The following is a 70,875-nucleotide window of genomic DNA, read 5'->3' as shown; positions in this document are numbered from 1 at the left end:
ATTGGAAATATTTTATGTCCTACTGATGCCTACCATGAACTTTCACACCACCTTTAGGGTCAGTCACCCACAATTTTGGTCTTTCCAACCATAGAGCATTACAAGGAGAACATTTTCTCGTTTATTTATTTTTATTTTTTTAAAGATGGGTTTTTATGCAAGGGTCAGATTGTGGTCATTGAAAGCATGTACGATTTCCCAAATTCTGTCCGACCCACAAACTAGAACATGAAAATTCCCATACTGGCTAAGACATCTGAACCTAGGAGTGAAATTATTCTATCTTGGTAGGTTGTGAAAGAGAATGACCCCCCACTTATCATATCACCTAAAAGATTTGGTGGGGACTTCAGAATGTCTTCATTCTTTAAGTAACCTGTGACAGTTCTATTATTGATTCTTTTCTCTAAGCGAGTTCTAAAATTATTCCTCTTTCCAGTCTATATCACTTCTTGGAGGCAGTTAATTTAGTCAATCGATGAACGATAAGCATATATTACTGTGTATTTCATAGCAAGTCCTGTGGGAGGTGCTAGGGAGCCAAGTACAATGAAGAGACAGTCCCTCCTCACAAGTAGCTTACATTCTAATGTAAGGACAGTGTGTGTGTGTGTATTGAATAAATACCAAGTAGTTCAATGAGAGCTAGTATGGGGGTGGGGCTAGGAAATAAACACCTGGGGGCCTCAAGAAAGGTCTCATGCAGATGATGGTCCTGAGGTTCCATCTTGGAAGGAAGGAAGGACATTCTAGGCATGAAGAATGGCCGGTGCCATGGCATAGGTCAGGAGATCGAGTGTAGGGTGGAAGGAACAGAGAAAAGGCCAGTTTGCCTGGATCTCAGAGTTCGGGAAGGGAAGATTCAAGGAGACTGGAAAGAGTGGTTGGCACCAGATTGTGATGGCCTCTCGGTGCTAAATTGAGGAGTTTATTCTATTTTATCCCAGAGACTGGCGGAAGCAGTTGAATAGGAGGAGATGAGGGTGCTTAGTGTTTATATAGCATTTTAAGTTTTGCAAAGCGTTTTTACAGATATCTCATTTATCCTCACCACAACCATGGGAGGTAGATGCTATTATTATTACTACCCACTTTTTACAGAGGAGGAAACTGAGGCAAATTATGGGTAAGTGTCTGAGGTTGAATTTGAACTCAGGTCTTCCTGACTCTAGATCCGGCACTCAATCCATTGTGCCACCTAGTGGCCTAAATCATGATCAGAGCTACCTACTAAATGAAGCGACAACTTTTGTCTTAGATTTACTTCTCAAATTTTAAGAGATTAAGATTAATTTAATCAAAATTAACTAAAATGGGGGGCATCTAGGTGGCGCAGTGGATAAGCACCGGCCCTGGATTCAGGAGGACCTGAGTTCAAATTCGGTCTCAGACACTTGACACTAACTAGGTGTGTGACCCTGGGCAAGTCACTTAACTCTCATTGCCCAGCAAAAAAAAAAAAAAATTAACTAAAATATCCCTTATTCCCACATGATGGACCTTGATAAACAAATCAGTGTTTTACCCTATGTGCAGCATCCACCTTTCAAGATATGACTTGAGACTGAAAGGATGTGGGCTATGCCCACAAATGGGATTTGCATATGTTTGGATTCACACGTGGGCAGACAGACATTTTCCGCAGGTGGCAGAACTTCAGGAGCAAATCTCAGCTGCAGAATGGTTCAAAGCATTTGAATTTGGATGCCAAGAAGACATTTGCAGATGATGATGAGCACATCTCCCATGGGGTAGTGGCTGGTCGGTGGTAGGGTAGAATTCCATCTAATGTTTGACCCATTGTTGAGAGGTAGGAAGTGGCCGAGAGAAGTGGCCCAGACTTGGAGTCTCAAGACCAGAGGAGGGGCCTAACTTTGGCACTTACTAGCAACAGCATGAATTGTGGGAAAGACCCTCAATCCCTCTCTCCCCCTTCTGAGCTTCTTTGTCTGTTAAATGGGGGTCAAACACCCGTAGGACACCTCACAGGGCAGTAGGAGAAAGTGCTTGGCCAACAACTGAGCCCAGCCCTGCCTCTGCCCCCCTGGTATCTCTCAGATTCCTCCCTTTCTCTCTGGTCCTCCTGCTGCTGTGGTGCTGTGTTCTGACGCAGACCCTCATCCTCTTTCCCCTGCATTATGTTCATCGACTCTCTTGCCTCTTCTGTCTGTCCTCTTTTCTCCTCCCTCACCCCACCTTACCTGCCTCTCCAATTCGTGTTGCCAGACACGTAAATCTGGCCCTGCCTCTCTTCTGCTCAGAAATCTTCAGAAGCTGCCCATAGTCGTCCCATTTAATGCAAACCCTTCTGGCATGCCAGGCCCTCCACAGTCTGGGATAACCTCACATCAGTTCCCTTCTCACACCTGACCCTCCTGCCAAAAATCGATGCCCGGGACTCTGATTGATCTGTATCTTTGCCCGCACTCTCCCCCGTGCCTAAAACGCCTTCCCTTCCCTTCTTGGCCTGCTACGTTCCTCCCCCAGAAGAGGAAGGGGAGAATTTGGCGTGTCTGTGTGAGTGTGGAGTGTGCACCCGACATTGTGAATTCACTGAGGGCAACTAGGTCATGCCTCACTTTATTCCTTACCCGTCTTGGCTTTTAGCTCCCTGTTAACCATTTGTATTTTATTCTTGTCCATTGTTGAAACAGCAGAAGCAAATAGGAATGATCAGAAATGAAATTCAGCTTCTACATTGCATGTGTATGTTTATGCACCCATCCAAACCATCCTTACAATAGTTCGTGGGTCTAGATGCCTTGAGGCTGAGAATGCTTCTTACATACTTTCATCTGAGCCTTAAAATAGTGTGTCATCACCCCCATTTTACAGAGGAGGAAACTGAGACTCAGGGGAGTTAAGGAACTTATAATAATAAAATGCTCCACTGTCTTCCACTTCCTCTTTGTGATAAGTGAATATTCCCAGTCATTGTTCAAGTCAAAACTTGAAATACATCTGCAGTTTGTGTTTGAGATCAGTAGGCCCCATTTCACAATCCCCTCATCTCATTCTCTGATTGCTAAATGACTGAGGCTATATGAGTAGGACGAGTTAGGGCTTGCAGCTAGGGGTGAGCCTTCTGCCTCCAAGTCCAGGGCTCTGTCCATTAACCCACGCTTCTCAAAGCTAGTGCTGATCATTTCCTAGGAAACCAGTGGCTCCAATGCCTCCATCCATAAGCTCTTATGAGTCAGCAGACAAATTATAATTCATTAGAGCCCCTAGTATTACAGCTAATGAGTACTGAAAGTCTTCAGCAATAACAGGGAGGAGATAGCCTCTGTATTGTCCTAGCATCTTTCCTTTACGTTTGCGCCCACGCAACCAGAGACCTTTATAGCGAGTGAAATTTGGAAAGAGAAATAGAAAAGAACATTATGGAATAATGTCAAAATGTGATGGATCTGTCAGTTTCAAATAAACCAAAGTAGGTATTATTAGACATCATGATGATTTTAATGGGGAACTCAGGAAAATAAAAGTGATTAGCATCAATGGGCACTTTCTTGTGCTTCCTTTCCTGAACAACGACCTCTGCCTCCACCCATCTTTTGCATTAACATTTGTGCCCAAATTACCCACTTTCTCTCTGAAGTGAGAGCCGTGTGCGCATTAGACAGCTATGTTCTAGCTACAGGAATGGCAGGCCGTGTCAGATCAATTAAATTTTGTTCTTTCATAACAAAACTTTCCCACTGTGGTTGCTCAGGCATGAGGGACAAAATCAAATTCGTTTGGGGGAAAAAAAGTCATTTCTATGCCATTGCTGAAGACATTATGTTCCCATGGGCTGTATATTCTTGAAACATTTATTATCATGAACTGCAGGAGTGATATCCAAAATAAATGGGAAAAGTCTTGACTAGCAACCAAAGACTTTTCTGTCTGCTATGGCATCCTGGAAGGGGTTAAAATGACTGTAGAAACAGAGCATTTCTAAACTACGACTGGAAAGTAGCATCACTAACTTTCCACAGCTCTACATAAAAGTGTTGTTACCTTGCAAAAGTTTGTCGTTGTCATCACAGTTTTCTAATTGTGATTATGCCCTTGTGTGTCTAAAGTTCATGTGACTTTAGGGTTAAACAACAAAAATGACCATTTCTAAGGGAGTTTTAAAGTAATTAAAGCACTTTCTTTTCAATAGCCCCTTGAGGCAAGAAGTGCAAATATTATCCTCATTATGAAGAGGAGGCCACTGAAAGTGAAATAATTTGCCCAGGGTCACAGGACTAGGAAATTTCAAAGCTAGGATTTGAACACTTCAGTCATCTAGAGTAGGGCTTCTTAAACTTTTTCCACCTGAGAAATTTTTACACGACCTCAGATATATAGGTAATATAAAATCAGTATACATAACCTTTTACCATTGCCAAGTATTTTGCAAACCCTATATTCAGTTATGCAAGCCCACAATTTAAGAAGCTAGGACCTAGAGTAAACCTTCTCTTTCTCTCCCCACCCGCATCATCTAAGTCCCACCCAAACTCATCCGCCTCATTAGGGGCAGAACAATTCAAATGCAAGTCTTCTGCTCCCAAGCATAAAATAACCCCACTGTCCTCTACTGCCTCTTTGTCATAAGAAATGGAGATTTCAAAACTTGTAACACATCTACAATTTGAGTTTGAGATCAGTGGGCCCCATTTCCCCCCAACATAGATCTTTGGGGTTTATATAGATTGGGAAACTGAAGCACTGAGAAACGAGTTATGAAATTATTCGTCCAAGAATACAGCCTAGGATACACAGCTAATGAACGTGATCCCTATTCACTCAAACTTGCTTCGTACAGAATGGTAGGCACCAATTAGTTTTCCATATTATAGTTTCATTAATTCCCTTTCCCTTCCTCCCAGTAAGTCTAGCAACACGATGTTATCTATGTGTTCTACCTTATTTGCAAATCATTTATTGCTGTTCTTGGAGAAGTACTGATTGTCCACCATGACAAATGGCTTATCTTTTTGGCCAGGGACAGCCCGGGGGACCCGGCAGAGTCGAGTGGAATCGGATGTGGAGTCAGTGTCTTGCTGCATTTTGCAAAACAAGCTTAAAGCCGATCTTTCTTGTCAGAAGATCTTTACTTAGCAGTAGGCATTCAAGAGCAGAAGTCACAAGAACAAAGAAGTTGCAAGGACTTGGGATCGTTTTTTCGACACCACGGGTTCCAAATAGAATCTTCATTATTTTGAGCCTTCTCAGCTAGTCATCATGGTCTGTATAGCAAGATAAAATAAAATCCTAACTCATCGAGCCTCCCGGCCTTGCTGGTGTTTGGGGCTTTGTTTTCCATTCCTGCTTTCCCCGTACTCTTAGCAAGAGGGACAGCGTAAGGGAGAGAGAGGTTTGGGGAGAAGCCAAAGGATGCTTAAGCAAGTCAGGGATGGACTGCTGTGGTGAGAGGAGGCTGGCCTACAAGGGGAAAAGTGAACCCTGGAGCTTTTCAGAGGCCATTCTGTGCAGTAAATATGGAATAAGGGCTCGCTATGGGCCAGGTGCTGTGCTGGAGGCTAGGAACAAAGAGACAAAACCAAAATGGCTCCTGCCTTCAGGGAGCCTGGGTCTACTGGGGGCATGGAACAAGTGCACACAGGGGTGTGATACAAGGGCATACCAGCAAGAAGAGTCAAAGGTGGGACGTTTGGCTGTTAGAGACATTGAAAGGGGATTTTGGCACAGGCTGAAAGGTCATTCATTCATTTCTTCAAAGGGCATTTAATGAAGACCTACTTCATACCATGGGTTGAGGATTTAGAGAAAAAACCCAAAACAATCCCTGCTCCTAGGGAATTTGTATTTTAGGGGGAAGGGGGGGTAGATAACATGTATGTACACATATTGATAGAAACTAAAATCCATGCAAAGTAAATGCAGGTGTAATATCTGCAGGTGGCACTAGGAATGGAGGGAGGAATCAGAAAAGGCCCATTGTCAGAAGTGCCCCCTTGAACTCAGCTTTGAAGGAAATGAGGGATCATAATGGATAGGGAGGGCAGCTAGACAGTGCAATAGGTAGAGCTTTGGGCTTGGAGTCAGGAAGACCTAAATTCAAATCTACCCTCGGGCACTTACTAGCTGTGTGACCCTGGGAAAGTCACTTCACCCAGTTGGTCTCAGTTTCCTCATCTGTAAAATGAGTTAGAAAAGGAAATGGCAAACCTCTCTGGTATCTCTGCCAAGAAAACCCCAAATGGGGTCATGAACAGTCTAACTGAATCAAAAAGGGGTGGAGAAGAGAAGGCAGTACACTCCAAGCAAGAGGTTATCTGTACATGGGCTTGGAGAAGGAACATTATACTTGAGTTTGCCTGACTGGCAATCCCAAGTCCAGATGCTGATTTTTGTAGCTTTTAAGTCCTATTTAAAGGAGTAACAGGACAAACTGAAGTGGGGCAGACCTAGGGGGACCAGGGCAGGTGGCAGCTACACAAATGTTAGTGTCTCCTACATGCCAGGCACCGTGCTACCAGCTGGGTATACAAAGGAAGATGAAAGACAGTCTGCCCTCCAGGAACTTACAATTGAATGGGGAAGGATGAAGAAAACAGCCAGGTGATCACCCGCTATAGATGGCAGAGGGGAGGCACTAGCGTTAAGGGAAGGTGGGATTTCAGCAGGGTCTTGAAAGAATCTGTCGAGGGCAGGAGGTGGTCATGAGGAAGAATAGCATCACAGGCTTGGGGGACCGCCAGGGAAAGTGCCCAGGGATCAGAAGGGGGAGTGTATGAGGGAGAGCAAGGAAGATGCCCACAAGCAAACATCACGCAGAAGGGATACCCAGTAAGCTCTTCTTAACCAGTAATGTTCACACTAGTTTCTTGGTTTACCTTCCAAGAGGAGATGAGGCATTGAGGTAATAGGGAGCGATGTTGGGAGAGTAGGCTGGGGTGAGAGGAAGAGGGACAATTTCTGTTCTGCCAGGGCATAGGGGCACCATAGGGAGGTCACAGAAGGGAAAGTGGAAGGGGCCTTTGTGGCACGGAGCAGCCCTGAATCTCAGCCCTCCAGAGAAAATTGAGCGGCTGCTCACATTAGTTTGGTTTCAGGAGCACACGTTTAGCATCCAGGGAAAGAAAATTTCGGTACCTTCAAAAAGACACTGGAAGAGGGTGTTGATCACAGAATAGTGGAGCTGAGTGGGACCTTACAGACCATCTGGCCCAGACTAATCTTAAACAACAGTGCCTTCTACCACTTGTGGTTCAGTAAACACTCAGGTGTCTACTGTGAGCCAGGCACTGAGTGAATGAATGAATCATTGATTAAGCTCTTATTAAATGCAAAGCATTTGTGCCAAGTGCTAGAGATACACATGCAAAAGTCAGAATTCATGGACCTCACATTCTAATGGGGGAGACAAGGCACATGGAAGATTTCCATTTCTAGTCAGATGGAAAGGTCCCATGGTTCTGTCAGGCTGCAGCCCAACAGATGTTCAGGCCTCTTCTTTACTATGGGGGATAGAAAAAAATGAAATGAGCTCCATCCTCACGGAGCTTGTATTCTTCTAGGGAGCTGGGAGGAGGAGGGAAAGGAGGACAAGGAAGAGGAAAAGGGGGAGGAAGAGGAAAAGGAGAACAAGGAAAAGGAGGAGGAGGAGGAAAAGGAGGAGGAAGAGGAGGAGGAGGGAAAGGAGGACAAGGAAGAGGAAAAGGGGGAGGATGAGGAAAAGGAGAACAAGGAAAAGGAGGAGGAGGAGGAGGAAAAGGAGGAGGAAGAGGAGGAGGAGGGAAAGGAGGACAAGGAAGAGGAAAAGGAGGAGGATGAGGAAAAGGAGGAGGAGAAGGAGGAGGAAGAGGAGGAGGAGAAAAAGGAGGAGGGAGAGGAGGAGGAGGAAAAAGAGAAGGAAGAGGAGGAGGAAGAAAAGGAGGAGGAAGAGGAGGGAAAGGAGGAGGAAGAGGAAAAGGAGGAGGAGGAGGAAAAGAAGGAGGAGGAAGAGGAGGAGGAGGAGAAAAAGGAGGAGGAAGAGGAAGAGGAAAAGGAGGAGGAGGAAGAGAAGAAGGAGGAAAAGGAGGAGGGAGAGGAGGAGGAGGAAAAGGAGGAGGAGGAAAAGGAAGAGGAAGAGGAAGATGAAAAGGAGAAGGAGGAGGAGGAGGATATAACATTCCCAAATAAGTGAACACAAAATTTCAAGAGGGCAACAGCAGGAAGAACTAGGCAGATGATGCAGGGAGCCGCATCCAAAGGAAGCATCCAAGAGTCAGAGGTGAGGTGGGAATGCCCTGCACACATGGGAGAGAGGGCTCCTGGTTAAAGACAAAGCCATGAGAGATGGAATGTCATAGAAGGCCACTTTGACAGGAACAGTAGGTAAAGGGAAAGAATCTGAAATAAGCCTGCAAAGATAAATGGGGGCCAGATTATGGGAATCTTAAGATGTGAGCCTGAGGATTTTGTATTTCACCTTTGAGCCAACAGGAAGCCATTGAGGATTTTTGAATAATGGAGGTGATGTGGTCAGATTCATATTCATGTTCACATCAGTTTGGCAAATGTGTGGAGGATGGTTAGGAAAGTGGAGGGAATGGGAGAAGGGAGACTAATTAGGAGGTGATGCTAATTGTCTAGGTGATCGATGCGGGGATGAACTGGGTTAAAAGTTGTGTGAATAGAGAGAAGAGGGCAGATAAAAAGTGTTAAGGCAGGATCGAGAAGACTTGACACTTGACACTTGTTTGGATATGTGGGAGAGGGACAGGTAAGCATCAAAGGTGACTCCTGGGCTGATTTTCTTCTTGACTGTGAGAACGGTGGTATCCTCAACAGAAATGAGGAAGCTTGAAGGGAACAGAATGAATCCCACTTAGGTTGCTCATTCTGCCACAAAAGATGTCCTATTTCCCTTGCTAATAAACGCCCCCCCCAATTACTTTTACCTGTTCCCTGTGGGGGCAATGGGAGAAGGGGCATCATGAAGTTCTCTTTTTTCTCTTCTGTGTTGTTTAGATCAACGTGCCCTGACCTGATTCTGCAGGACATTAGTTGATGCTTCAGTGCCTTCGGGAGGCAGCCTCTGGGCACCTCTCTGCCATTTTGTGTTCTAAGGGAGGAAGTGACAGCATGTGGTGTTTCATGGGAATGAGCTCCCAGGGAAGAGAACTCCCTCCACCAGACAGAGCAGCAGCATCGCTGTGATTTAGAGCCACCTTCAGAGGCTGAGGGGCTTCCCTAGACCACACAGAAATCAGACTTGAACCTGTCTTCCTGGCATTGAGGCCAGTTCTGTTACCTGTCCTCTCTCTATGTACACAGTAGACATCAAAAGGATGCGAAGTAGTTTATTTTCCAGCATCCCTTGTTCTCCTGGGAGGGGATGAAGTCCAAGAGCTTCAGACAGCCCTTAGTTGAGTCTCTCAGGCTCCAGTAATTAATTCCCATTAGAATTCTCACAGTGGAGAAAGCACTGGGCATGAAGTCAGGAGGACCTGAGTTCAAACCCAGCCTCAGACACTTACTAGCTGTGTGACCCTGGACAAGTCACTTCACCCTTTGGGCCTCAGTTTCCTCATCTGAAAATGAGCTGGAGAAGGAAATGGCAAACCACTCCAGGATCTTTGCCAAGAAAACCCCAAACGGGGTCACAAAGAGTTGGACATGACTGAGACTATTGAACAACTACAAAACTGTTCTCATCCTGAGGCTGGGACAGAAGATGACAGGAAAATTAGATTTCTTTGGTAGATTTTCAGTATCTCCATTTACAAGTGGAAGCCAGAGTCCTTGAATGTCGAGCTAAGAGTTTTTAATTTTATCTTATACATAATGAGAACCATTGATGGCTTTTGAGGGAAGGATTGGCAGATGTGTGCTTCAGGAAGGTGATTTGAATGGGAGAGGGAAGGGTCTAGAAGCACAGAGACCTAATTGTGTGAGGCAACTAGTGGTACATACAGTAGATAGAGTAATGGGACTGGAATCAGGAAGACCTGAGTTAAAATATAGCCTCAGATACCTACTTGCTGTGTGAGCCTAGGCAAGTCAATTAACCTCTATTGGTCTCAGTTTCCTTATCTGTAAAATGGGGCTAATAACGGTACCCACTTCTCAGGGTTGATGTGAGGATCAAATGATATAACGTTTGGGGGATTTTTTGGTTTTAGGGGGGTTTTGCAGGGCAATGAAGGTTAGGTGACTTGCCCAAGGTCACACAGCTAGTAAGAGTCAAGTGTCTGAGGCCAGATTTGAACTCAAGTCCTCTTGAATTCAGGACTGGTGCTTTATCCACTACATTACCTAGCTGCCTCCCCCCCCCTTTTTTTAAGTGCTTAGCATAGTCCCTGGCACATAGTAGGTGTTGTGTAAATGTATATTCCCTTCCCTGTTGCTGAATGAATTTGGAGAAAATCTTGAAACTGTGCAACAAAATTATTTATAATCTTAACTGGGCATTCACCGCAGAGCTCTTCCAAACCATTTCATCCCTCCCCATACATACCATCTCCAACCCCTCAGCCTCTCAGCTGAGAGCCTCACCTAATATTTCACTGAAAAAATTAAGGTCATTGGCTTTAAGAGCCCTCTCTCATCCCTTCCTCCTTATCTCACATTATCCAGATGCCTTCTGCCACCATCTCTTCCTTTATCCCTGTCTTACATGAAGAGGTGACCTTTCTCCCTGCCAGAGCAACCCCCTTCTGTGTGCAAGTAATCCCATGTTCTCAGCAGATTGCCCTTTCCATCACCCCCATCTCTCATCTTCAATCTCTTCCTATCTACTGGATGCTTCGCTACTGCCTACAGATATGCCCATGCCTCCTTTATCCTCAAATCCCCTTCACTTGATCCATCCAACCCTGCTAACTAACGTCCCATCTCTCTTCCCTGCGTGCCTAAATTCTTTGAGAATGCCATCAAAAATAGATGTCTTCACTTCCTCTCCTCTCGTTCTCTTCTAAACTCTCTGCGGTCTGGCTTCTGACCTCTTCGTTCAGCTGAAACTGCTCTCTCCAAAGTTACCAACGTTCCCTTAATTGCCAAAGCTAATGGCCTTTTGTCGATCCTGATCCTTTCTGACTTCTCTGCAGTATTTGACCCTGTTGATCGTCCTCTTCTCTTTGATAGCTGCCTCCTTCTAGGTATACAGAAAACTAGTTCTCTTGGTTCCCCTCCAATCTGACTGCTCCTTCTCAGTCTCTTTTTCAGGATCTTCCTCCAGGTCATACCTGCTCACTGTGGTCATCCCCCAAGGCTCTGTCCTGGGTCGTCTCTTCTGAAGTCACTTGGTAATCTCATCAGCTCCCATGGATGCAATGATTACCTCTATGCTAATGATCCCCACATTTACTTATCCAGCTCTAAGATCTCTCCTAAGTTCAGCATCTCCAACTACCTATTAGATGTCTCCAACTGGTCAGGTAGATGTCTTAAAGTGAACATATTCAAAACTAACCTCATGATAATCCTTCCCCCTGAAACCCTCCTCCTTCCTAACTCCCCTATTACTGTTGAGGAGACCCCCCCCATCATCCCAGTCATTCAGGTTCACAATTTAGGTGCTGTCATGTCTACCTTTGTAACATAAACACCCTCCTCTATCTTTCGTCATTGCTGCCACCCTGGTAGAGGGAGGTTCAGCATCCCAGCCCTGGACTACTGCAACAGCCTTTTGGTTGATCCCCCTACCTGAAGTCTTTCCATACTCGAGAATATTCTCTACTCAGCTGGCAAATTGACAAATGAATCTTCCTAAAGCAAAGATCTCTCTCCTCTCCTCTCTTTCTCCCTCCTCTCTCCTTTTCTCTCTCTCCTCTCCTTTTCTCTCTCCTTCTCTCTCCTCTCCTTCTCTCCTCTCCTTCTCTCTCCTCTCCTCTCTCTCTCTCTCTCTCTCTCTCTCTCTCTCTCTCTCTCTCTCTCTCTCTCTCTCTCTCTCTCTCTCTCTCTCTCTCTCACACACACACACACACATACCCCTCCAGCAGCTCCCTTTCACTTCCAGGGTCAAATCTATTCTCTGTTCAGCTTTCAGACTGCTTCCCAGCAAGCTCCTTCCTCCCTCTTCAGTCTTCTCCCACCTCAATCCCCAGCACAGAGTCTGCCAGGTGGCCTCTTCACTGCTCCTGGAACATGATGGCTCATCCACGGATTCCAGGCATTTTCTCTGGCTGGGCCCCATGTCTGGAGCACCCTTCCTCCTCCCTCCACCTCCTGGCATCCCTGGCTTCCAAGTCCAAACTCCAATCCCACCTTCTATAAGAAATCAGGAAAACCTAGGTTGGAGTCATGCTTCTGAGCATGTCTGTCACTTCTCTAGGTCAAGTCAACAAGCAACTTTAAGTACCTACTGTTTGTCAGGTAATATGCTAAGCACAGGAGATACAAAGGCAAAATTAGCCATGGCCTTCAAGGCTCTCACTATCTGACGGGAGAGGACATGCAGACTACAAAGACAATGCAGACAAAGCAAAGTGGAGGGAATCTCAGAGAGAAGGCACCAGCCTTAGGGGGCTTGGGAGAGGCTTCTAGGTACTTTCCTAAAATGAAGTTGAAGAGAAGGTACAGACCTGCACTGGGAGAGGAAATGTCTTCCTCTGAGAATTTCCTAGATCAGTGAAATTCCAAGTCTAGTCCCTGTCACCAATGGTGTCCTCCAGGCATGATCCAAGCAGGGCAGAGGAGAACGCCACCATGGGCATCTCTCCCTCCTTTCCTTTCTCTAAACCGATAGAGGTGTGCGTTCCCTGGGGGAGCCGCCTCTGCCTCCAGGCTCCCCCACTGACATCCTACCATCTATTTTCAGGTGCCCTAAGTGAGTATCTTTAGATTCTGCAGAGTGGATCCCACCTGGTGCTTATCACTTGGTTGGCCTGATGGCTTGGTAGGAAGGGCTTGTGAAATCCTGCTGCCTTGGGATCAAAGGTGGGTTTTCTTTCTCCCCCATCCTTCCTAATGGACAGAGGGACATAGAGTCAGGAAGAGCTGGGTTGGAATCCAGGCTCACTTATTAGCGGTGTGACCCTGGACAAGTCACTTAGTGACTTGCATCATAAGAGTTATAATACCAGCCTAATGAGATGCTCCTGAGCCAAAGTTGCTGCTTCTTTGACATGTGCGCTTGGAGGGGGCTAGGAATGCTTCCCACCTAACAATATACCCAGCAGCCTCTCCCAGATTTCTGGAATGTTGCCATTGGTTCCTATGAGTTAGAGGAATACCCCACTTTAGCGATAAATACCCCTTGGAGAGGTCTTAAGCCACAGTCAGACATGTACACCTTAGCAGGAATTAGTTTATTTGAAGCAAAAAATAGCAGAAAGGAACAAGAGCACACAAGCAAATGAAGCACAGAAGAAACAAGTGAGGATGCCTAGGAGAATGGGCAGAGGTTAGGCTGTGAGACAGGTCTGATGTGGGGACCCTGATGAGGCCCTGACCCCATAAGGGTATAGGGACTAGAAGGATGGGACTCAATGCAATGGTGAAGACCCCACAGCCTCCTATGGAATGCCCACCTGGGGCTTGACTGGAAGGTGCACCCTACATGCACTGCAGTACTGGAAAGGCTGCTCTTTATCGATCTATGTCTTCATGGCAGGTGTTGCAGGGAGAGCCCTGGGCGTGGTGTCAGGAAGACTTGGGTTCAAATCCCACTTCAAGCACTGTCTAGTCATGTGACCTTGGACAAGTCAGTCTCCTCCCTCCTCTCAGCCCTAATTTCTTCAGCTATAGAGTGGAGATAAAAAATGTGGCATTTTGGGGGCATAATTAACAACAGAGCTGCTCTGAGAATGCCAGGAAAGCATCCCCGCGAACCTTAAAGAAAAGGTCTGCATGGACTCTTGCTTCAGAGCCAACATTTGTGTGGTGCCTTGAGGTTTGTGAAGCACTTTGGTGTTAATAGTTTTAATTAATTTATTTAATTAATAGTTAATAGTGTTTCGGCAGTGTCTTCTCTGGATTTTTCATGCAAGTTTGGGGTACGCAAGGAGAGGTGACAGGGTATGTCGGCGCTGGCCTTTCCCAGGTTTCCTGTGGGCACAGGTGGCAGCATGAGAGCCACCAGACTCAGGACTGCGTATCACATTCCCTTGGCCCAGCACTGAGATTCCGACGGTGCAGATGAGCCCAGTTTTTATTCTGTTCTCCTGGCCTGTCACGGGGAGCAGAAATTGCTGGCTTTTCATCTGATGAGCCACAGGAAGCATTTGCACACCCAGCACTTTTTGCACAATGGGGTATGTGTGTGGACAAGGGCACATGTAAGTTTCAGAACCCTTTCACTGACAAGGTCCATCTTTGCACATGGTCTCTGGGGAGTGAATGGGAAACCAAGGCCGCACTCAAAGCTGGAACTCATGAAAAACTCCAGCCTGCTGCCTACACTTGGTGAGTAAAACAATTCACGGACTTTCAGATGCTTCTTATTTGAAATCAAATTCTTAGCAGGTGGGAGCAAACATTTGTGGCTCATTGCTGTGTTCTTGTAAATGCGCTTGTGGTTTTCTTTTCATTTTAAAACTTTCATTAATTACAGCAAATGTAATCAATTTACCCTGGTGAATAATTAAAGTGAAAACATAATGTGTTTAATGAAGGGCTGTTTACTGTTCAACTATTTCTCTCTCTCTTTTTTTTTTTTTTGATAAATTAAAACTGGGAGGGCTTTTGATTGCTGCTGATGGAGATTTATTTCCCCTGAGTAATTGGTTTGGGGCATTATTAACATGCCTCGTTTGTTGACAAGTACTTCGACTTTATTCCTATGCAGTAGACCTTATAATAGATTGTACAATTAACTTATTCCAGTTGAAAGAATCAAGTGGGAGCGGTTTTTAGGGGAAATCCAATTGGAATTAAGGGGAGAGCTTGTTAATTTCTCACAGTTTACGACAATGTGAGGTCCTCTGAATAAATCTGTCATTCTCTAAAATCTCTTGTTCACAGTATGCAATAATGATGAGAGAAGGCAACGATATCAAAGACTGTGGAAATAAAGAGAAATTGAGTGAAATCCTAGGCACCAGACAAATTAGGAGAGAAAAGAGACGTTTAGGTAGGTCGCCAATAAAGCTTCACTCTCAAAAGCCTAGCTCGGTTGGGAAAAGAAGCAATCTCTCTCTGGGTTGGAAATATTGCTATGTTAACATCATCAGTCTGAAATTACACAGTGCCACTGGGCATGGGGGGATTTGATTAAGTAAAATGAATAGGGTTTTTTCATGCATTTGTTCTTTGTGTAATGATGTGCCGCAAAAACAGAATTTCTCTAATTTAAATGTCACTAAGCAATTTGGCCTGTTTTCTAAAGGCTCTCTTGGAGTGGTTTCTTGTTGCCTAATTGAATTGAATATTAAAAATACCTTGTTAGTGTCTAGTTAGAGCAACGACTGTAAAATGTCATCTCTTGTTCTGTTTTCACTAGTGACTCCTGCTTTCTTTCATTTGTAAGATTAAATTGCCAAGCACGAGGTTTAGAGTGAAGTGAAATGCCCAACCCAAAGAATCTCAAATGTCTAAAGGGGCTACATAGCATCCATTGCTCATGGGGGAAGGCTCTTCTCCATGATGAATTTCAAATGGTACCTAACGCAACAGAAGTACTTTTCAGTTGACAATCCCAGAGAATTTTACAAATGTGAATTCCTGCAGGGCTCCCACCCAGGGAGATAAATGGGTGAAACACTTCGGTGACTGACCACGGCCTTCGAGGCTAATGCTTTAATCAGGTCTCTCCCTGCAGTTCAGAGCCCAGGCTTTTCTTTTGAGATCTGTCGGGTTTCTAGAGAGTGGAGGGAGAAGCATGATCTTAGTGGCCACGAGGAAATGGAGGGAGAAAAAAAGCCCCTTTGCTTAATTATTAACGAAAATAGGCTTCAAGCCCTCAATTCAATCACTTCCATTTAAATTGAAGGCTCCAGCTGCCAAAGTGGATTCTGTTTCCTATTTCACTTGGGGGCAAACTGTTTATTTTCACTCCATAACTGAAAATGCCTTTAAATTAAAAACCAGGCTGTTACCAGGGTCTGGGCTATGTCCTTGACTTTCCCTGACAGCCCTCACCACAGGGCTGAGTGTAGGGAGGGCTAGGGAGAGATAGAGACAGAGACACCCAGAGATAGAGAGACAAAGGTAGAGAGAGAGAAAAAAAGAAAGAGACAGACAAAGAGACAGAGACAAAGGCAGAGAGAGAGAGAGAGAGAGAGAGAGAGAGAGAGAGAGAGAGAGAGAGAGAGATCCCAATCACCAGAAATTGACTTTAGTTCTCCTCTTGTCTGGGAATAGAGTCCACAGAGTTTCTAAAAATGTTTATTCTGGTGTAAGGGAAACTTTCTAAAAATTATCAATGGAATTCAATCTTTTCCTCTACTTGGAAGGTTCTGTGCTATTAGATTATAGTACCATGATCTATTTTTCTATGATTATTACAAGGTAATCTTTTTCAACTGTAGCATGATGTGGTGAAAAGAGCACTGTCCTTGCAGTGAGAAGATGTGGGCTCAGATTTGGGCTCTGACTCTTAGTAGCTCTTTGCTCCAGTGAGTCTCAGTTTCCTCATCTGTAAAATGAGAATTATGCCCACATTCCCCATGTCACAGGCTTGTTGTGACAAAAGCCTCTGGAAAGCATGCTAGAAATGTGAGCCTTAGTTCCCAGGTCTGACACCTGCCCCTTCGCCATACGACTCTACTCGATGTACAAGAGGTAGATTCGTCAACTAGAAACAGGCTCCTTGCCATTTGTCCTCCCGTGATAATAACAAAGTATTCAAAGTTTGCCAAGAACTTTACGCTCATTCTCTCCCATTAAGTAAATGTTATTATTGTTGTCCCCAATTTATAGATGAAGAAACTACCTCTTCCATGGGGACCTGGCCCACAGTAAGCATTCGATTAGTGCTTATTGATTGTTTGATTAAGAGATAAAGTGACTTGCCTTGAAAATAATGCAGCTACAAAGTGTCTGAGGCAGGATTTTAACTTGGGTCTTCAAGATACAAATCCTGAGCTGTATTCACTATTGGAAAACTGGGGCTTGCTCTGTGCTGAAACAAACCTTGTGGCCATGGAAGACAAAGGAGGCCTTGGCAGGTACCAAGGAGGTGGCCCTGGAACTTGGCTTCCAACAGCTACAGAGCCTGGCGGGGTGGGGTCCTCTCCGCAGGTTCTTTGTACCTCTGGGGGTGGGGAGGGGCCTGAGGAACCTGCTTCAGACTTCCAAGATGCCCTGGGCAGTCACACAGGAGCACCATCAGCTGGGCTGTCAAGCCATTCTCCTCTCCCATTGGGCAATAGCCACCTGGTCTTTCCTTTGCATGGAGGAAATAAGCCAAGTGTGTCTTTGACAAGATTTACATGGAAATGTCTTTCATGGTTTGGTTGTGTGTGTTTTAGGGGCAACTTTGAACTCCCTCCTGGGGCCAAGAGTTTTGGTTTATGTCAGCTGTGCACTTTCTATATGGGTAAGATGAAATCAAATAATTATTCTTGTGTTTTGAATGGTCAAGAAAGCTGTGAGGTTGCGAAGAATCAAAATTTCAACAAACAAATCTTGACAGTGGGTCATCTCTGAATGTTTTAGAGTAGACCAGATCTTCAAGGTCCAATCCTACTCCTTCAGTTTATAAAGGAGGACTCTGAGGCCCAGGGAAGGGAACTGATTTGCCCACACCTAGAACCATAGATCTAGAATGTGAAGAGAACTCAGAGGCCACCTGCTCCAACCCCTTCATTTTACAGATGGAGAGACTGAGGCCCAGGGAAGGGAAGTGATTTGAATTCAGGTCCTCTGACTCCAAATTCAGTCTTCTTTCCTCCTCACAACACTGGATAAATGAGAACTGGCTGTGTTGTAGGAAAATGTCCTGACTTCATAGTTCTGGAAAGCCCCAGCAAGATGGTCTGTCCCCAAAGTCCATGTATCTTATCCACAATTTAATTTTGTTGGTCACCGTAGGAAGAACAACCCAAAACCCCAGCCTCTTGTTTTGTTTGTTTTGCCTTTGCTGCTCTGCAGGGAGACCGAATGTGGCACTTTGCTCTGTCTGTGTTCCTGATAGAGTTATACGGACGCAACCTTCTTCTGACAGCAGTTTTTGGCTTAGTGGTGGCTGGCTCAGTGTTGGTATTTGGGGTTTTAATTGGAGATTGGATTGACAGAAAACCAAGAAACAAAGGTAATTCATTCTCCAATAGCTAACATGGTGCCTGTCCATAGCAGATGCTTAACCAAATCATAGCTAACACTTCTAGAGCACTTTAAAATGGGCAAAACGCTTGACAAAAACGATCTCCTTTGATCCTCACCACAACCCTAGGAGGTGCTATTATCTTCTACATTTTACAGATGATTTTAATGAAGTTAAGGCTATTGATCAATAATAATAATAGCTAGCACTTCTGTACAGCTTTAAGGGGCTGCAAAGTGCTTTTTATATGTTGTTTCATTGGATCTTCAGAATATTACCTTTACAGATGCAGAAATTGAGGCTGAAAGAGGTTATGTGAATGGCTCAGGGTTGAAGTTAGGTATTCCTGACTCCTAGTCCCACACTCTATTCACTGTGCTCCCAGCTACTTTAAATCCTCAGTGTGAAGATCCAGGGTACCATGACTTTGGGTTACAATCCAATTTAATCCAATAAACATTTATTAAGTGCCTACTATGTGCTAGGCACATGGTAGAGCTATGAAAAGAGGCAAAAGTCAGGACAAGGAACTCACCATATAACAGATCTCAAAGTCTGCTGCTAGTCATCCAAAAGGCAATGAAAGAGATAGATGGATGGTGTGATTAGACTTTACCAACAAGAACTGTAAGAGATATCAGAAAGATATCTGACCAAAGACTGGAAAAGAAGATGCAATGGTCTTCCAGCAAATGATGAATGACAGACAGATAGGCTTCCTGGATATTCCGTTGGTATCCACAGAAGGTTCCCCCTATGTGCTGGGTAATCCCCCCTCCCCCATCAAGGACTTATGAGAAGACAGGGACAAGAGTCATATGGGATGAAAAGGCTTGTATAGTCTGCTATCTGCACAAGCCTTTACCAAGCACTTCTTGGTGCCTGTTCCTTCAGGTACTGGGAACACAAAGATAAAAGTTAAGTAGTATCTACCCTCAAGGAGATTATGTTCTATGAGGGGTAACAGATAAGCACAAATATATGCAAAGTAAATGCAAGGTACATGCAAAGTAATTTGAGGGTGGTTTCGGGTGGTCAGAGATGGGACACCTTCAACCTTTCTTTTTTCCCTCCTGGTCAGCCCTGTGGCTTCAGGAGGGATACAGCTAGTCTTTGTCCATTCTGAAAAGTTAGCTGATTTGCATTTCTAATTGGTCAAAAAGTTATGTGTACACACTCTTCTACCCTGTTTCCTTGCTTCCCCATCACCGTCACTGAGAAAGCAGAAGGCTAAGATCACTTTGTCATTTCCTTTCATTTCCTAGATTTCCTCATCACCTCAAGGCCATCTTACTGGCTGTGAGACCCTCCATACTTAGGCAAAGTTCATGCCAATCTTCCCATTTATATAATTTAAATCAAAGCTTCTTAAACTGTGAGTCATAACCTCATATAGGATCACATAACTGAATGTGGGGGTCACGAAAAATTTGGCAACAGTAAAAGGTTATGTATGTCTATTTTATTTTTCTATATACCCAGAATCATGTAAAAATTTCTTGGGAAAAAAGGAGTCATGAGAAGAAAAAGTTTAAGAAGCCCTGTTATAAATTGTCTCTTTTGTCTTTCATAATATCCTCTAGCCTTCAGCTGGTTATGAATTTTGGTCCTAACTATGGTATTGAAACATATGCCCCTCCATTATCCTCTAACATCTTTTGTATTTAGGTTATTGATTCATTTGGAGTGGATTGTTGTATATGGTATAGGATGCTGGTCTAAATGGTGAAACTGTATTTCTGTTATATCTGCTTGATGAAGATGCAACCTTGCTGTTGTTTTACAAAATAACAAGGGCAGCTAGATGGCACAGTGGATAGAGCACCGGCCCTGGAGTCAGGAGGACCTGAGTTCAAATCCGGCCTCAGCCACTTAACACTTACTAGCTGTGTGACCCTGGGCAAGTCACTTAACCCCAATTGCCTCACTAAAAAACAAAACAAAACAAAACAAAAAACCACAAAATAACATATGGGATAAAACATCCCTTGGGGCAGGCATAGGGATCGTTCTGTGTTCTGTGGGAAGGAATTGATTCTTTTCTGTAAACATGCAGAAGACTGTGCTCAGCAGGTTTTCTCCTTATCACCAGTTGCCCATGCATCCCTGCTCCTTCAGAACTCCTCTGTCACTGCCTGCTGCATTGTCCTAATGTTGGTGTTCTCCTACAAAAGTGAGATCGAAGGCATCTGGCAGGGCTGGCTCATGGTATGTGGAGACTCCACTTTCTCTTTTGCAATGAGATGAACCATCAGAGGCCTGGCTGAATCTTGCCATCAGGGTCAGCCGCACTTGCTTGCTCTGCAGCATTCTGGAAACTAGGTTCTAAGCCTAGCTGGTCTTTCCTTAGCGTTGCTTTTCACCTTGAAGTTGTGAATCAGACCCTGAATCACAGCCATGAAAAGACAACTGAACTGTGGGTCTCTGGTCTACAGGGCCAAAATTAGCATCAGATCTGGGGCTGATGGAGTGGGCAGGAAGGAAGCTCATCAAGTCAACAGAATAGAACTTTCTGCCTCCTCTAAGTTGAACTTGTCACTAAGAAGGCTTGCTATTCATAAGGGCTTGGGGAGGAGTGTCAGCTAAAAACCATAGAAAGCATTTGCCTATGGACGACATCTATTCTTGGATTCCAAACTCTGCTTTCCAACCCCTCCCCATAGGTGGCCTGCTATGTGGCAGTGATTATCTTGGCAGATCTGGCCAACCTGGCCAGCACAGCCCTGACCATCACCATTCAGAGAGACTGGATTGTGGTTATCACTGGAGACAACAGAAGCCAGCTTGCTGGTAAGTCCAAGCCAATGCCTCACCCACAAACCAGACACCATGAAAATACTTTATCACTCCAGGCAATGGAAATTAAAGAATGTCCAGGCTCTTAATGAGTTCTTCCCCAAAAGGATGATTGGTGAGTAAATTCAGAGCCCTCAAGGAATATCTGTGGCTATGAGAGCCATAACTAGGCTAGGGTGACTGGACCTCTACAGAGGGTGTTGAAATATAGTGGAGGCAAAGAAGGGGCAGATCTGTGATTTCCTAGATGTAGAAAAGGAAAGACCTCCTACAGAAAGTAGGATTTGGGCTGTGGATGGAAGAAAGCCAGGAAAGCCAAGAGGTGGCAATGAGGAAGCAGGCATCACAGGCACGGGGCACAGCCAGAGCAAAAGCATGGAGATGGGAGATGAATTGTTGTGTCTGCGAACCTGGAAATAGGACAGTGTGGAATGCTGGAGTTTGTGAAGGATATAAAACTAAGAAGGTAGCAAAGTTCCAGGTTATAAAGAAGTTTAAGTAATGGAGGACTGTATCATTGATATTGGAAGTAATAGGGAGCTAACAGAGGGGTGAGACATCAAGCAGAGTGGTGACATGATTGAAGCACTTGACTTAGAAAATCCCCTCAGCAGCTGAGTGGAGGATGAATTGGAGAAGGGATTGGACTACCTTGACCTCTAATGTTCCATCCTGATCTCAATCTATGATTCTAAGGCTCCTGACTCTGAATGCAAGTTATTTCCCACTATACAAGGCTGAGCCTTTATTGCTGGCCCTGGTTTTTAAGCCACACTAAAGTAATGAATGAGCACATTTTGGTTATGAATGTTTGACTCACTTATATCTGTATGTTCACATCATGTTGAGCAACATAAGAGCACTTGACCAGGAGTCAGATGGACATTTGGAATTCCCTCCCATCTCTGCCACTAACTAGTTATAGGATCGGTTTTCCTTTTTGAGCCTCAGTTTCCTCCTCCATAAAAATGTAGAGTGGGATTGGATGATCTCCATGCCCTACATGCCTCTAATGAATCAATAGCTTGAGTACTAGAGTACTAGAAGGGATCTTCATTATCCTGTATGATTCTTGGGTGTTGGGGTGGGGATCTCTGCTCACTCCTGTGCAGTGAAATGTTTTGGTTTACTCTCCTTTCTAGGGATGAATGCAATGATTCGAAGGATGGACCAAATCATCAATATCTTTGCCCCTCTCTCTGTGGGACAGGTGATGACGTGGGCATCTAATGTCATTGGTTGTGGCTTCATCCTGGGATGGAACTTGGTGTCTCTGCTGGTTGAGTTCCTCTTCCTGTCTAAGGTTTATCAGCTTGTGCCTCAGTTGGCTGCTAAACCCCGGCGGTGCACAGGAGACAGCTTTTTAAAAAGGCAACTGGAACTCATCAGTTCTCAAGGTAATTTTCATTTTACCATAGTTCCTGACTTGGTCTTCTTCCTTGAATTTTTGTCATTCCATTGGCTTCTACTTTCTGTCCCTTGAGAGATATTCATTCTCAACGTCCCATCTGAAAATGTATCATTTTATAAATAGATTTTATTGATATCTTTTGTTTTTACATCATCCACATTTTCCCTGTATCCCTCCTTCTCATCTTCCCAATAAGTCATTCTTTATAAAAAATAATTAAAAAAAAGAAGAGGAAGGCAAAAAATTCAGTAAAACTGGTCAACATACTGAAAATGATCTGACGTGATACATGATATTACGCATCTGTGGGCCCCTCCCCCACATATACAAAGGAGTTGGGGAAGGGACCCCTCATATCTTTTCTTTGGGGCCAAGCCTGTTCTTTGCAATTTTGCAAAGAACATTTGTTTTAGATTGTTTCATGTGGTTGTTATTATCAATATTGAAGCCATTGAATATGTTATTTCCCTGGATCTGTTCACTTCACTTTGTATCATGACTTTCCATGCTTCTTTGCTTTCATCGTGTCCATTGTTTCTCACAGTAATATTCCATATATTTAAGAGCCACGGGGCGGCTAGGTGGCGCAGTGGATAAAGCACCGGCCCTGGATTCAGGAGGACCTGAGTTCAAATCCGGCCTCAGACACTTGACACTTACTAGCTGTGTGACCCTGGGCAAGTCACTTAACCCCAATTGCCCCACAAATAAATAAACAAACTAATTAATTAATTAATTAATTAATTAATTTAAAAAAAAAAGAGCCACCACTTGTTTCACCATTCCCCAATGTATGGACATGTTGGTTTCCAGTTCTTTACTACCACAAAAAGGACCTGTGTTTTGGAGTTTATTCCTGGGGCATATACCTAGTAATGGGATCTCTGGGCTGAAGGATATGGATGTTTCAGTTTCTTTAGAAAATGTAACTGCTAAGAGCAATTTTTTCAACAGATGTCCCCACCTGCTTGCTTAGGGAGGCACTCAATGGGGGACCAGGGAGGAGACAAAACTGATCCTTCCCCACTTCATAGGGATCTATCAATCAATCAGTTGACAGGTATTAATTAAGTTCTTTCAAGAATTTAATAATCTCTACTCATGACTTTACATTCTAATGGGGGAGATAATAAGTATACACAAAAATATATACAGCATAAATATTAAGTGAATACATTCAAAGTATTTTAATATCAAATGATTTGGGGGGAGGGCAACAGGGGATCAGAAAAAGCTTTATGTTGAAAATGGTGCTTGGGCTGCATCTTAAAGGAAGAGAGAAACTCTCTGAGGCAGAGATAAAGGGGGACATGTTGCAGGCATGGGGGATGATCAGTACAAAGGCTGTACAAAAATTTTTTCCAGAGATGGAAACATATTTTTGTGTTGAATCATTTTCAGTCACTTCTGACTCTACATGACCTCATTTGGGGTTTTCTTGGCAAAAACACTACAGTGGTTTGCCATTTCCTCCCCTAACTCATTTTATAGATGAGGAAACTGATGTAAACAGGATTAAGTGACTTGCCCAGGGTCACACAGCTAGTAAGGGTCTAAGGCTGGCTTTGAACTCATCTTTCTGACACCAGGCCCAACCTCATATAGCACAATGCAATATACTGTGCTGAGATGCAAGTCCACCAGTCTCTATAAAAGGAATAGTTAGTGTTTATAGAAAATGGCAACATGATTGTTTTCACTTTATGTAACCACTAAGAAAAAAAAAAAGATGTGCCCCTTCCTTCCTTTCTTCTCCTTTCCTTCCTCCCTTCCTTCTCTCTTTCCTTCCTCTCCTTTCTGTTCGTTCTCTTCTTCCCTCTTTTCCTTTCTTCCTCTCTTCCTTTCCTCCCTGCCTTTGCTCCCTTATTCCTCCCTTAGTTCCTTCCCTCCTCTCTTCTCTCCCTCCCTCCTTCCCTTCTTCCTTCCCTTCTTCCTTTCCTTCCTTCCTTCCTTCCTTCCTTCCTTCCTTCCTTCCTTCCTTCCTTCCTTCTTTCCCTCTTTCTTTCTTAAAGTGCTACGGGCAATACTGATCCTAGTTGCCTCCTCTAGCCGTATGTTCTATGTTAAAAAATAATATGGGGGCAGCTAGGTGGTGCAGTGGATAGAGCACCGGCCCTGGATTCAGGAGGATCCGAGTTCAAATCCGGCCTCAGACACTTTACACACTTACTAGCTGTGTGACCCTAGGCAAGTCACTTAACCCCAATTGCCTCACCAAAAAAAAAATAATAATAATATGGGTTGCCTCCAATGGTAGGGAGTTCCTTGTCACTGGAAGAATTTTAGCTGGGACCACTTGTGAGGGATGTTATGGGATTTGGGAAGCATTAGTGTAGGTGACACCTGTCTCTCCTTTCAATACAATGGAAGCTCTTCAGGTCAGAGGCTGTTAGGCAGTTTTGTACTTTGTGTCCCCAGCTTCTAGCATAAGGCACATAGGAGATGCTTAATGAATATTTTCTGAATAAACGAATGAATGCATTTATAGGATTCTACTCCTCCCTTCTGAATACTATCCAACTCCTTGGCTTCTTCCAGGATTAGCCACCACCAGGACTCAATCAGTGAACTGCCTTTGAAAACTTTAAAAATGTGTTCTCTTTTGATTACTTACATGATTTTAGTCTACTGACTATTATCTCCAAGACTTGGCAAAAAATAATTTCTTACCTTAATGAAAAATCATAAAAGAAAGCAAACATTTTGACTTCAAGAAATTTATTATTCACAATACTAGACTACATCTATGTAGCACTTTAGGCAAAGAATTATACACCTATGTATATATAAATAGGTATTTATATGTATATATAAACACACACATTTTATTTGCTCCTCCCTGTGAGATAGCTTGTCTTTAGAACATGCCCAATTCTCTCCCTGCCCCCTTCCTGATACATACACTGACTTCCCTTTGGATCCGAGATTTAGATCTGGTGGGTCCATAGAATGGTCTATCTTGGCTCCAGAGACCACTTTTGGAGACCACTACTCAAGGCAATGGGGAGTCACTAAAACCTCTGAGCTAAGGAGTAACATGATCAGACCTGGGCCTTGGGGCAATTCTTTTTCCAGTTCTGTGGGTGAGGAATTAGAGACAAGAGAGATTTGAGGAAGATCCATTAATAGACTATCACAATAATTCAGGCAGAGGGTAATTCAGGTTATATGAGTAGAAGGGAGGGGACATAGAGTAGGGATGTTATAGAGGTACAATGGACATAACTTGGTAGATGATTGGACATCTGTAAGGGAGAACAATGAATGAGGAACAGTGCCTACATTTTGAGCAAGGATAGCTGGGACTATAGATGTGTCCTCAATAGAGATGGGAGATTTAGGCCAGGGACAGTGACTGGGGAGAAGATGCCATATTGTCAGCATCCCCAGTCAAGCAGACATCCTTCTTGTCCTGCTGGAAAACAAGCAGCAAGTTGTTCCGATAACCGTGATTTAAGACCTTTCTACTTTTTAGGGGAAATTCATTCTTGTCCAGCTATTGATGAGTTTGCCAACACGCCTAAGACTTTGGAAGGACCAGAGGACCGTCCGTCTCCTCTGGAAGCCCAGCAGGACACGACATCCAGGTTTCCTCTTGGCCTCCGAAAGATGCAAAGACTAGTCCGGATATGCTGTGATGGATGGAAGACATATTGCAGGCAAACTGTCTTCTTGGCGGGATTGGGTTTAGCCTTCTTGTACACGACTGTGCTGGGCTTTGACTGTATCACCACAGGCTATGCCTACACACAGGGGATTGGGGGCTCCCTTCTCAGCCTCCTTATGGCCATCTCAGCCTTCTCAGGTCTTGTGGGCACAATTCTCTTTACCAGGTTAAGAAGGTCCTATGGCTTAGTTCACACGGGCATCATCTCCAGCTGTCTCCACATAGGCTGTTTGCTGCTCTGTGTGTTTTCTGTCTTTGCCCCTGGGAGTCCTTTTGATTTGGGTATTTTCTCTCTTCCACTAAGCCGGAACTCTTCCCTAAGTCACGAGATGCTGAAAGAGAGCCCAACACAAGTTTCTCCTTTTGAAAGAAACATTAACCAGCCCATCCTTCCTGGCCGCTCAACCATCCACTGGACCAATAATACTGTTCTGATGGACGGCACGCAGGAGAGCACCCAGCCTGAGTCATATGTCTCCATCATCTTGCTCTTCTCAGGAGTGATCTTGGCCAGAATCGGTGAGCCCTGGTTAAAGCTGCTGAGTGGTTTCTTGTATTGTTTTTGTTTTGGTTGGTTGGTTTTTTTGGGGGGGGAAGGGCAATGAGGGTTAAGTGACTTGCCCAGGGTCGCACAGCTAGTAAGTGTCAAGTGTCTGATGTCGGATTTGAACTCAGGCCCTCCTGAATCCAGGGCCAGAGCTTTATCCACTGGGCCACCTAGCTGCCCCCTCTTGTATTGTTTTAAAGGCTGTGTGCAGGCATGATAGTTGCTCTTGAGGGTTAGGGAAGGGAGAGTTAATTTTTCTCCCTGCAAGGCTGACAGCCAATTTGCTGGAGCTAGAACTCATTGAGGCCCATGTGACACCCAAGTCTTTGTTTTCTGTCCCAGACCTGGCCATTACCTCCAGACAGGCATTCCCCTCTGTTCAGGTATCACTCTGACCCACCACAAATCCTCCCCAAAACTGGCTTCATAAGAATACCTAACATTCCCATAACTCTTTGGTGATGGCAAAGCGCTTTAAGTATATCGTGTTCTTGGAGACTCAACACAACATTGGGAAGGAGGTGTTATTTTTATCCTATTATCACAGGTGAGAAATTGGAGGCCAAGGAAGGTTAAGAGGCTGGCCCAGTATCATACAACTAGTCCAGGGCAGGGGCAGGATTCAAACTCAGGTCTTCCAGAATCCAATGCCTGTGGATTCAGATGACTCCCCTAAAGCCACTAATTGTCACTGTGCCATGGAAGTGGCCTCATATTGATCACATCATATCTCAAGAGCCAGAAGAAACCTGAGGGATCATCATCTGTTCCAACCTTCTCATTGTACAGAGGGGGAAACTGAAGCTTATGAAATGATTTGCCCATGATAATGCAGGATTTGAACTCCAGTTTTCTAACTATATGAGCAACAGTCTTCCCCTGTGGCACAAAGGTTATACAAGCCAAAAAGGTACTTCTTCCAGGTACTACCAAGCTGGACATCTTGTTAGCTAACAACATGTCTGTTATCTTAGGGTCTACCCAGCTAAGTTTCTAGCAGTTCAATAGGAGACTGAAGTTTAATAGGCCAGGATCTATCTCATTAGAGGGAAAGGGAGAGGAGGGAAGACCCTGTAAGATGAAATCACAGGTTCTGGAAGTGTTAGGGTATTAAAGTAGGTCAGTGTGAGAGTGCTTCAATATTGAAGTAGGTCTCTTTGACTATAATTTCATCTACTTTGATTTTTTTTCAAATCTTTCCCTCACAGGTCTCTGGTCATTTGACCTCACTGTGACTCAGCTCCTTCAGGAAAATATTGCGGATTCAGAACGTGGCACCGTGAATGGTGTGCAGTGCTCCATGAATTACCTAATGGACCTTATCCATTTCATCCTTGTCATCCTGGCTCCAGCCCCTCAACAATTTGGGCTGTTGGTATTCATTTCTATCCTTTTTGTGATGATGGGACACACCATGTATTTTGTTTATGCACGTAGATACAGGAGTCAAAATCCACATGCCCAGAAAACACCAGAGAAGGACAGGGAAGCCTTTTTAACTTGAGAAATATTTAACTCTCCTTACCTGATATAATCTCCCATTAGAGAATTTCCTCACACAAAATTGACCAGACTTCACAATCACAGTTTCTAGCCATTTCCCTACTAGTTGATGATGCCCCTAGTCATTCATTCATTCATTCATTTGTTCATTTGTTCATTTAATCATTAACTAATTCATTTGAGAAACTCACCCTCCCTGTTTGGGAATGATAAGGTGACTACTATACTGCCAAAAATCAAGGAGACAGGCTAGAAAATCAACTGTGGTTCTCACCATGTATAAAGAGATGTAAAATATGGTCCCTCCCTCTCCATCTTCACCCAAAACATGAATCTGGATGAATACCAAACAAATTAGAAGACAATTACATGGAAGGGGTAGAAATGCTATGAGGTCTGAGGAGAGAGAAATCACTTCATTCCATTTGGCCTTGAAGGATGGATAAAATGTATGTATCATTTACAGTTTGGACACTGCTACATCTTAGATCAATTTTTTTTTTCAGGGCAATGAGGGTTAAGTGACTTACCTAGGGTCACACAGCTAATAAGTGTCAAGTGTCTGAGGTCGAATTTGAACTCAGGTCTTCCTGAATCCAGGGCCGGTGCTTTATCCACTATGCCACCTAGCTTCCCCCTTAGATCAATTCTTTTAAAAACCTATCCTTTAAAAAACCTGTCATCTGAGCAATGCATATATCTTCTATTGTGGGTTGGTTTCTATAGCTCAGCCTCAGGAAAAAGAAACACATACATCTATAAATGCTACAGCTAAAATTCAAACTCTAACTAATGTCAGGATTAGCCAATAGGAGGTCTGAATGATAGTCTTTTCAATTAAATTCAATTCTTTTCAGCCAAGGTTTATTAATTGCCCAGTGTGTGTATGGCACTGTGATGGGCACTAGAGATACAAAGATAAAAGCTGGACACTTTCAGCTCTCAAAGATCTTATAATCTTCTGGGAAGAATAAGACACTTTAGTGTACAGATAGGTAAACGCCAAAGAATTTCAGTAGAGTGAATGTACTAACATTTGGGGCCAGAGGTTCAGAAAGACCTAGGCTATGGCACCTGAGCTGAGCATGGAGGGAAGCCAGAGATTCTAAGAGGCACATTTGAGGAGGGAAACCATTCTAGGCATGGGGACAGACAGCCTACACAAAGACACAATGGTAGAAGATGGAATATTGCGCTTGGGTGACAGCTCTTGAACTAGAAGACAGAGTGCATGAAGAGGAATAATAGGAAACATAAATCTGAAAACCTAGGTGGGTGGTAGTTTATAGAAGGCTTGAAATGCCAGGCTGAGGCTCTTGTGTCTCATTTTAGAGACAACGGGGAGCTGTTCAAGTTCCTTGAAGAATAAGCCAACATCATCAGAACTGTATATTCATTTAGAAGCTGGGTGAAGGACAGATAGGGGAGGGGAGACACTTGAAGCAGGAATGCAAGTTATAGGGTTGGGGTTGTACTTGTGAATGGAGAAGAGAAAGCAGATGCGAAAGATGTTGTAAAAGTTGAATGAACTGACATGATTTGGTGACTGATTGGATCTTGGACATGAGGGATAGAGAAGAACCATGGGTGACTGTGAAGCTGTGAAGCTGTGAACCTGGATGACAGGGACATGGTGTCACAGCATAAAAAGGGAAGTCTCAAGGACAGATATTTATGGGGAGAAATAAAAGTTTGAGAGGCTTTTAACACATTCAGTTGGTGAGGCCCAGGAAGTAAAAGAAAAAGTAGGAACCATTTCTATAGAGATGACAATTTAATCCGTGGGAGCAAATGAGATAGCTTAGAGAAGAGGACCCAGCAGAGAGTCTTGGCATATTCATATCCAGTGAGCGGAACGTGGATAATGACCCAGGAGAGGAGATGGGGAAGGGACGGTCAGATCAATAGGAGAGAACCGAGATAGAGCAATGTTACAGAAGCCACGAGGGGAGAGAGTCTATAGGAGGAAGGGGTGGTGAATAGCATCCAAAGTTGTTGGAAGGTCAAGGAGGGTGAGGATGGTGAAGTCTTCTTGAGAGCTTGCTTCTTAATTGGCATTAGTAGAGAAGCCCCATCCTCTCATCTGGACGTGCCAACAGCAGCTGGGCTTTAATAATGCCAATTACATGGCTCCCTATTGCAAATTTCTGTTCTTCATGTCTTAATGTGAAGATTAGTCAGAGATTCCTAGAGGTTGTTAGTATATCAAAATGGTATTTGTTAAGCTTGCCAAAATGATTGTATCTGTGCTTCTACCCCACTCCCCAGAGGGAGTAATTGTAGGTTAGGAATGATAATAGCTCATTTCTATAGTGTTCTAAGGTTTCTAAAGTACTTTGGTCACAACAGCCAGTCTTTCCCACCCCCACCAGTGGGTAGAATATGTATTATTGTCCCCATTTCATAGTTAAAGAAACTGAGTCTTGAAGCTGATAAAGGACTAGTCTAGGGCTGCACAGCTAGTTAAGTGTTAGAGCCAGGATTTGAACTCGGATTTCTCCTGACTCCAGGTCCAGTGTACTTTCCCAAAAAACCATGCTACCTCCACAATATCCTATCACATGGGGAAGACCTTTATGCTGTGTGACAGCCTCTGAGTGAAATGGTAGCCATTTGCGATTTAAACAGAGGCAATAATTATAGCTTTATCCTTTTCCAATGAGCATTGAATAGTTAGTGAATATTAGCTGTGACATATATGTAACGGGCCAGACCTCAGATCTGGTTCTCTCCATCCATCCTCACTTTGATGACCAAGTAGGAATTCTAATTTTAAAGAACAAAACCAAACCAAACCCCTTTACTAACAGTATTAATGTTACTTCCAAAAACATCAGCATGAATGGGTTGCCACCAGTTAAGACTAATGAATCAAAACTTTCTTCTTAGTTATAAATCACCAAACACCAAAAACTGTTGCAAATTGTCTAAAATTTCTTTCTCTTTAGAAAATTAAATCCAAAAGTAAGCAAAAACGTGTGTGGCTGTTTAAATGGGAAGTCACATTAATTACTGCTTTATTGAGGGGTTCAATTCTCTGTGTTTGTTTAGAAGGGAAAATAATCTAGCTAGTTATAAGGTTCATCTGGGCCTTGGTCACTGACACACAAAAATGTTAGTGCAGCTAACACCAGATTTGGGGACCACCATGTAACATAAATAAAATAGCACATCAGCTAACTAGCTTTGTAGAAGAATAAGGCATTCTGGTTATATAGATTTAGTGATCAATAAAGGCTTAAAAAAACATTTATGCCTAAAAATATAGAAGCACAACAAAATGGATATATATTAAAAGTACACAAAATGGATATTTTTTCCCTAAGGAAAGAAGCCACCAAATGAATGAGATTGTTATTTTAGAGCATAAAGTTATATTTTCCACTACTCACTTACCTACAGTTGAAAATGTGGAAAGGACAGGATCTTGTGAATATCTTTGCTTGCATTTCTCAGTTAGGCCTATTAACACTTTATATAATAAATCCTGGTGATAGTTGTCTTAAAAAAATAAAGGACATTTAAGAGACATCAGGAAAGTAAATTAATTAGAATTATGCCTCACACAACTCGTTGACAGGGAAATGGTGCTATGACAAGGTGTGAAATCCCAAGCTAGGGGCTCTTAATAGTTGTAATTAGCACACACACATTTATATATAAAAATCTTCAAAGAAACTCTTGTGCCTTTTAATTGTGTTTGAAAGCTTCAGAAGTTTGGCAGCTGGAGTGCTGAATTTAGGTCTTCAGGTCTTTAGAACCAGAGAAGATCTGGTTCTTCTTGCCAGCAACTTTTGCCCTTTTGGGGGAAAAAAACATGCTAGTTACTTGAGAGTTCTGCTTACTTGAGTGCCAATTAACCGGGGCTTTAAAGTATATTTATTCTCAAGGATTTATATAAAGGAGAAAACAATTTTTTCCTTCAGTAGAAAATAATATACCCTTTAAAATGTTAGAAGAGATGGGTTGTTTCCTGCTTTATTATATTATATTCGAATATTGGAACTACTCAGTTCATTTCAACAAAGTTTTCTTAAGTACCAACTATGTGGAAAGTAGACAAAGATGAGGCCATCCCTGTCCTCAAAGAGCTTGCATTCTTTCTGTGTCTGAAATTCTTTTAAATGTTGCATCAAGCATCCTGCTGCAGACCCCAAGACTGTCCATATTCCCCACTTTAGGACAGGTAAATGATAGCAAGATTTGAATACTGCCTAAAGCTGGGGGAGGTGGGAGGAGCAGCAGAAAACAACCGACATCCTTTCAATCATACTGACGACACCAGGGCTTCTTAATCTTTTCCCACCAGTGACCCCTTTTCACCGGAGGAATTTTCATGCAACTCTGGGTATATAGGAATATACAATCAATATACATAACCTTTTACTGTTGCCAAATTTTTCTCAGTTACATGACCCCATGTGGGGTAAGAAGCTTTGAGTTACACTATTCTGTTCACAGAGATTGTGCAAGCCTAGTATTCAAGCCAAATTAATCCTAATTGTTCTCTCTATATCAGTATAACATCTTGACACAAAGTTGTCACTATTGGAAGATACATTTGCAATTCCAGCACCTGAGGTGACTTCAAGACCTACCCTTGTAATTCAGGCATGCTGTTATCAGATGACAGGAGAAAGTGTACTACCTGTACTGATTCAGGCTCATCTCAAATGCAAGACATTCATACAATTTTCCAAACCACACATTTACAAAAATATAATGTCTACTAAGATAACTGATTTATTGACAAAATATGTTTTCAAAAGTAACTTTTATAACATTAAAAAATTTAAAAAAACCTCATTTGTTTCTCCAGCTTGAACTACTTCACTATTTTTTTTAAGTCACGAGATTACTATTATGCCTTAGTCCCTCAAGAGAAGGAAAGCTGTCTTTTCAACACCCCACCCCAACCCCGCGGTTTTAGCTCAGCATTGGCACTATGCGCCCTTCCAATGGTTTGATAGCTCTCTGGCTCCTCTTTTCCAAAGAAGAATTTTACTTACTACTCTGATTTGGCTCTATGGGAGTCAAATCTCCTTTTTGGCCAGAAAGATATCAGTTCTTTCCAATATTTCTCTGATTTTCCTTCTTTCTAGGCACCTTCTCATATTTTTATCCTCCCTCTATAACATTCAGAGAGACCAGGAGTGTGTATGCATCTATTCACTGGACTTCCAGAGTGAGTAGATTGCAAAAACCCTCGCCCTTTGTTCTTAAAACATTTACATCAATCCAACAAACATTTATCAAGTATGTACTCTGAGCTAGGGATAGAAAGACCAAAATTAACAGTGCCTGCCCCCAAGGAGCTTACATCTGCTTTGAGGAGGGAGCAACATGTATAAAGATGAAGAAAACAAAGAAATATAAAGTCATTTCAAGAGGATCAACTGGGAAGGTCCGAAAAGGCCTTAGGCAGGAGGTGACACGGGAGCTGTGCTTGGAAGGAACCTTGGGATTCTACGAGGTAAATAAGAGGAGGTATAGAAGGGGTCATTAGTAGGATTGAAAGAAAAAAATTATTTAACAAATTTTATTCAGGTATTTCTTTTTTTTTTTTTTTTAGTGAGGCAATTGGGGTTAAGTGACTTGCCCAGGGCCACACAGCTAGTGTTAAGTGTCTGAGGCCGGATTTGAACTCAGGTACTCCTGACTCCAGGGCCGGTGCTCTATCCACTGCACCACCTAGCTGCCCCTATTCAGGTATTTCTTATCGAAACCACCAGATACAGTAGTTCTACCCGACAACTAGCACATCTTATCATCATAATCCCCCGGCCCCTCTACTAAGAGGAGGGAACAGCAGCATTTATGTAGCCCATGCTAGGTGCTGGGCTCTGTGCGCCATGTTTCATTAGCTGAGGCCAATATTTGTTTTTCTTTTACTCAGGTCTTGGCTTTCTTTTAGATACCTTTGATTGAAACTGTTGAAATCATCGTGCATATTATTCTTCTGGCTGAGAGGCACCTAGGTGGTACGGTAGTAGAGTTGGGCCTGAATTCAGGGAGACCTGAATTAAACTTCAGCTTCAGGTACTTAATAGCTGGGCACGTCACTTAACCTCAGTTTCCTCATTTGTAAAATGGGGATAATTAATAGCCCCATCTCCCAGGGTTGTTGTGAGGATCAAATGAGATAATATTTGGAAGGTGCTTAACACAGTGCCTGGCACATAGTACTAGCCCTATCAATGCTGGCTGTCATCAAGATCACCACCATCGTCATGAATCATCGCTTTTCTCTGCATTGAGTCTGCACATCTCCCCATTTTTCTCTGAATGTCTCATATTTATCATTTTTACTACACAGTAATATCCTGTTATATTTATTTGGCCCAGATACTTCCGCGGTCCCCAATCAATGGGCACCTGCTTGGGTACCACAAAGAACTCTGCTATGAATATTGGGGCTGTTCACATACCCTGTTCCATCTGCCCTCTCTGTCTTTGCACCAGCTGGGCCTCAAGTCTGGAATGAATTCCCTTCTCCCCTATATCTTAGAATTCCGGGCTTCCTTCAAGACAAATGTGACTTTCTGCAGGAGGCATTTCCTAGTTTCTCCCCTCCCCTTGAAGGTTACAGTGTATCTACTGTGTATCTTGTATCTACCTATATATGTACGTGTTGTCTCTCATTAGAATGTAAGCTCCCTTAGGACTCACAGGAACAGCTTCTGCCTTTCTTTGTATCCCAGTATTTAGCACAGTGCTTGGTGAATAGTAAGACCTTAATCAATGCTTGTTGGTGCATTGATTCATTTATTAGTATAAGCTACAATACTATACTTCTGTTTCTGTCTTTGATCTTCTTTGGGTCTATGCCAAGTGGTAGGATCAATGGATCAAAGAGCCTGAATAACTCACTTTTCTTGTATAATATGGAAGATTTTCACTGGTTTTGTCTCTCACACATTTGTCATACTTCTTGTTCTATCCTAAAAAAATGCACTGACATAATTAACTTTCTTCAAAAAAAAAAATGGCTACAGTCTTGACCAACTTGGCTGTTAATATCAAGCAACCAAGACTAATTGAGTCTCATGGATAATACTGCAGGCAGCCAAGGCAGGAGGGAGTCCACATTCTATTTGCGACATGCATCTTTGCAATGTACAAGTCTTCAAAAACCATATGATGCCACTCTCCAAGATTCTGTCTTGTACTTATATGAATTAAAAGACTTGGAAACTGTGAACATAATCTTTTATTATGCTTTGAATATTACCATAAATATGATATTAATGTCACATTTTACTTTATAATTAACTACATCATTAATAAAAGAAGGGCTTTAAACATTATCCTTTTTTACTAGTAGGGCCTCTAGAGAGGCTACATGTTGTAGTGAATAGAAGGTGTATCTCTGAGTTAGGAAGACCTGGGTTCAGGTCCTTCTTTTGGCACACACTGGCTGGATGACCCTGGACAAGTCACTTAACTTCTCAGTGAAATGTCCCCTTGTAACTCTCTAAGCTTATAAATTGCAGTTCAGTTGGATTCAGGAGGACCTGAGTTCAAATCCAACCTCAGACACTTGATACTTACTAGCTGTGTGACCCTGGGCAAGTCACTTAACCTTCATTGCCTCACCCCCCCCCCAAATAAATTGCAGTTCAAGTACAGGTCTGCAAACCCTCCACTTTTGCATCAATTAACCCATAAATGAACAAAGTATGGGAGACATCTCTACCCTTAACCTTCTCCCCAAGTCCTCTCTTTTCTTTTTTTTTTTTTTTTAATAAGGCAATTGGGGTTAAGTGACTTGCCCAGGGTCACAAAGCTAGTAAGTGTCAAGTGTCTGAGGCTGGATTTGGACTCAGGTACTGCTGACTCCAGGGCCGGTGCTCCATCCACTGCGCCATCTAGCCGCCCCAAGTCCTCTCTTTTCTAAGCTGGAATTCCTAGTTCTTTCATGTGGCATCATCTTGAGGATCTTTGCCCTCTGACCTGGTGCTCTCCATTGTAACGATGCCCTTCCTAACATGTGTGCCCAGGCCTGAATACTGTATAGCAGATGGCAAAGCAGAACAGAATATGGGGCAGAGTTTATACTCTCCATTTCTAGCTGCTCCCCTTCTCTTAACATAGCCAAAGATCCCATTGGCTTTTCTGATTGCCCTATCGCAGGGACAAATATTTCCCACACTAACAGGGTTGGTTTATACGATGACTTGTGCCTCACTAAAAAGCTTAGACCTTTTTTGGAGGGTGGGGGGGCTTTGGTCTTGGTTTTTGCCCAGACTGGTAATTCCACTGACAACTGGTATATGATTTTAGAGAGTTGCTTGGGGTATGAAAAGGTTAAGTAACTTGCCCAGGATCTCCTAGTCACTATATGTGAGAGGGGGAATTTGAAGCCACGTTTTTCTGATCCAAAGGCAAACTCTACCTGCCTCAGAGAGCCACCTCTATTCCCAGACCTTTTCCATATGAGCTGCTCTCTGGCAAGCCATGCTTTCTTGTCTCATACTCGTGAAGTCGATTTTTGAAAAGCCAAATGTAAGATGAGATTTACATCTAGTCCTATTTGGTTTCATCTTATTAAAATCAATCCAATGTTCTCACCTGTCAGGGCCTTTTTGGATCCTGGCTGCCTGTCATGTAGCCTGTTGATTGGCCAGGATTTCATTTGGTGCCTGCACTATAACAAAAAAGTACAATCCGGAGCCTTAATTGAAGACAACAAGTTTTGAGCTGTCCTAATTGAATTAAGCAATGGAAAGAGCACTGTCTGGCTTGGAGTCGGAGGCACAGCATACAGCCTTGGCTTGACTGCTGATGAGCTGCCTGGCGAAAGCCTCAGTTTCCTCCTCTGTAGATGTTTACAGGCAGAATGAGAACTTCTGGATTACCAGACTCACATTGATTGGGATAATCAGACAGATCACTGGATGCCAAGCCCTTTGAAAGCCACAAGGCTGAATTTGAAAAATAGTCATTGTTAGGAGCAGGGAGAACCTAACAAGTTGGGGTTCGAGGGAATAACATTTGGCTAAAATTGCTCACTTCTCAGTTGGACAAATCCCTGTCCCAAATCTGCTCAGCAGGAAGCTTTCTGCATCGGAGTCTGGTCCTTTGGATGGGTTACATGAGATTATGGGTCACAGATCCATAGCTGGAAGGGGTCCAACTACTCCCTCTTACAGATGAGGAAACTGAGTTTCCTTTTCTCCAATGCCATTGCTTTCCACTATACCAAGGTGCTTCTCAAGTCTACAAGCGAACAGTGACTATGGGCAAACCTCTTACCTTCTCAGTGTCCTGGACAGCCCTCTAGATGATAAGGTACAAGTGCTGGTTTTCATTAGTGGAGAGTCTTTTCAAACTTGAAATTCCCCACACTGACAAAGTCACACACCTGGACCAACACCCCTTCCCTCTGCCCAATTCTCAGTTCACTTATAGACATTGTTACACTGTTGGGCCAGATTGAAGAGGATTCTGAGGAAATGACTTGGGCAGGGTATATATCATACCACTTCTCTGCCCTTCCCAATTTTGTTGGGGATAGCCCTGGTCTGAAGAAAGAATAGCAAAAAATTCTAAGTGAGTGTGGCACAATAGAGTCTGTGTGTGCAGATGTTGCCATTCTGCAGATGTCAGAACAGCTGCCCTCCCAGCTGGCTTACTGGACACAGGCACTGAGCTCTGCTTTGCCCAGCGTTCCATTGCCTCATGTCCCTTCCTTCAGCAGGGCTGGCCATGGATGGGAAGGGGGGAAAGGAAGGAGGAAAGAGAGTCTCTTATGTTCCAACTTCTCTCTTCTCACACAGGATGAAGGGCTCAGCTTAACTCTGGGTGGTCCCCAAATCTTGCTTCAGTTTTTGGTGTGGCTAAAGTCCCATCATTTTGTGTACCTAAAGACCCACAAAGGCACACTTTGGGGAGAGTTAGGTTGTAACTCTGTGCACCTAAAGACCCCACACATCTGGAGGTGTGTGTGTGTGTGTGTGTGTGTGTGTGTGTGTGTGTGTATGTGTGTGTGTGTGTGTGTGTGTGATTTTGTCCCTCCTTACAAGGCTGAAGGGACAAAAATAAGGTGAAGAGGGCATAGCAAAGGGCCTCTTTATGCCCTGGCCTGCTGATCACAGCGGTACACTGGCAGTGCACCTCTGGAATTATAAGCTCCAGACCATACGATCTGATTGGCTGCTCAGAGATCTGGGATGAAGGGGGGGGGCACCAGAATGCCAGGGGTTGGGGTCCCAATCCAACACATAGCAATCGTCTGCCCCTCCTGAGAGAGGTACTGGAGGGTTAGAACAATAATTAGAAATGGTGGCTCCCATCTGGGGGAAGCTCGTATTTCCCCGCAAAGGACTGAGTTTGGGAAGGGACGTGACAGGTACACAAGTGAACTTAATACAAGGCAGAGAACGATGAGGTGAGGGAGAGAAGCCGAGTAAACAAGCAAAGACTTCGCGAAGGGGCAAGTCGCTCCCTGCCTTTGGGCTCGGCTTCCTCAGAAGCGGAAAGAGTGCAACATCCTCAGCGACCCCGAGTTCCTTCCAGCTCGAAATCTCTGGGCCCTACAACCCCAATACTAGACAAAGCTTCCAAGGATCATGGAGTGTTTGGCCCGGAAGGGGCCTCTCAGAGATGGCATCTGGTAGGTTTGTGGGGAACAGCCACGTCAGGGATTTCAGCCTCCCTCCGCCCGCCTGTTTCCTTGCAGCAACAGGAAGAACTTTGGGCCCACTGTCAACTCCTGAAAAACAGTCCATGCAGTTTGTCAGTTCTAGTTGCCTGGTAAGAAATATCCTTACCTAGATTCTTTAGGGACTTGTCTTTACACATGACTTGGGTCCTGCCCTCTGGCCATGAGTCACAGTGAAAAAAAGTCCCAACCTTAGAATCAAACATCCTGGGTTCCAATCCTGCTTCTGATGTTGGCTGCCTTGTCACCTTGGGCAAGTCACTTCTCCATGGGCTTCATTTTCCTCACCAGTAAATCGAGGGGCTTAGATTTGATGGCCTCTAAGATCCCTTCCATCTCAAGCTTTATGAGCCCATGAAGCAGAGAGGATTTTCAGCTGGATCTAAAGGTGTCAAGGGAAGCTTTTTGGTGTGTGAGGCCTCTGAGCTGAGCCTTGAAGCAAACACGGACCCAGAAGTCAGAGGGAAGAACGTGAGTATTCCCAAGTCCCATTCCTACAAAACTCCGTACTCTCACCTTGTGGGGCTGTTCTTTGTGCCTGCTCCCCCTCATCCCCATTGCTCCCTTTGTGGTTCCTTCCAAGGTCCCAGAAACCAGGATCCATGTTGGAGCTGGAGAGCCCAGCACGAAGGGAAGGGGCCCCCAGCAGACATCGAGAGATGGGCTCTTCTTGGCATCCAGGAGCGTGGTATGCATTTTTTCCCATAGAAACACTGTTCTACTGGGGGGGTTAGGGTCCCTGGGCACAACCACTGTGCTTAAGTCACGAGTTACCCCAGGCATTCACTGGCCAGCCTGAAAAGCCTGTAAACCATTGTTTCTATGGGAAAATGTTTGTCAAGTTCCAAAGAACTGACCTAACATGATAACTTTGGGAACACAACCCATTTGTAAGTAAGCCAGAGTGAGAAAGAAGGGACCACTGTCTGAAAGGCACAAACAAAAGAATTTGGTGACTTGTTAAACCAGGTACCATTGGAGTAGACAGCTGCGCCTTTGGCTACAAGTGTGCATCTTAGCCTCTTTGGCTCAATGGAAAAGAAAAATCACATTAGCCTCTGAATCATGCATGTCATGTGTCTATTCCTGAGAAAGCATCAAGTACCACTCAAAAGACCATCGACTGTCCTGGAGCCTCCAGTTCTCTCTCAGCTATTTCTCAGCCCACCACAGTCCTATCATTAGGGCTTTTTTTTTCCTTGTTTTGTTTTGGTTTTTTTTGTGAGGCAATTGGGGTTAAGTGACTTCCCCAGGGTCACACAGCTAGTAAATGTTAAGTGTCTGAGGCCAAATTTGAACTCAGGTCCTCATGCTCTATCCACTGCACCACCTAGTTGCCCCTTATCATTAGTTTTAAGTTGCCACCTCTTAAATTTGCTTGTGGGGATCCCTAAAACCCAAGTGTCTTCTAAGGATTTCATTTACCTCAGCCTGTAGCTCACTAACAGATACTTATCTCTGAGGTATGTCTATGGTACAACTAGAGGTGAAAGGGTTACCATAACCCATGGAATGGAAATCAAATTGCTAACAGTTCCAAAGGCACAATCCTAGCCCTATACCAGCCACAGGCCCTCTGACTACTCTTCCTGTCTAAAGTTCTCCATCCATTCATTCATTCATTCAATCATTCAAGAAATCAAAAAGCCTCCTATGTGCCAGACTGTGTTAAGCACAGCTGTCGAGAAAGGAAAAACACTCTCTGCCCTAGAGAAGCTCAGTCTAATGGGGAAGACAACATGTCAGTAGCCATGTACAAATCAAAAATACATACAGGATAAATTAGGGGGTAAAGTCAGAGGAAAGGCGCTGGTATTCAGGGTTGGGAAAGGATTCTTGGAGATGGCTGGCTGGGAAGTCGGGAGAGCATCCAGGCCTGGGCGATTCTCAGATTGCAAAAGTGTCCTCTGAAACAGCAAGGAGGCCAGAGGTATGGGGTCACCAACTGGGGTGGAACGGGACGATGGTATAAGAAGATTGGGTAAGACTGAAGAGGTCGGAAGGGGCCAGATTGGGAAGAACTTTCAAAACCAAACAGGATTTTATATTGGATCCTGAAGGTAATAGGGCGCCATTTGGGGGTTTATTGATTGGGAGTGACATGGTCTAAGGGGGAGAGCTGGCCTCAAGGCCAAGAAGACCCGGGTTCAAATTCTGCTTCTGACAAATTCTGGTTACTTCTCTTAGCCTATCTTTCTAAGACTCTAATGTAACAGTGCTTACCTCCAGGGAGCCAACATTGTATTCTATTCTTCTTAGTCTGTGCCTAATGTGGTTTCTCAGTCATGGTCAGAGCTGCCCTTATTTCACTGAGCTGTGATGCCAGTGAAAATGCCCAGTGTTAGGGGATGTATTGTGTGAAAGATTCAGACATATGGGGAATGTGGGGTATCTCTGTCCACGTGGGACTATTTGTCATTAATGTCAGTCTTTGAAAATGTGAACGTGTGATTAGAAGCAAGTCCTTGCATTGTGTTTTCTTTTCCTCTCCCAAAAGGCCCTGAAAGCATCTCTTCCCTCCCCCTCCCCCCAGCCCCTTGTTTTATAAATGAGGAAGTCAAGACACAGGTTAAGTCAATCAGAGGGTTTATTCAACTCCTTCTATTGATAGTCCCAAGGAGTTTATATTGTGGAGAGGAAAGGAGAATGGATACAGGCATATTGTTAAAACACAGAGTACATACCAAGTAAAAGCAAAGTAATTTGATTGGGGGGGTGGGGGCTTCAGGGAAGCCTCCCAGGAGCTGTGAAGGAAGCCAGAGAGGCTTTGAGTGACATGTCCAAGGTCATAGCTGGTGTCCAGTCAAGGGCTGAACTCAGTTTTCTGACTGAATTCAGAGCTCTCACCAAGACACCAGGTTACAAATTCAGGATCAAGCATTTATTAAGTGCCCACAATATGCAAAGCACTTTGTTAACCACCAATATTTCAATACCACTTTTGCTCAGCACCTTCTGGTGTTTCCTATTGATACTTTTCCTGGCTACCTCTCTGAAAAATAAGTAGGATAAAATGCAAAAAGGTATAAGATGTTTGGTATTGGGGGGGGGGGAGTTAAAAAGTTAAATATTCCTTATGCAACTATGCACAAACGTTTAGGTATGCTGAGTACTACAGAAACATGACAATCAGGAAATAAAAAAGGCTATTTGTATTTTATAAGCTCAGAACATCAGCAATGATACAGATAATCTTTGCTCATCTTTCATTTTCATATTTAAATAGCTGTCACTTGCTGCTTAAGTAATCCTCAACATGTATAACTTGATAGGTTAGACAAACACAAAGTATAAATAAAGGGGTTTTTTATGCCAACCAAACAGTCTGTGCCCTCAAGGATCTTAGACTCTCCTGGGAGCTGACCCGGCTCCTCTTTGCCTTTCTGCCTGCACTGGGCACAGCAGAGATCCCCATTTGGTCCTAGAATCCTGCTCGTGCCCAGAGCATTTCAGAAAAATGGAGCAAGAGGCCCAAGAGAAATGGAAGAGACGAGAATCGCCAAGTAGGTTTTGACTAGAACTGGGAACCCATCTGGCCACAGACATGAAGGCACCTCCTTCTCCCAAGTGCCCTGGGGATGTGTTGGCAGCTGAGGCCTCTTTCACAATAGGAAGGATATTGGACTAGGAGGCAAAAGGCCTCTGGTCCCGCCAGGGGTGACCTCACCCTTCATTTCCTCATCTGTAAAGAGGTCTCTAAGGCCTCTTCTGGCTCAGTTCTCAAGGAGGCTGGGTTATAGAAACCAGAGCCTAGAAGAGGTTCCTTTACTGGTCTTGGCCTCACTGTGTTGGCCTTTTTGAGGATGCTTTGGTCTAGATTAGCCATGTTCTTTTCCAACTGGAATTGCAGAAGTACCTAAAATTCCCCTTAGAAAGGCTCAGAACAGCACGGCCTGTTGGGGGGCGGTGGGGGGAATAGAGTGATCCAATGACAGAGGTCCCAGCCCCAGCACTGCCATACTTACCTGGAGACCTTGGCCTTGAGGACCCAGGGCATCTCTGACCTTTGACTCACCTCAACTTCCTCTAATCCCAGGGCTCCAATAAGGGCCTCTTTGGGCACCACTTCTTGTTAGTATCTTGTCCCTTCTAGCGGCTTCTTAGCTTCTCTCTCATCAGGGAACCAGAGCTAGAAAGGAAAAATGTCATTTCTTATGTGTTGGGTCTATGGGGTACTGTGAGGAGCCGTAAGACGATTGCTCAGCGCTCTTCACTGAGCGCTTGGTTGAAGTGACTCAATGACATTCAATGACTTCTCTGGCTAAACTGACTGATCGCCCTGCCAACTAGCCAAGTTCTAGCATAAAGACAAGAGGTCCATTTAAGGCTGAGGTGGCTTCCTTTTTTCCAGATCTTCCTGGGTGGGGCTTGCTTGCCTTGGCCTTTGAGTTTCCAGCAATGACAACCTTCTGGAAATGCCACACACCAAAGGGATGCCCCAAAGCCAAGCCCCACAGGAGCTGCAGCGATAAAACCTCAGCTCTTGCTACTCTGGTCTTTGTCAGGCCCCGGTTTAACTCGAGTCACCACTGGGTTACCTAGTGACCTGGATCAGTCTGCAGGTTGCCCTCTTATACCCAAGGGTAGCAAGGGCTGATGAGATGCCATGTAGTGCTTTCCAAGGACTTAAGCCTCAGACAGAGGTGGCGACCAGGAAAAGGAAGCACATCCACTCACCCTTAGCATGGGACTCAAATATACCTCATACGTACAAGATTTTTGTGCACATAAAAGACAACCAGAGAGGCCTGAGGGTCATTTAGTGACATGGCACAAGTTCTACAAAGTTCAACAATCTCTGAGAAGACACGATCACTGTGTGCCAGAGCCCAGTGACTGATCATAATAATCTTCAAGAAAAAGGCAGTCATGGGATTCTCCTGGGTCCAGGGGTGATGCTTTGTCCACTGTGTCACCTAGCTGCCCCATGATGACATCCTTAGGGTTAAATTGAGGGGTATGGGAAATGCACTGGGGGAGGGGGAAGGGCAGAGGTGAAATCCTACATGAAAAAAAAAACAGGAAAAGGCTTATGAAGTGGGGGAAGAGGTGGGAGAGGAGCAGAGCAGTAAATGAATTTTACACTCATCACAAAAGGCTCAAAGACCTTAAACTCAACAAAGCTGCCTCAAGGAGGGACTAATAGACACACCCAACTGGGTGGAGTAATCTATTTAATCTGGGGTAAATAAACCAAACACTCTAGAATTGGCTCAAAGACCTCAATCTCATTAGAATTGGCTCAAGAAAGGAATGTATACAATCAATTGGGTGGAGTAATCCCTCTAACCCTGCAGGAAAATAGGAGGGGAAGGGGATAAAGAGAGAGGGGCAAAAGGAAAAGGAGGAGACAGATAGAAGCAAATCCTTTTGAAGAGTGATAGGATGAAAGAAGATGGATAATAGAATAAATATCATGGGGAAGGGAAACAGTTAACAATAGTAATCATGAAAAAGAGAAAAGGGGGAAAAATTGTACAAAAAATATTTATAGCAACTCTTGGTGGAGGCTAAGAATTGAGAATCAAGGGAATGTCCATCAATTGAGGAATGATGGAAGAAGCTGTGCTATACGATTGTGGTGGAATGGTCATGTACTATAGGAAATGACAAACAGGACGATCCCAGAAAAACCTGGAAAGACTAATGAACATTGATATATAGTGAAGTGAGCAGAGTTGGGAGGACATTGTGCATAGTGACAGCAGTATTGTCCAATGAACAAATGTCAATGACTTAACTACTCTCAGTAGTGCAATGATCCAAGACAATCCCAAGGAACTAATAAAAAGAACACTTGTGGATTATACATATATAACCTGGTTGCGATCTGAACGGGAGGAAAGGGAGGGAGGGAGAAAAATTTGGAACTCTAAATCTTATGAAAATGAATGTTGAAAACTACCTTTACATGGAAATGGAAAAATAAAATAAATAAAATTTGGAAAAAAAAAAAGAAGAAAGAAAAGGCAGTCATTCTCTTAACACTCTACTTATTAAATCAGGAAAATGGTCTATGACTCTGAAAAAGCTTAAAAAAAAAAGGCCCACCAAGCAGTGATGCTAAAAACGCTGAGTTACTTACCTGGAAAATTCACATTTACAGAACATTTGAGTGATGAGGGTGGAAAATTTGCCCTACTGAGTTTTTTTTTTTTTAAATGAGAGCCATTGCTGTTTGGTTTTTGGCATTTTTGTGCTAAACTGATCTCACTGTCAAGCAGATTTTCTCATTTTCCCAACATCTTAAATATCTAGAAGAATGTTCATTTGGCCTCAGGTAAATCCTTTAACCCATCAGAGCATATGAACTATGCCCAATCAGACTGTGTTTTTCATCCTTGGCCAAGTATTCTATTCCCCTTAGAGCCCAGGTTAAATTACACCCCTCTGACCCATACCTGAAATGACTGGAAATTCACCATAAGCCAGCCTTGTTTTCCTTCATGGAGCCTAGGACAAAAAGAAGAAAATGAAGAACATTACGCTTTTGTTCAGGTGTGAATGCAGGAAGCCAAGCAGTGATATTCAATGGCCAAAATTAGTCTAGCTTTTCCTGGCCTGAGACATGCTGCTTTCTTGTGGTCTTAAAAAAACCAAAACAGCCCAAAGGCTAATTCACAAGGTCATCTGACCCAGCACCCAAGCTCCAACCTACATGTCTGGTGAGTAAAGAGAGTTCACCATGTCTGGGGCCACTTCAGCCTTACCATTCTGCATGGTATTCCATGCTCATCCTACCAAGAACATAATTATCATTTCTGCAGAGGGTGTGTCTACCACGCGTCCCAGGATTCCAATGTGAGGCCCTGGGAAAAACTGGCTATGGCTCTTCTACAGGGACATCTCCCCCAGGAGATGCTAAATCCCTTCAACTTTGAAAGCTACAGGCTTAACTGATGCTTTCCCTAAGAGAAGCCAAGCCGGCTGCACACAACAGAGACCTGTAGTTTCTTGGATGGTCCTTCTTCTGTTCTTTTACACAGATGAAACTGCCCATTTTCTTTGGTGTTAAGTTGAGAATGAAAATGAAATTTTAAAAAATATAAGTCCCTTGTTCTCCTATCTCCAGCATTTAGCCCATTGCCTGGTTGATGGTAGGTGTTTAAGGCAAGACAGTCCCTGCCCAGAGGGAGTTTACAATCTAATGAATTGGTGGAATTCCCCCATTTCACAGAAGTGAGGCCCAAGAGCAAGCCCATTGCCCAATGGTGGAGGCCAGAAAGGGCTGAACTGGAATTCAGCCTCTTATCTTCAAGTTCCTTCCCAGAAGTCGTCCTTCACCCAAAAGAAAATGCCTTAGGATCTTATCAATCTCCCAAGTAGGAGAGGTTCCCCCAGGGCAGAGCTTATTCCACTCCCCCCCCCCTCTACCTTTAGCACAAAATTCTGAAATACGGACTCCACTTGAAACTCTAGGCAAGTCCATTTAGCCAAGAGAAAAGAGCTGGGGGGGGAGGGGGGTGCGGGCGCTGCCCCCACTCCCCACTCCCAGATCCTGGTCTCCAGGGGGCCACTGAACTGGGAGTTGGCCTGGCCAGAGTCAGATTCCTCTTGCTTTCCCTTTCCAGATCAGCCTGCACTGGAATCCCCGGTAGGCTATACACACCACTATTACAGAAGAAAACCATCTAGCCAAAGGGCAAAGCTTCTCCAAGAAGATCCGGATGCAGGCTTTCTTTGGGTTACAGCCTAGAAGCATGAGGGGAATGAGGGGCTGTGGGGTTTTCCCCCCTTCATTTTTTTTCAAACCCAGTAACAGAGCCTCAGATGCAAACTCTGGGGTCGCTGTGCTCTAACTTCACTGGGCTAACTCTGCCCTCCCAGAACTCATGGGCAGTCTGGTGAAGACCGGGGCCCCCTTGTCAGAATGTGTTCTTTCAGAGTTGAAGGAAATGCTCAATTCAGTCAGAAGTTAGTGAAAATAAAGATGCGGGGTTTGCCCCTATCTAAGTTTATGAATCCCTTAAAATCGAAGCAGTCTGTGGAGCCCAAATTAAAACCCATGGCCGGGAAGATCTCAAAGGAGCCTTCCTGGGCGGTAACCCGTGATCCCAGGGCACATCGGAGGGGCATGATCTGTGTCCAGGGGAAGTCAAAGTGTGCTGCGATGGCCCATTCTGAGCCTTGGCCCAACAGTCAGTTTCCAGGGCACAACTTCCCCCAAGCCCACTCTGTCCAGTGTCCCAGCAGGTCGGGCCACCATGCTGACCAGAAAATGACTGCTTCATGATTTCCTTCGCTCGAGTTCCTAACACACACCTCTCCCTTTCTCTCCCTCCCCGCTTAAAGAGTTTGTGCTTAAGAGCTCTGGCAGGGGGCATTCGCTCCCAGACCCCCATTTAACCAAACCACACAATAGCAAACAGGCTGTAAGTGACTGTGTAGGAGAAATCAGCTGCCTGTTGTTTGTAAGGACCCTTTCTTCTCAAGCTGAATGCTGCTCCAATCACCGGGGCTTTTACCCTCCCAGCTCCGTGGTGGGGGGGTAATTATCTCTATTATTCAAGGCTGGACTTAACGCACAGGAAAATGGCTTGAGAGATTTGGCAAAATGGATTTCAGGATCATAGAATTTAGGACCACGAGTGGCCTTAGAGGGCATTTCCTCCCGCTCCCTCATTTCACAGATGAGGGAATCGAGGGCCCCAGGCAGTGCCAAGTTTCAGCTGAGCTAAAACTCTTCTTCAGACTCGGAGGGTTGGGGGGCTTCCCGGGTTCTGAAGAGGCAAGGCAGCTCGGGCTACTGAGGAAGCCCAGATTAGGTTACAAAACTGTGGGAGGGCTGGGCTCCTGACTCTACATCTCGAAGCCTTTCCCCCATTTCATGACCCAAACGTCATCCTGTCTATGCCTTCCTAAGATCACAGCACTTAGAGCTAGAAGAGATCTGAGATCACCTAAGCACAACCCTCTGCTTTTACAGATAAGGAAACTGAGGCCCAGACAAGGAATCCAATTCAATCCACTGTGCTCCGGGCACAGGAATCCTGGCTAGGAGGCTGCAGGGGCAGAAGGTGCTCCTGGGAGCACGTCAAAATCACTGCCCGGGAAGGCCAGTGCAACTGTTTTCAGAGCTCAGCTGTCCAGCCAGAGAAAGAGACATGACCTTTCTAGCAGAGACACTAGCTAACTCCATGGGCTTTACCTTCTACTTGGGGAGAACAGACAAAAGCTGAGAAAAATCATGGCTCAGAGAAGGGGTAATTAAGCTGCCTTTAAAATGGGGGGCGGGGGCAGGAGGAGACAGTGTTCACATAGTCCAGTCCCCCCTGGAAATGGGGATCGGCAGGGCCCCATGTGGTTTTGACTCTGTAAGGCCAGGATACAATGCTCTCGTTCCTCCCTAAGGGGTAGATCCTGTGATCCAGGACCCAAGGCCGACTGGGCTGTAAAGGCACCCTATGTCGTAGAAGAGAAAGGGCTAAGGAGAGGTCTCAGCCCTAAGGGCTTTGAGGGGGTGGGGGCATGATACTGGGGAGCACAAGGGCCTTGGAGCCCAAGCACCACGTGGGTTTGGAGGAAGGGGCACGCAGGAGCCCCGAGCACCACGTGGGACCTGGGGAAAGGGGCTTCTGCTGCCACGTGGGCTCTCTGGGGTGGGAAGGAAAGAGGGGCTCAAAGAACCAAGTTACTTCTCTTTAGGGGTCGGGGCCCCCGTGTGCCATCCATCTTTGGGAAAGAGGATGTGGGGGCTCAGATCACTATGAGGCCTCCTCTTTGAGAAAGGGGGTGAGGGACACGGAACCCCACGTGGTCTCCCTCCTTGGTAAAAGGGACCTAGGGGACAGGGTAGCACGTGGCCTCCCTTTTGAGGAAAAGAGGCAGAGGGGCTCAGGGCACCCCGTGGCTTTTCTCCTTGGGAAAGGGGTCGAGGAGCTGCTGGCCCCGGGGGCCCCACGTGCGTGGGCTCCTCCCAGATTAGGCTCCTAGGGCCTGGTGCAGGAAGGGCCATGCAGCGGGCCACCTTCCCCCCCCCCCCCCGCCCAACTCTGTACCCCGCCCCCGTCCCCCCCCCTTTGGCTCCTTGGGGGAGCTGAAGCCCACTTAAGGTGGTTGGAGGGGGAGCGGTTCACTAGGAGTGCAGGGATGGCAGGAAAGAGGCCGAAGGGACCTGGGACAGGAAGGCTGAGCCCAATTACTCACCAGTGAGACCCCGCTCTGGGAAAGGGCGTAGGGGGCCCGTGGACCGCCCCCCCCCGCCCGCCCCAGAGCTTGCCCCTGAAAAGTGTCCGGTGCCTTGGAGACGTGGTGGCCGTGCGCCCAGGCGCGCCAGGGTGCCCAGTGGAGCCAGCTGCTCGCATCTGGCCATGAGGTTGCAGAGGCGCCCGGGCGGGGCCAGGCGGAAGCACCCCCTCCTCCCCCCAGCTCCGCCTCCCAAGGGCCCCCGCCCCTCGGCCTGTGGCCCAAGTTCCCCGCCCTAGCCCCCGGGACTTTGTGCTGACTTTCCAAAGCTCTGGCCGGCCTCAGTCCCAGTCCCGAGAAGAGCTCGCGAAACTAACTCTCGCTTGCCCCCTGCTGTCTCCGGCCTTCAATGACATCACCGATCGGCCGAGCCGCTACCCCTTGAGCCTTTCTCTCTGGCTAAACTGGGATGGCCCGGACTGACGAGAGGCCAGTTTATAGGATGAGTGTGGCCGCTATCTGCACCAAAGGAGCTCTGTGGCTCTGGGGAGCTCTGAAACACTAGACTCCTAGCTCTAAGGGACCATAGAGAGAAACCAGCCCAAACCCTTCTGTTGACAGATGGGGAAACTAAGGGCGAGAGGGGGAAATGATTTACTCAGGATTGCCCATTCCTCAAGGGTCTGAGACAGGACTCCCACTTCCAGCGCTATTTCTGAGGCTGGAATCAGGGTTGGCCTGAGGCCAAAAGTGAGTGAAGCTGTAGGAGCGAGCTCATTTCTAGGGCCAGCCTGGCCTTCCGATTTCGAACCCCCTTCTCTCAAAACTGCTCCCAAGTAAGGGGCTGACGTCAGTCATCATTACCACGGTGGGAACTCGTAGCTAGATTTCTGGTGTGGCTGCATTCTCAGCCTTCTCTCTGGTCATGCAATCAAAAACCTCGTTCTCCCAAAGCAATTTCAATTCGAACAATTCAGTTAAATGCAACAAGCATTCTTAGAGAAGGTCTATTATGTGTACGGCTCTGTAAATAACAAATACAAGTTAAGTGAAGTAAAAGAGCCTACTTCTGCTATTGCGCAGTTGTGGCCGGCTCTTCTCAGGGGCTCAGTTTCCTCATCTGTAAAATGTGGAAAATTTGGGCTTTATGAGCTCTGAGGCCCTTTTTCTAAAGTCTCCGATCCTGAACTTTGAAAAGGGAAAAGAGAAGGAGAACTAACAACTGGGAAATTAGGAAAGGGGTTTAAGGCATCAGAAAGCAGGTGGGAGGCTGGTGTAGGCTTATCTTCGTAGGAGTTGTTGGCATTTTTTCCTAATCACGTCTCTCCTAACCCTCTCCTTTCCAGCTGCCAGATTAGTCACCACCCAGTGACTGCCCAAAATTCTGTGAGTTTCTTTTTGATCAGGGTTTTGAAGTATCCTTATCTTGCTAATTGTATTTTGATATAACTGGTTTTCTTTGTAGTCTTGTGTATTTTATTTTACACGCTTAAAAACATGATTCTGAGAAGGGCTCCATGGACTTCACAGCACTGCCCAAGGGAGCCATCTCACCACCACCACCACAACAACGATGATGATAATGATAACAACATCAATAACCACAAGCAGCACTCAAACACTGCTCACTATGTGCCAGGCACTATCCTACACGCTTTACAAATATCTCCTTTGATCCTCACAACAACCCTGGAAGGTAGGTGATATTATTATTCCCATTTTATAGCTGAGGAAACTGAGGCAAGCAGAGGTGAAGTGACTGTGTCCAAGGTCACCCAGCTTGTGAGTATGTGAAGCTGAGTGAGAAGCCCTGCATGAGGGAAACTACCGTCAAATGCAGACTTATTTGCTCTTTACTGTTTGGTACAAATATAAGTAAGCACTAGCCATTGTTTGGTCTCGTCAGCAATAACCAATGGCATTTGTGTGATGGCTCCACTTTTCTGTGTACTCTGTGTATTCTTGGTTCAGTTGTTAAAAATGTATGTGCATATGTATGTATATACACAGAGACATACATAGAATGTATATAAATATGTATATATACATATACACAGCTATCTTTAAAAAAAAACACATTGGAAACCTGCTTTCAAACCCGAAGAAACCATTGCAAAAGCTGAAAGTCGTGGAAAAGAAATATGTCTGCCCTCTTCCTGGACTAGCTGTGTTGAGATGAGGAAAGAAAACACATTTTTCCCCAGGTTAGTAAGGGTTGGTTAAGCACAGACTCTTTGGATGAGCAAAATGAAAGACAATCCCTGCCCTTGGGGATCTTACCTTCTAATGGGGAAAAGGACAAAAAAGAATGTCGGTGTGCATGGCCAGGAAGAGCTGCCCAGGGGGTCAGGAGTGATGCTGGCAGAAGGCTAGGGAGGGAGCTTGGGGCACTTCCTTAGAACAGAGGCTCCAGAGGCTTCAAAGGACAGAGCCCAGCAGTGGCCAGGGCTGCTAGGCCCAGAAGGGATTCAGAGCACAGGCCATAGGCACTGCTATGTCTTTTTGGACAAGGACCCAGGGCATGGTCCCCCTTTTTTCTGAGCAAATGGGTATTAAGCACAAAGTTGTCACTGGGGAGGAGCTTCCAGTATTAAAAACCAGCTTGTTAGAAAGCAGAAGTCTCAGTAGTCTACTGGAAAAATTCCTTTCTAGAACGCCTGTGTGGAGAAAGAGGAGAGGCAGAGTGTGAGGCCCTGGGATTCTGCTTAATCTCCATACAGCACAGCCATGACTCATGTGTACCATAAATGCTGGGCTAACATTATGGAAACCAGCCGGTAACATTCCGTCCTCTCACTTTGCGGCCCCCTTAGTATATAGAGCTCAACAGCTGTTCCAGCTTCTTGGAAACCTTGTCATGGCCTATAATGGCACATCTACTCCTGAAATCCACAACCGAAACATACTGTAAGTGTATAAAAAGTCATTTATATTGGCCTGTTTCCTCTCAAAGAATCTATCGACCGACAAAGATTTATCAACTGCATCCAACACCTCGGCTTTCTGGGCAGTGTTCTGTGCCTCCATTTTCATCTGTGACCCGCCCTCTCGTGGCTCACCTGACCCAGAGCCAGGGGCTCCGCCGCCCCTGGTGCCACAGCCTCCCTCTCCTCTGTGGACTGTGTCACCCCACAGGATCTTGATTCTCTTCCTTCCTGCCCGTTCCATCTGTCTCCCCTCTCAGCTCCTTCTCCTGGCCAGAAAGTGGGCATCCTCTTGGGTTTCAGTCACTGGGGGTTTGCTACACTTTGTCCTTGGGAAATCTGCAGAAATCTCATCTGCTCTCTTGGCTTCAAAAGCATGGAGCTGACTCCCAAGCCCCTCATCCCCAGCTGCCTGCTGGACATTTCCAAATGGAGGTCCTGCCATCAAACTCAACAGTCGTCTGGGCCAGAAGCTAATCCATTTCAAAATACTGTTCATGCTCATTTGCTTGGGGGATTAGCCCCTCAGCCTATGAAGTCATTCATTATCAAATCAGTTATTTCTTGATGGGCGTGCTACTCAATGGAGGATTTGACTATGAAATGAGAACATACTAAGGCTGATTAGAAGGACTCTGGGAGAGGTCTGGGCATGAAATCTATTAGGACTTGGCCATAACCAGGTGTCCCTGAGAGCATCCCACTGATGTGATGCAAGGGAATGGGAGAACCAGGCAAGCCTGCAAAGGTGGGGACAGGACCTAGGCTTTCATTTGAAAGAGGAGCCTTGTACAATGCAGCTTGGCAGAAACTCTCGATACTTATGCAAGGTGGCACTTCTTCTGCTACCCAGGGCTCTGGGAAGCTGACTTGAGCAGGGTCCCACAGCCAGGATAAGTCTGGGAGGACTTGAACTCAGGTCTTGCTGGCTTTGAGCCTAGCCTCTCTATTCACTGCACCACACTGCCTCTGACAACTTAACTAATAACAGCAGCTAAACTCAGATTGACTTCAATCAAGTCTCAATTCTGGAGTAAAGAGGTAGTTGTTGTGGTTTGTCCTTCATTCTCAAAGAGGACCACAACATCGGGAGGTGACGTCATGACTTGCAGTGAATTGTATTTAAGTGAGAGAGGACTGTGCAAAGTCACCAGCCTCACTCTCTCCAGAGCTAACTGGGTTCAATAGCAAGATATATATCAGGATCACTGGAGATGACCTCTGATCTTTAAGGCAGTTGGGGTCAAGTGACTTGCCCAGGGTCGCTCAGATCCTCCTGACTCCAGGGTCTAGTTTAAGTAGCCAGCCTGGGTTGCTTTGGGGGATGCCTCAGGCCCTACTGTTTTTCTTTGTTAGCAGGGAGGGGAGGAGTCTACAGTATCAAGTTCTCTACATCAATGTCATAAATCTCGCTCCTGTTTTATTCACCTCCAAACTAACTTGCTGTTCCTATGCCTGGGCTTGGAGCCTCAGAGCCTTCTCCCATCAGAGACAGGTACTTCCTCCCGGGTCCTGTCTCCAGGCTCCCTCCCCTTCTCTTTCCTCTTGTTACCACCCCAGTCCTCTTGTACTTGAGCTGTGGTGGTGGCCTCCCTCCTAACTGGGGGCTTCCTGCTTCCACTCTTAGCTTTGAACTTTTTTCCCCCCAACATCCAATCACTTCCAGAATTAATGATGATAATCAAGGTGTCTCCTCCCTCACACCTATTTCCCAAAGCATTTGAGGTGGTTTACAGAAGCTGAACTGCTACAAAATGGAACATTCAAGGATGAAAATGGAAAGCAGATGATGGAGGAAGAGCAGAGAGGGCAGCTGTTGTGGGGAACTGGAGGAGGGCCCTGATGGGCTGGCCATCCCGGCAGGGCAATGCTAAAGGGAAACACGTTGACTTACATAGGAATCATTGTCTGACCAAAGGAAGTCATGTGCTGCATTTTTCCTGGAAAGCCAAGGAGGCCCAGCCCATGTGGCCTCTGTATAAAGGGAGGGGACTGTGTTGCTGCAGTGGCAAATGTCTTTGGCCATGGTATTGCACAAGGCACAGTCCTTCTGCTGACATCCGCTAAAGGCTGAGGAATCCCCATTAAACAGGAATCCAGGGAAGACGTGGGGGCCATGGAATCACATGCTCCTTTGCTTCAAAGTCATCTATAGGTGGCTGTGGGATACAGGGATGGCACTGGAAAACCTAAGTTCAAATCCAGCCTCAGACATTTACTGGCTGTGTGACCCTGGGCAAGTCACTTCACCTGTTTGCCTCAGTTTCCTCAGCAGTGAAATGCAGATAATGTTTAACAGCACCTCCCTTGCAGGGTGGTCAGAAGGATCAAAGGAGATAGTTGTAACATGTTTAGCCCAGTGCCTGACACATGGAGGGAACTTTATAAATGCTTATTCCCTTTCCTTTTCTCCCCTCCAATAAAGGGATACAAAATGAAGAATTGAGATGAACATAGAGATAAAATATGTCCCACACTAGGGAAATGGTTACATTGTGTTACGCCAGTGTAAGGGGAGACAATACCAAGGAATGTAAGGAACACAGAAATACAGAAGGGCCCCTGTGAAATAATGAAGAGTGAAAAAAACAAAAGTGGAACACCCGAATATACATTCACTTCCAATGGGAAAATGAAGTGGTCTTGGACAGAAGGTTCCAATGGAGGGTTAAGTCAATGCAGAGACCAAAAGTGTTTAGACTGAACCAAGCAAGTTTAGGTGTTTGTACTGAAGTGCAATATTGTGAGGATTTTTGCTTTTAAGTGAGGCAATTGGGGTTAAGTGACTTGCCCAGGGTCACACAGCTAGCAAGTATTAAGTTCTGAGGCCGGATTTGAACTCAGGTCCTCCTGAATTCAGGGCCAGTGCTCTATCCACTGCGCCGCCTAGCTGCCCCACAATATTGTTTTTAATCAAACATTAAATATGCAATATATTCAATCCCTCTGTGGCTGCCAGACTCCCTGGAAAGTACTTTATTCACTGATAGTTTGGATAGAGGCACTAGGAACAGAAGTGTGAATGAAGAGAGAGCTCACCACTCTCAGTCGCTCAGGGAGAATTCTTTCTAGAGGAGAGTCTCTTGTTGCCTGGGGGTGGGGTGGGGTTATTGACCTACACATTGAATTTAGCTCTGGGCCCTAACTCACTCACTCTCACCACTACACCTTTTTTTGGTTATGGTGTATTTCAGTGACTGCCAGTTTTATGACCTTAACATGTATCTGCTTCTATCAACACATGCTGGAATGATATGTACAGTGTGTTTACTTTTAGCATGAAATCAGTAAATAAATGAATAGTACTTAATACTAAGGAAAAATGTATAACAGTAAACCATAAATATCTACCAAGTGGCTGCACTGCTGTTGTTCAGTTGTGTCTTACTCTTCGTGACCCCATTTGGAGTTTTCTTGGCAGGGATACTAGAGTGGTTTGGCATTTCCTTCTCCAGTTCATTTTATAGATGAAGAAACTGAGGCAAACAAGGTTAAGTCACTTGTCCAGGGTCACACAGCTAGTAAGTATCTGAGGTTGAATTGCAACTCAGGTCCTCCTGACTCCAGGATCAGAGCTCTATCTATCCACTGTGCCACCTAGTAGCCCAAGCCATCTCTATCTTAAACACCAGGAATCAGGAGTTGTCTTCTTCCTCCCCCTACCCAAGACCCATCTGGCCTGAAGAATTCTAGGATACATGCAGCCTGAGCCCTCCCTTGAGCTGACAACTAAATGAGTGCCTCACACAGTTCCCACAGGGTGATCACGGGATTATTCTCTCAGAACGAGCCACCAGCCATAGACCCAGAAGCTCTGGGCTCCGGAGCTTGGTTCACTTCCCCCAAGCACAGGAGCAGACACATGGGGTCCCGTACAATCTACAGCTCAGCCAGTCCAGCAGAATGACTTCATGCTGCTATAGGTCTGGCCTAACTCAGAGAGTTTCTCCTAGAGAAGCTAAAGGACAGACACACCTGAGAAGTGAGGGAGATGAGCCCATTAGGGGTCAGAGAGAACTCCAGAAGTCAGGACCACCTCTCCTTCAAGCTTTCCCCACTCCCAAAGAGAACTTTCCCTAGTCAGGTGGTCACCTCATCCACCCCTCCCCATCAGCCCTCTAGAAAGGCTTTGGCCTCCCTTCCAGTCAAGGAGAAAGGTGTCTCAGAGAATCTTGTCCCTAATCCACCTCCTCCCCTTGAGGGGAAGTCTTTGAGCCCAAATAAAAGATCATTTTATTCTAATTGGATTTAAAGAGGAATACCTAAGGAGCCCCACACCACTTTATTTCCCTGTGACAATGCCAAGGAGATAATTTATAAAGGCAGACAGAACGATCCCAAGGGCAGAGAATCAGCTAAATTGCTGGAAGAGGGATCTTCTGTAAGTGATCCTTAGAAACAGGGGACATTTTTCCTCTTCCTTGGCAGGGGAAGTAGGAGCCAAATATCACCTACTCCAGGTGAGGGGGCACAGCACCTTCCTTCTGTTGAAATAGACACCAACAGGGGCAGCTAGGTGGCGCAGTGGATAGAGCACTGGCCCTGGAGTCAGGAGGACCTGAGTTCAAATCCAGCCTCAGACACTTAACACTTACTAGCTGTGTGACCCTAGGCAAGTCAATTAACCCCAATTGCCTCACCAAAAAAAAGAAAAGAAAAAGAAAAAGACACCAACGGGGCAGCTAGGTGGAGCAGTGGATAAAGCACTGGCCTTGGATTAAGGAGGACCTGGGTTCAAATCCTCAGACACTTGACACTAGCTGTGTGACTCTGGGCAAGTCACTTAACCCTCATTGCCTGCAAAAAAGAAAGAAAGAAAGAAAGAAAAAGAAAAAGACATCAGCCACAGGCTTTATTAAGGACGTTTGTATCACTCTGAGGTACAAAGACAAAACGTCAACTTCCCTCCCTTCAAAGAGCTTATAGCCTAATGGAGGTCAGCTCAAGGAGATACTCCTCTTTCTCTGAGATGGGAGGCAAGAAAAACCCCAATCTGGAGGTAGAGGAAGTCCGCAGCAGACAGCTGTGGATCCTAGTACCGGGCTCTTAGTCACCGCTATCTTTCCCCCAGCTCCTAGCTCCTAGTAGGCACTTCATATTTGTTGAAGTAGGAGGTGAGATCCATTTTTCTGAGGGTGGATTTGAGGGTATGGGGAGAGAAATGAAGAAGTCCCGCTCCTCCCTCGACCTTTCCCTTCTGTCTAATGCTTGGAAATAGGGCATCTCATTCAGCTTTTACATTTTACTGATGAGGAAACTGAGACTCACAGAGATGAAGGGACTTGCCCAGGGCCCCGAAAAGACTAAGGGTGGCTCATTGGGGAGGAGGTCTCTGGGGAGAGGGGAAGCGGGTTCATTTTTTCTCCAGGTTAACCACAGACACCCACGGCCCACGTGTTTTGGGTGCCTTGAAGTTCACAACAGCCCTGGTGAGGAAGGCTGGGCAAGGGCGCCCCGAGGCGCCTCAGCAGGCTCCACCTGAGTCAGCAGTGTGATGCCCCCCACCCACCCCAAGTGAAGCATAGTTTGTGCCTTGCACACAGTAGGGACTTAATGAAGGTTTGTGGGGGGAACCGTGAGCTCAGTCCCCTCTGGCCTCTGCCTGTTAGACACCTGAGCACCAGATTCGTGCGGTGACATAGAACACAGGCGTGGGAGGTAAGGTAGAAGGCCCTGTTTAAGGTCTGGCTTGGAGTGGGGGGTGGGAGAGGAGAAGGCGGCCGCTCCCTCAGACTATCAGAAGGGAGGGATCAGCCTGGTTCGGTTCGCCCTTGGTGGCTGAATGCGATGCCTAGAGCGGCTGGCCAGTAGCGCCGCGAACATTTATTAGGCACCAAGTGTTCGCCAGGCGTTGGAGATACAGAGAAGTGGGATCCCCTCCCTGGAGCGTGTGTGTGTGGGGGGGGGGGGGCGTGTCACGCTGGGGGCTGTAGGCTCCAGGGGAGATTTCCAAAATGGGGGGGGGGAAGGGAGTTGGACCAGATGGTCCCCCCACCAACACACACACTCTCCGGTTGGGAGGGTCAGAGACAGGACTCGAACTCAGGCGTCCAAAGGCTCAAGGGCACTGGGTAGCTACAAGTCTGCGGTGTGACCCTGGAAAACCTAGGCGACTTTTCTGGGCCTGCCTCCCTGCCACGAAATGGGGAGGGAGGAACGAAGCTCTGAATCCTACGCCACGCCCCAGAATTCCGCAGAAGCCTCAGTATGCACATCTGTGAAATGGGAGCCTAGCCAGAGGAGGGGCTCCCTGCGGGGAGGGAGAAAGGAGGGAATTTGCGACGTCTCGCGACTTCCCCGCCGTAAAGCGCGGTGCCCTGACGCCGACAAAGACTCTGCGTCTGCGCAGAGGACACACTTTCTGGCAGAGGAGGCCGCTGAAGCCTGAGCTTGCTGGGAGCGCCGCCATCGCCGCTGTTGTCGCTGTCACCATGGTGAAGCTGAGCAAAGAATCCAAGCAGCGGCTGCAGCAGCTCTTCCGGGGCGGCCAGTTCGCCATCCGCTGGGGCTTCATCCCCCTCGTGCTCTACCTGGGTCAGTGCGGCGGAGATGGCAGAGGGAGGGGCGGGGGCGCGCGCACGGTGGGGGGGAGGGGGGGGGGGAAGGGGGGGCGGGGCCATATGCGCAGGCTTGGGACCCATCGCGCGGCGGCGAGCCGGGAGCGTGATGACATCATCACCCGGCCCACCATGCGGGCACAAGGGGGAGGGGTGAGGCCTACCAGGTCCCTACTGTAAGGAAGGACATAGAAAGGGGGTCCCCCCCCTTGCGTCTCCCCCCCTACCCCTGCCCTCCAGGCAAGCCCACTTGAATGGGGGCTGACCACCTGAGGGGCCGCCTCTGGACAGGCCGGCTTTTGGCCCGGGCTACGGAAAATGACAAGCGCATTTATTAGGCGCCTACTGTGTGCTAGGCCACGGCGATCCCAAACAGCCGGCCCGAGCCCTGCGCCTCCCCCCACGTGGAAGCAGGCGCCTGTGCTCCCGCCTTCGGGTCTGCCAGGTGCCCAGGTGCCCAGGCGCCGGCACCACCCATTGTACGGATGGGCAAGGCGGGGGCCACAGCCCGTGTTCGGTGCACGGTGGTTGGATTGGATGGATTTGCTTCTTGGGCCTCGGGTTTCCTCTTATGTAAAATTAGGTGCTTGGACACAGGTTGGCCAAAGCCTGGATCCCCAGATTCTATCATTGGAGCCCCCCATTTCTTTCAGAAAGACCCCCCCCAGGAAGGATGCCCTTCCCAATGTCTGAGTTCGCCCGTGGCCCCCCCCCCCCCCCAGCCCTACTCCCGGGAGCCTTTTGACTGACCGCTTGCTCTGACCTCTGAATTCACGCTCTCAGGGCTGGTCAAGGCTGGAGGGCTCAGGAGGTTTAACCTTAGCTGGAGCTGGGCTTCTTTTACGGAAGAGGGAAACTGAGGTCCAGAGAGGACCTGGCTCACACAGCCCGCCCAGCTTTTTGGCTCTTTCCTGGCCTTGGGCAGACCCTTGGCTGAGCTGAATCGGACCCATTTTCCCATGACCGAAGGGGCCCCCAGAGGCCCGGTGGCCAAGGGGAGACTGCGGGTCCCTGCTGTCCATAGGGCTGGAGGGACCGGCAGCCCTTCCCAAGGTCAGGCCCGGGGTCCTTTCAGGGATATTCGAATCAGGGAGGGCCCTGGTGAGGGACTAACTGGGATGTAGTGTGGGATGGGGGGGGCACAGCTGGGAGTTTACACAGGACCACGAGACACCCCCAGAATGTCCCCATCAGCCCCAGCTCCCCAGGGGGCTCTGAGCCTCCTTCCTGACTTCTCTCAGCCTGCCTTGGGTGTACCCCTCCTCTCAAGTGCTGGGCTGGGGGCTTGATGTCCCAGGAGTAGCCCCTTAATAAAGCTGGTTGGATTTCTTCTGCATCCGCTGCTATGAGTTAACTCCGGATTAAAATAACAAAACCACCCCCTGTGATGAGGCCTAATCCTGGGCCAGCCTGGTGTGGGAAAGGCCCGGGGGCCTTGCTAGGCCTGAGTTCTGCCCCTCCCGACCAGCTTGGGCAGCAGCCCCTGTGCTGGGGGGTGCCCAGGGAAGCAGGGGGGCTCCTGACGCCTTGAGCAGGCTCGGGCTTGACTGGGCTTCAGTCTCCTGGGCATGCTTGATTATCAGAAGCTGCCGACAGTCCAGCCTCCTTGGTGTGAATTCAAAGAAAGGTGATTTTTTGCCTTTCACACCCGAGGATGAAAACGGCCTTTTCTCTTTCCCCCAATTTACTGCCCCTGCCCCCCTCCACGTCCCATCATTATGTGCGGCAAGCATCCCTGCAGGCCCCTCTCCCCTCAGCTCTGGACTTGTCCCGGGTGTTGCTGGGGAGGCTGACATTAATTCCAGTTCCCCTCACCCCTCCCTCATTCATCTTTGCCGCCTTCTCGGCCTTTGCCCAGACTCAGTCCTGAGGCAGCCTCCTGCTGGCTCGGGCTTTTTGTTTCTCCATGTGGTTGGGAGCTTAACCTGGGAGGGGAGCAGTCCCAGCCGGCTCTTCATCATCTGGTTTAGTAACCAGATAATTGTAGGAATCATTCTGTTAATCATTGATAATCAGACGGTGGACACTATTTTTTTGTTCATTCATGCTTGTCATTAGAAAGAGAAAACAGAATTGAGGTGTTCGGGGGTGTGGTGAATAACCCTCCTCCTCCGTCTTCCACATTACTGTTATTAAATTCAATTACCTTGGTCCGGATCGTGTGAAGTTACCAAGATCTCTCACTCTCCTTACTTTAGGGTCATTACCAAGATTTTCCCAATTTTCCTCCACACTGTTGTGACCACTAGCTATTATCAAAGGCAGGATTTTTAATATGTTTGTAGTTTTGTCTGGCCCCTTTACTTTCATTGATTGGAGCCCGCTTTTATTTTCTGGGAAATGATTACTGAGCAAAGGATCCATTGATGTTTGCAGCCCAGAGCAGAGGCCGGCTTTTCTCCGCCGATGAGAAATGAACACAGACACAGCTCAGACACTCTGGCTGCTTTCTGGGTCAGGCTAAAAAGTAGTCTTTGTTGTAAATGGGATTATTGACCAGACCTGAGAGTTTATCAAGATGGGGGGATGTTCTCAGAATGTAATTTAGGGACCCTTTCAGGGGGTTCTTGGGCTCCAAACTTTTTCCTCGTGATACTATGAGGTTTCAATTTCTGATTTCTCCTTGGGGCCCCCTACTTTTTAAGAGGGTAAGGGGATCCTGAAAGCAGAAAGGTTTTGAGAACCACTCGTATGGGACCCTTCTCCCCCAGTGCAGGTCTGAACCCTCTCTAGCCTTAGTTCCCGGAGCATGGAGTGGTTAATAGATTCTCTGAGGGTCACCTGGAAGCCATTCGGTGTCAGGGGCAAGATCTGAGTGGCCCTGTCCTGGCTCCAAGGCCAGGTCCATCCATCATCTCACTCTTTGTTGTAAATGCTTTTTAAATTTATGACTTTTCTATTAATGTGGGATTTTTTTTCTTTTTAGGATTTAGGAGAGGTGCAGATCCCGGGATGCCTGAGCCAACTGTTCTGAGGTACTGTATTTACAAATTCATAAGCATTTAATTGTAGAAAATTAAAAAGCTTACACGGAAAAAAAACCCCAAACCCATGGGAACTGGTAGATGCTGAAGCTAACTTCAGATGAGCTGACCTCTCTCTGGCCTGCTGGGGCCCCAGTGCTCAGCTGGTGGCTATCAGATGGCTTAGAAAACAATGCATTTGGCTCAGCTGCCGATCTGAGAGACAGAATCATCAAGGAAAGGGGGGTTGGGGGGAGGATGCTGCAAACTTCTCCATTCGGAGCCCAGGGTAAGAACCAGGTGCTCCCTCTGCCACCCCCATTTTCTGCCTCCTTCCCATTGAGCTCCTCCTTGGGCCTCCGGGGGCTGCTGGGACAGTCTGGCTGCTGTGTTTAGCCCTTTATGATAAAAGAGGGCTCCTTGTAGTCTGACAGCTTCCCCCAACACTCTTGTACACACACATACACACATGCTGATCACTAGAAAACTTTTTCAAAAAATAGATTTTAATTGCTATATCACCCAGACTGCCCCTGTATCCCTCCCTCTCCCCCTTCCCAGAGAGCCATCCCAGTGACAGATCATTTTTTTTACAAACAGAAAACAAAGTAAAAGAAATGAAAATTGCACAAAACTAATCATCACATTGACCAGAGACCTTCTAAATGTCCAATTTCCAAGCCTTTCAGGTAGTCTGACCTCAGTGAGTCCTTTAATTTGCCTGTGAGACAGTTTACTCATCTGTAAAAATAAGGGATTGAACTCGATGGTGTTTAAACTTATTTCCCTCTAAGGACATGTAGTTTCTTAACTTTTCTGTAGTGTTTAGCAATCTGGACAGTTATGCCATTATCCTTCATCCTCCTCCTCCTCCTCCATCCGAGGTCCTGGTTTTCCTCCTCTCTCTGTGAAGGTTCATGCTGCGTCTCCTTGCCGGGGGTCTTTTTCCTTAGGCCCCATCTATGTGGACAGGTGGCTCAGACCCCACCCCAGCCTATTGTTGAATATTTGCTCCCCCCCCCCCATTTACATGGTTATCTCTGACTTCTTTAGAGGTCATCGGCCTGCCTGACTTATTTCACAGGTGAGATGAGTGATCAGGATCCCCCAGCGAATGAATGGCAGACCAGCATCATTAATAGGTCCCTCTGACTCCCTGCTGGACGTCTTTCTTTGGATTCCCTCTGTTTTTAAGCTCAGAAACTCAGAATGTCTGAAACCCCACTCGCCTCTTCTCCCCAAGCCATCGACCTCCTGCCTTCCCGATTTCTGTTAGAATTCCTGCAGTCATGTGGCCTCAAAACCTCAGTGACCTGTTTCTCTTCCATAATAGCTTCCTTCCTGGTCCCCGTTGCTCCTAGGATAAAGTTTAAGCCACCTGACCTGGCATTCAGGGTTCAGTCTCATGATGACAAATGATTCTCCTGTCTTTTCTCCTCTCCTCTAGCCACATCCTGTCTTTTCTGCTTGCCCTCTGCAGTTGTAGGCTCCTCATTGAATACTTCATCTCCTTTGCCATCTTACTTCTTCTAACAAGATCATAAGCATCTTGTTGATTGATGCTTTGGGGGTCTGGGATTAGCCCCTCGAGTCTCCATCTCTCTGTCTCTCTCTCACACACACACAGAGGGAGTAGTCATTATTAGTGGCCACCTCTTTGAATGTCCCAGATAGCCGAGGAGTCTCGGCAAAGACGACCCCCGTGCCCCTGAGCCCCCCTCTCTCTGCCTTAGGCCAGGCTGGTAATTCTGAGTCTCTCTTGTAGCTGTCCCCAAGAGAGAGAGAGAATAGATTGAGCCTAAAAGTCGGGCTGCTTTTTCACACTGCTGAGAGGTGGCAGGAGCCCTGTTTCTGCACATCTGCTAACTCATTTGCTTAGAAGAAAGTGCATCTGCGTTCGCAGTGGTGGTCTTTATTTTAATACAGACTTGTGAGCTTTTGTTTCATTCTGGCCCTGGCTAGCCCGCCTGCCCTCCCTCTGTTTGGTCACACAGGGGCCTGCCTGGGCAAGGATGTGCGGATCAATGTAAACCCAGCCTCTGGATGGCGCCCCCCCCCCCCCCCAGTGCCTCACTTACTGATCCTGGATGTCGTTGGCCCTCTGTGTAGCTCATCATTTTCTTTCCACTGTGTCAGTATGAAGTAGCTTCTAGTTCTTTACAAAGTTACTTGCAAATCTCTTTTGGGCCATTGGGAGTTATCCATGAATTTTGGGAAACTTTTTTGGGTGGAGGAGGGAACCAAGGAGTTAATGCCACAAAGAATGTTAAGCCAGTAAAGTAATTGATTTCCTCCTCTTCCCCTGGCCCCAATGTTTTTGTTAGGATTTACATTTTGATTTACCTGATTCTCACATCTAATTAACAGTTAGCTATTAATAATTAATCTACTTCTATTGGCCTCTCTCTGTGAAATTTCTGTAGTTAGTCTTGACCATTTGCTACTTCTATGAACCCAATTTCCTGGTGGTCCTTTGGCCTGTGGGTCCTTGGGATGGGGAGATTCTCCCCTTTCTGCGCTAGACCCATGTTGTGCTCCAGCAATTTCCGAGTCTCCTTGAGTGTTGGGTGTTTCCGTGTGCCTCCCCGTCAGAGCTAGCCTTACCTCGCCTCTCTCCCCTGCTCAGCCACACTCAGCCCTATCTATCCTCACTGTCTCAGAACAAGGTTTCTGATACTTTTAATATCTTAGCATTGTAGGTGAAGGGGCAAAGTCAGGATTTGTACTCGGCCTTGGCCAGTTGCTCTTGTGGGTCACTCCCATGACTGGTGACATTTTTTTTTTTTAGAAGAGAGGGCAGCACTTAATCAAAACGCATAAATGTCTGATTCCTAGGACTGGGGTTAGGCTTTTGGTTGGGGGTGGTCAAGGGAGCCTGGGAGGTCCTGGCTCTGCCCAGGGGGGACTGGGGCAAACTCACTATTTATTCCTTGGCAGGTGGTGGTGTTTGTTTTGTCATTTGGGGCCACTTGGCTTATTTGCTGTTGCCTTTAAAAACGTACACAAGCAAAATTCCTTTAATTTCTATTTGGATAACTAGGGTATTGTTAGGAATGAAAGAGAACTTCCTAGGCAAAAAAACTTAACCTGAAGAATAATCTTAATGAGTCTCCATTCTATGTCTTTGTAAGGTTTTGCACTGAGTTTTCTCTTGGTTTTAGAGGCTGACAGCTATTAGACCTTAATACACGTGAAAAAATAAGGGAAGTAAAGTATGCAAAATTACTTGGGGATTTTTAAGGGGCTTTTAATACCATTTACAAATGAAAATAGAAATAAGATTAGTTGTCTCCAGGTACCAGCAAAATCCCTTTTTAATAAACTCCACAGGACATCAGAACGGTTGGTTGTATCTCATTAAACTGAACATAGTGTTAGAAATCACATTTTCAGGCTGCAAAGCTAAGAACACCGCCTACCCCAAACCCCCCCCCCCCCACCACCACCACCTCCCAGGTCCTGGTCTTTTTCTTTGTTTAGTATTCATGGATAGTTTGAGATTTTAGGTTAGGTTTCTTCAACTGGCTTGGGGAGAGGTTATAGGTCATTGCTGCTTAATGGCAGGACAGAAGAATTTTAACAAGTTAAAGTTCTGTTCTACTACCTAAATACATTTAGGTCTTCCCAACTTTATCTCACCTCAGACACTTACTAGCTATGTGACCCTGGGCAAGTCCCTTAGCCCAAATTGTCTTAAACATCCGGGGCTATCTCCAGTCATCCTGATGATATCTTGCCACAGGACTCTGGAGGAGAGAATGAGGTTGGTGACCTTGCACAGCCCTCCCTCATTAAATCCAATTCAGTGCAAGCTTTAACATCACCCCGATGTCATTGTCCTCTTTGGGAATGAAAGACAGACAAAAACAGTCAGGTCCTTTACTTATTGAGAATGACTAGAATTTGAGGCAGAACCTTGAGAAAGTGTTGGCTCTTACTGCCCTGTTTTTAACCAGATACACAAAGTTCTCTTTTTCTCTAGCCTGTCCTGGGGACACAGAAATCAATTAGTCAGAAGAGCCCTTAATGTTTGGAATCCTCTTGGAAGGAAATTCTAACTCTAGGTGGGCTCTTGATATCTATCACCTTACAGATTTTAAAAATGATTTTTACAAAAGAGGAAACATGATATTGGTGAATTCACCTGTGTCAGGAGAATTTTATAATGATCTGGTGAGGCTATAGTGGTGTACAAAATACAAGTGACAGTCTGATTTTAAAATTCCACAATCTTATCCAGGGCTGATTTCGGAGTAGCTGGCGGTAAAGGCGAGCCGAGCCCGTCCGTCCGTCAGTCCCCTGCCCGGTCCTCCCGAGAAGCTTGATGAGAAATGATTGAAAGCAATTGTCCATCAGGCTCGGGCTCTCTGTGAGGGTGTTAATGACACTCTTCAAGGCTGAGTGTAATTTACTTGAGGGAGGGAGGGAGGCCCTGATTGTCTTTTAGCCTCCAGCTCGGAAAAACAAAAATGGATTTGGCTCCATAGAAGTTTCATTTAGAGCTGGGCTCTGACTGACTGCTGGTGTCATTTGTCCTTTGCGGGCTGTCAGGCCTTTCTTTGTGAGGAAGGGGTGGCAGGCCCCAAGCTGCTCAGTGGCAGATCGAGAGCTCCAGAAGGGTTCGATGAATTGATCAATCAACAAGTATTTATGGAGTGACCACTGCTGGGGTGCTTCAAGCCGCTGGGCACCAGGTGCCTGCATTTCCTGGGCTCGCTCCCCCTGACTGGGCAAAGATTCATCCACAGGGGTGGGCTGGGATGTGGGGTGGGCTGCGTTGACGGGGGCTGCGTTGACTGCCTGCCGCTGCAGCAGCTCCTCGGCTGGCATTTTTATCTTTGTTTACCATGGTAATGCATTTAAAGCGGCTAAACGACCTTTCTGTAGGCAGTGTTCTGTACCTGGGACTTGGCCCTCAGCCAAGTCAGTCTGCCTCTTCCTAGACCAGGTTTTATTTTACTTTTATTCGGCTTTAAAGCCAAGCTCCTTGTTTTAATTTGTGACCTTCATGACACTATTTCAATAAACTAGGTTTCAAAATTTTATTTTTGTTTGGATTTAATTTATTTTTTCCTCTCCACAAACATTTTAGCTTGCTTTGGGGATGAAAGACTGTTTGAACATCTGGATTGGAAGCAATCAGTGGACAAGAGAAACCCTGATGGTGTGCACTTTGGCCAGGAGAACGGAGCGAGCAAGTGGGCCTCTGAAACTCATCGTTTGGATGCCCCCGGGGTCTCTCTGCTTGGCGTGTATGTGGCTAAATAGTTCTAATAAGGAATTCTTGAAATAAATCACTTAAACCCTGATTTATTGTCAGTCTTTTAAAAATCCAACATGATGAAACATAATAAGGGATACATAAATGTGAAAACATTTTCATGAATATTTGTTTAAAATGGCTCATATAAGGCTTTATAATATATGTGCATTTCTAATTGTTAGCTTGTTGGCATCAGAAATTCCCAGGTATAATCTCACAAGAAGACTCAGGCCAAAAACTTAAAATTTTTTTTTTGTTATTGACCAATTTTGTTTTTTACAGCACCAGAATTCTTCTCAGTATCACCTCCAGAGAATCATTCCATATAACAAATCATATTTTTAAAAGAAAAAAAAGCAGTGAAACATCAATGAATTAAAAAATTCTGAAAATAGATACAGTGTTCCACAACTGTGGACTCCTACCTCTGCAAAAAAGTGGGGTGGAGGTAAGCCATAGATTCTTTTTTTAAAAAAACAATCTTTTACTTTTTTTCCTAATTACATGTAAAACAATTTTTAACATTTGTTGTTGTTGGTTTGTTTTTTTTTAATTTTGAGTTCTAAGTTTTATGCCTCCCTCCTTCCTCCTTCCCTGAGACAATAAGCAGTCTCATATAGGATATACATTAGCAATCATGTAAAATGTTTCCACATTAGTCTTTTTGTGCAAGAAGACTCAAAAAATAAAGTGAAAAATAATATGCTTCACTGTATTTAGACAGCATGAGTTTTTCCTCTGGAGGCAGATAACATGTTTCGTCCTGAGTCCTTTGGGATTGTCTTAGATCATTGTATCGCTGAGAAGAGCTAAGTTAGTTATAGTTCTTTGTCTATAATATTGCTGTTACTGTGTCCAGTGTTCTCCTGGTTCTGCTCGCTTCACTTTGTGTCAGTTTCTAAGTCTAGGTTTTTCTGAAAGATCCTGCTTGTCTTTTCTTACAGCAAAGTGCTATTCCGTACACTCATATACTGCAGCTTGTTCAGACATTCCCCGATTGATGAGCATCCCCTCCATCTCCAGCTCTTAGCCACCACAAACAGCTGCTATAAGTCATTTTGTACTAATAGGTCATTGTCCCTTTTGAAAATCTTTTTGCTGGATCAAAAGTATGAACCATTTTCTAGCCCTTTGGGCATAATTCCAAATTGCTCTCCAGAATGGCTGCATCGGTTCACAAAGGCCATACGCTCTTTTTAAAAAACTTTTTTATTTTCCATATTGATTGTATGCCTACTATGTGCAGGGCCCTGCCGGGGCGGGAGCTAGAAAGCTGAAGGGGATTTGTCCTCCAGGCACTTACAATCAAGGAAGGACAGAAAGATTGCACATTTGTTATCTATTTGTTTTCATTGGAACTGAAATCCTTAAATCCACGGACAGAGTTCGTGTGGATTGAGATGCTGGTTAGCATCCATTCCTCTGCATTTGGAAAGGATTCCAATATTAGCTCCTGGGTATCTGAGTTTCCACCTCTTCCTCCCTAGTGTCCCAGGGCTCAGCCCCTCCTGAGTATTTGTTGGTGGTGATGACTGATTTGCCATTGACCTGGGAAGCAGTAGTGGACTTTGGTTCCCTTGTGCCATTGTAAACAAGCTAAATGTCACCAAATTCTTCATGAGCCTAGTCCAGAAACTCATTCATAAGATGCTGATTTGGAAGGAAGGCCCCACTTAGTAATAAAACCACGTTCTAGATCTTTTTGTTCTTTACCTTTTCTCGTGTCATAGGGCACCATGGTGAAACCTGTAGACCTCACAGAATAATTTTTTAAAATGCAAAAAATAAAATACAGAGGTTTACCAAAAATCAATTATTGAGTTTTAAAATGTCCTATTCTTGCATCTGAGTTCACGATCCCCTTCACTCTATCCATAGATCCTAGGTTAAGAACTCGGATTTTAATGATGTTTGGCTCCCCTGACTAGACCATTAAAAAATGACTTTAAATGTCATTTAGCATTAAGAGCAACTTCAATCTCTGGGATCTTGCTGCCCTCAGCCCTTTTATGCCCAGATTTCTGTTGACCTCTGAGCCCTGTCAGGGACAGCTGTGGGGGGATAGCCGTAGCTCCAAGGTTTGTGCGTGGTGGGGATGGATGGATTCGGGGAACAATTCCTGTGAGGGGAGCAAGGTCAGCTCCTTCATTCTTGTGTGTTTGTAAGCCAAAGCAGGAGCTGCCTGAGGTGATAATAGGAAACCCATGGAGGGTTATTGGGCAGCTAGGGGTCACTGGATAGCTCACTGGGCCTAGAGTCAGGAAGACCTGAGTTCAAATCCCTTCTCAGACATAATACCGGCTGTGTGACCCTGGGTAAGTTCCTTTACCTGTTTGCCTCAGTTTCCTTATCTGTAATGTGGGAGGTCATCATAACACCTCTGAAGATGGTTGTGAGGACATACTAAGTGTCAGATAAGTTTTAGCTACTGTTATTACTAACTGTGTCACCCTGGGCAAGTCACTTCACCTGTCTGCCTCAGTTTCCTCATCTATAAAATGGGCATCCAGGATTGTTGTGAAGATCAAATGAGGTAATAGTTGTAATGCACTCAGTAGGCACTATATTGATGTCAGCTATTGGGCAGAGGGACATAGAGCGTTATGGAATAACTACTTCCATAACTACTTCCCCTTGCCTGGCCTGAGTAGGACAAGCCTTTTTGCTGCTCATGACTTGCCACTTTGGAAAACTGTAATACTGGGTAAAATTTTCTTCTCTAAGTTTTTGTTCTAATACAGAAATTGGCCTGATTAATTTTGGAAGATAGAATTCCTTGGTGAAAATTCAGATCCCAAGCCAGTGCTGAAGGAATCCAGGTAATTGGGCCCTAGTTAGTTCTAAGTAATGTAAGACTGAGACATTGAATATTAAAGTAGGTGAACAGAACTCCTCAACTTTTTCCCTATAGTTTAGACTAAAATTTATGTCTACCACTAAGGTCTTTCCTTATTTTGAATTTAAGCAATATCTTCAGAGTATTAAGTCTGAATTTCCCCACCCTTGAGATGGAGAATTGTAGGGCTAAGTTTTGTAAGGGAATAACTTCAAAGGAATTCTTGTCTCAAAGAGCCCGAGTCTGAGTCTGAAGTCCATCCCCCGGCCCTTTATGGGGGCCAGCGGGATGGCAGTGTGAGTCAGAGCTGCAAACGACTCCCGACCCAAGGCATTTTGCCTTATTGTCGCATTCTCTGTTCCTGCAAACCATTTTGAATTAAGCATTTGCTAAAATAGCTTTTTATCATCTGGGCCAGATCTACTCAGAGCTGTGACATTCAGGATTAAAGTGATGTACAACTGACTTTGGGGGATTTTTTTCCCCCATCAGGCTTACTGGAGAGTTTTGTTTTTCTTTCTTAAATAAAGCAGCACAGTAACGGCTTGACCAAGGTATGGAAGTCGGACAACTTCAGGGGAAACAGATGCTTAACAGTTTTTACTCTCCTGATGATGACACCGAAGCTTCCTTTTGTGGGCTGGCTCCATCCCAGGGATTTCTGTTTTGGGTTGGGACAACAGATTTTCCTCCCTTCTCATTCCAGAGCTGAGGAGTCTTCAGGCCTTAGGTCTGGAAGGATGCACAGCAAATTTCCATTTTGAAAAGCCCTCGTAGAGAATAGATTTGATGTTCCTTGAACTGTCTCATGCTTTTCTGTGATACAGAATATTTTGAGAGAAATATTCTTTTCCCCAGAGGGGCAGATGTATACAAAGTTGAAATTGTGCTGTGTATATGCATTTCTAAAGAATAACCTCCTTGATCATCTTAGGTATTGTCTTTTGAAGTCCAGCACCTCAGGCGTCCCCTGCTTCTCACTGATTTTCACCACAATGTGTTTCTAGGAACTGGTATCCTCAATCCAATTGTCATTAAATAAGGGGTTTTTTTACCCCCCCAGATGAACAATATTATAATTAGGGATTTGTTCAATACTGAGTTTTTGTCCTCAAATCATAGCTATGACTGATCTCATTTTGAAAACAAAGCTACAATGACTATAAACATAATAATTGGAGATAGTAAAATGAGATTCCAAAGCCTAGAAAATGGGCAGATGTGTCTTATACACTGATTCTACTAAGGGTCCCAGGATAGACAGACTGACTGATAGACAGTAAGATAAGCTACAATGCCATTGTGGCTAAGATCTGGCCCATTTAAAATAATATTTTGATTAAAATAAGACTGTTATTCACTAACTTCGCTTTCTGATAACTGATGTAATCAAATTTTGATTCAGTGGTTAAAAAGTGCCCTTTAATTCTGGAAAATAAAATTAAACCAGCAATGCAGGTCTCTTATGTTTCCTATGGTGATGATTCTAA

At 45.5% G+C, this 70,875-nt stretch overlaps 2 protein-coding genes, 1 long non-coding RNA gene and 1 other non-coding gene across 4 annotated transcripts; 2 read left to right on the top strand and 2 right to left on the bottom strand.

Annotated features, from left to right (window-relative positions):
- The first annotated feature begins 14,432 nt into the window (after positions 1-14,432).
- LOC122728666 (solute carrier family 40 member 1-like) lies at positions 14,433-40,702 on the top strand. The gene is made up of 12 exons (XM_043967476.1): positions 14,433-14,484; positions 17,370-17,404; positions 17,959-18,118; positions 20,223-20,338; positions 20,794-20,920; positions 22,069-22,323; positions 25,813-26,523; positions 27,760-27,984; positions 38,736-38,809; positions 39,060-39,188; positions 39,301-39,405; positions 40,634-40,702. Exons 1-12 carry the CDS (start codon positions 14,433-14,435, stop codon positions 40,700-40,702), a joined length of 2,058 nt encoding a protein of 685 aa, XP_043823411.1.
- Positions 40,703-41,335: 633 nt separating this feature from the next.
- LOC122727400 lies at positions 41,336-48,931 on the bottom strand. The gene is made up of 4 exons (XR_006353136.1): positions 48,864-48,931; positions 45,119-45,170; positions 42,733-42,846; positions 41,336-41,709 (listed from the first exon to the last, which is right to left on the bottom strand). It is a non-coding gene; the product is annotated as an uncharacterized LOC122727400 (long non-coding RNA).
- LOC122730264 lies at positions 44,989-45,065 on the bottom strand. The gene has a single exon (XR_006353455.1). It is a non-coding gene; the product is annotated as a small nucleolar RNA SNORD93 (small nucleolar RNA).
- Positions 48,932-58,102: 9,171 nt separating the features above from the next.
- TOMM7 (translocase of outer mitochondrial membrane 7) lies at positions 58,103-66,595 on the top strand. The gene is made up of 3 exons (XM_043967612.1): positions 58,103-58,300; positions 61,250-61,298; positions 66,379-66,595. The coding sequence occupies exons 1-3, from the start codon at positions 58,198-58,200 to the stop codon at positions 66,392-66,394; spliced, it is 168 nt and encodes a 55-aa protein (XP_043823547.1). The 5' UTR covers positions 58,103-58,197; the 3' UTR covers positions 66,395-66,595.
- Positions 66,596-70,875: the final 4,280 nt, after the last annotated feature.

Source organism: Dromiciops gliroides, chromosome 5 (genome assembly GCF_019393635.1).
Source record: "Dromiciops gliroides isolate mDroGli1 chromosome 5, mDroGli1.pri, whole genome shotgun sequence".
In the NCBI taxonomy this organism is placed as follows: Eukaryota; Metazoa; Chordata; class Mammalia; order Microbiotheria; family Microbiotheriidae; genus Dromiciops; species Dromiciops gliroides.
This window is presented reverse-complemented; position numbering and strand designations above follow the sequence as displayed.

Coding starts and splice junctions, on each gene's coding strand:
- LOC122728666 (XM_043967476.1), top strand. CDS start 14,433: ATGCGCTTGTGGTTTTCTTTTCATTTTAAAACTTTCATTAATTACAGC. Junction 17,405..17,958: donor GCTGTGCACTTTCTATATGG/GTAAGATGAAAT, acceptor GCTGCTCTGCAG/GGAGACCGAATGTGGCACTT. Junction 20,921..22,068: donor CAACAGAAGCCAGCTTGCTG/GTAAGTCCAAGC, acceptor TCTCCTTTCTAG/GGATGAATGCAATGATTCGA.
- TOMM7 (XM_043967612.1), top strand. CDS start 58,198: ATGGTGAAGCTGAGCAAAGAATCCAAGCAGCGGCTGCAGCAGCTCTTC. Junction 58,301..61,249: donor CCCCCTCGTGCTCTACCTGG/GTCAGTGCGGCG, acceptor TTTTCTTTTTAG/GATTTAGGAGAGGTGCAGAT.